This window comes from Lissotriton helveticus, chromosome 11 (assembly GCF_964261635.1).
Source record: "Lissotriton helveticus chromosome 11, aLisHel1.1, whole genome shotgun sequence".
NCBI lineage: Eukaryota > Metazoa > Chordata > Amphibia > Caudata > Salamandridae > Lissotriton > Lissotriton helveticus.
In genome coordinates this window covers 475,219,031-475,279,978 of record NC_136072.1, presented here as the reverse complement: position 1 = coordinate 475,279,978, position 60,948 = coordinate 475,219,031, and the positions used below count along the sequence as shown (strand labels likewise).

General features: G+C 43.9%; 1 protein-coding gene and 1 long non-coding RNA gene across 2 annotated transcripts; one reads left to right on the top strand and one right to left on the bottom strand.

Moving 5' to 3' along the window:
- Positions 1–455: 455 nt before the first annotated feature.
- LOC144791389 (uncharacterized) lies at positions 456–21,284 on the bottom strand. Its single transcript, XR_013602375.1, has 6 exons — positions 21,156–21,284; positions 9,713–9,789; positions 1,880–2,002; positions 1,710–1,795; positions 1,209–1,307; positions 456–628 (listed from the first exon to the last, which is right to left on the bottom strand). It is a non-coding gene; the product is annotated as an uncharacterized LOC144791389 (long non-coding RNA).
- A 41-nt stretch (positions 21,285–21,325) lies between these two features.
- Positions 21,326–54,633, top strand: MRPL44 (mitochondrial ribosomal protein L44). The gene is made up of 4 exons (XM_078666072.1): positions 21,326–21,577; positions 25,005–25,470; positions 28,290–28,468; positions 53,682–54,633. Exons 1-4 carry the CDS (start codon positions 21,402–21,404, stop codon positions 53,851–53,853), a joined length of 993 nt encoding a protein of 330 aa, XP_078522198.1. The 5' UTR covers positions 21,326–21,401; the 3' UTR covers positions 53,854–54,633.
- The last annotated feature ends 6,315 nt before the right edge of the window (positions 54,634–60,948 follow it).

Sequence of the window (60,948 nt, the reverse complement as noted above, 5' to 3'; positions counted from 1 at the left end):
CAAAGCCGGCATCAGCATCTACAAAAACACAGCTTTTGTGTTTACCATCAAAGAGGCGCGCACTGTCCCAAGTAAGAAAACAACGAGGCTGAGCGCCTCGGTGCCTTTCTCTCTCTCTCTCTCTCTCACTCTCGGAGATCAAAGGCTGCCATGATTGTTTTTCCGGATTTCCCACGTTGGGCAGCCGAACTTCGAGGCAATCACAACGCCACCGCGCAGAGTTTTGCTGGACACTATTGAAAGCGCCGGAGATTGCTAGCGCCTAGACTGTATCCTGGGAAATTTTCCGTGATTGGTGCTGCTTTGGGTGCATTTTATGTAAAATAACAAGCCCAGGCAAAGTATATGGAGAAAACCAATGTAGACAAAAGACATAAAATAAGATATGCACTTAGAATGACGAGAATATTCAGTTTAATAAATTTGATAAAAAACAATAAAAATATTTTGTCATATGTTCATTGTAAAATGTATAGAATTGATAGTCAGTTAGATTGACAGTTAGTACTGTTTGATCAACAATTTTAACAATAACCCAATTGATGTTGGAAAGACAAGACGGTTTCTTCTCTACGCGTTTGGACACAGTCGTGTCTTCATCAGGAAATTACCATCTTTATCAATGAATCTAAAAATAAGCGAACAATCTTTTAAAACAATATATAGAATATGATATAAAATGCAGTGCATATATATGGGCCTTTTTTGTTACATCATACATTGTTTTCAACCTGGATGGAAAAACATGATAGACCGCTATTAGGTTAACTTCTCTAACGGATGCCTATAAAAGAGACATAGGGAATCACATGATTATATACAGAATTGATTTATGCATGTAATTAAAAAAGTCCTAATGCATTTATATATTAAATAAGGAAAGATACACAAAGAGGGAGACATGAATAAAGAAAATGGAGACCACAGATAAATGAGATATTAAACATAAAAACTAATACATTTACTACAAAACAAACAATCAGAGGGCTCGATAGATAAAAGGCATGAATAAAATGAAATGAAAATAAATATAGACAATATGACCTGTTGCCACTCCTAGTATTATAGGATATGTCTATATTATAACCTGTACCAAGAGCAGGTATCGCTGGTCTGCAAATTACTTGTTAGTTTGCAGCTTATAGTATCTAGGGGCACCAACTCTCAGCAATCAGGTACTATACTGCTTTGTGTGTAGTTTGTCTTACCTCACATTGACTCAATAAAAGTGAGTGCCAATAGTGGGTGTTGATCAGGAATCTCGAGACAGATGGCCAATCAGGATGTAGACGGCACCAATATGAAAACTGAAAGAATCATAAAGAAGCATATACTAAAGTGTCCAATCAGAAAAGGTACGATGATGTTTAAAACTTTAGGGGAGTTGTGAACATATCTGGATGTTGTCAGTTATCGTAAGGTAAACCAGTATTAAGAAACATTGGGTTATCTTTATTTTCTTAATCCCTAAGGTATTTTATTAAACTTCAGGTTAATCGTTTAAAGCATGCAATGCTAATTAGCAATATTCACTCAATCCCTAAAATATTATAGGCAGCTTAAGGTTGCTCATGTAAGGTGGCCAGTACTGATTTACAGAAATTAACAGAAACTATATTGGCCAGTAACAGTGCTTCTATATGAAGAGAACCAGTGTGTAATAAGTAGTTCAATTCGAATCATATAATTAAACAAAAAATAGAAAGTACCTCAGAACTAAAGACCGATAAGATGAGGTCTCATACATATTGAGCACAGTCGATGGACGATCGCTTTTTGGCGACTCGGGTTTATCCTATAAAGATGAATTGGAAAATGGGAACTTAAATGCTGTTGTCACTGCTACTATTGCGATTGAAAATACTCGTGGCAATCATACCTGTATGTAGATAAAATGCTGCCCAAAGAACGGATAGATCTGTATATCGTAATGTTGCACGCATAAGTTTCGAGCTTGTTTTACGTGTGACAAGTGACTGCAGTAGAGGTTCCTATTTAAAATCTATATGGGAAAACAACATAATAAGTGTCTATAGGTCAGCAGGCTGAGTTAGACAATCAAACTAATATGTAATGCTAAGTAGTACCTGAGCTTCAGTGGTATATTAAATCAAACGCAATCCTCGAAAAGCGGCACGCTGCTTTGGGTGCACGCATTTTGGACACACTGTTATGTTATTTTATTTTATTTATTTTCTTTCTACCCCCTTCCTGACTGACCTTTGATCTACCTACTAAACTCTATAATGTCATTGTGTGCACTGTTTTAATTTTCGTTTGGATTTGTTATTTCACTGTTGTTCTTTTTGATCTGCACCACACATTTTTTCATCATCTTTAATTCTTTTATTATATGACTGTGTATTACGATATGTCCTTCTTCCACTAGGTATCTTATTTTATCATGTGCTTTTAATTTATTTGTCAAACTTTTCAATTTTAATTCTTGAATTTGTTTTTGATGATATCTGCCTCTTTCTCTTCGCATTCGATCTTATTATGTATTATTTAGTTACCTGCTCCTCCCCATTCGTTGTTCCTCTGCTCTATCTATATTAAATAACTATCTTATTTCTACTTACTCCCCTATCTCTTTCTTTCTTTTTAATCCGCTTTTTAGTTATTTTTCTCTTCTTTTATTTCATTTTATTTTACCTTTACCGCTTCCCTCTTCTTTTATCATTCATCCCATTGATTCTCTATTCTAGACTACCTTCTAATCCATACCCCCCTCTATACCAATTATCTTCACTGTTTGCTATTTTCTATCTTTACCCCTCTCCTGACTAACCTCTAACCTATCCCCTACAGTATATAATGTTTTTTTATTTGCACTTTATTTTGTATCGTTTGGATATGTTATTCTACTGTGGCGCTTTTTAACCTATTTCAATGTTAATTCGTGTATTCCTTGACTTTTCAATATGGTATATTCTCTTTTCGTTATGTATTTTCTTATATTGTATATTTTGATGTTCCTCTGTTTAGACCACCCTCATTTCCTATCATTGTAATTTGTTTCAAGCTATTGTTCAGATTGCCCTCTATGTTATATCCTTTTGTCACTGTGCTTTTGTTTTCAATGTGTATCCTGATGTTACTATGTGTAGTTCACAATTATGTCCTATCTTTATAATTTGTTCAGGCTATATTGTTGTTGTACTACTTTATTCGATATTTGCATATCATAAAAGTACAAACAATACAAAGATAAAAAGACATGTTTTAAAAAATATATAATATTCAGTATTCATTACATTTCTTATCATAATATAAAAAGATAAAATTCAGAATAGTTACATTTAAAACAGAGAAATTCAATGATACATTTACAGCAGTGGGTATATACTTCAGTTTGGCTACCCAAGCCTATGTCTTGTCATCAGCTAACAGTCTTGCATGGATAAACCATGCACTTGCTAAATATTTAGCAACCCTGCATACAACTAACATAGATGTAGTATCTGATAAGAAAATACGTAAGGCAATTCTGCACTCTCTCACTCCCAGCTCTCTACATACCGGTTTTAACCATCTTGTTCTTGGTCTTTTGTAAGCCCTACAAGCGAACAGGAAGTGGGAAAGAGATTCGCTCGTGCATGGGCACCCAGGGCAGCTAAGAGAGTGGGCGTGAGCCCCCCTTCCTTTCCATCCCTCAGTGAACTTTTTCAAGTGTAGAGTCCCATATCTAATTTTCAGGAAGAGGGACCTATCCCTTGGGTTTTAGATAAAATCTAGGAAGGGCTCAAGATTCTTACAAGGTTTGAATTCCATAAATTGAGTTGTTAAGGTCCCCCATTTTGCATGTTTTACTTCCTCCTCCTCCTGTAACCAATCCCAGTAGATTTTTTTGATGATTTGCTTGTGAGGAGGGGACTGGGAGGTCCAGAATTCACCCAAACCTAGCTTCAAAACCAGCTGTCTCAGTTTGGTTAGCCACGGTATCTTATTTGCACTATTCAGGCTGATCAGCTCATCCAGAACCAACGCATAATTTGCCAGTTCTGGCTTCCTTCGCAGGCGCACCCAGAACAACAAAGGACGAAGGTGCACCACGTCTGCAATAGAAAGTTTGCCCATGTCTAAAAAGAGGGGTTTTAAAGGTGTAGAAAGCGGGAGATCGACCAGGTCCCTCACAAACTTGCTCTTACCAGGTCAATGGTGTTCTCACATCCCCACAGCTCTGAACCATATACAGCTGAGGCTACGGCCTTGCCTTCATATGCTGCCAGAGCTGGGGCTACTGGTCTGCTAGTAGATAAGCGTTGGTTTCTCAGGATCGCTCCTGAGACTCTTTGAGGTTCAGGAGCATTTTGGCCACATGGGAATCCCACTTCATTCTGTTGTTAATCCTGACACCCAGGTAGTCGAACTCCTCCACCACCTCAAGTGGAGACCCATTTAAGATTATACTCGTTCTCCTGGCTTTCTTTTGTGCAGACAGCACCATCAATTTAGTTTTTGCAGTATTCACAATGAGGCCCCTCTCATCACAAAACAAACTAAATCTATCTAGTAACTTCTGGAGGCCCGCGGGGGTTTTGGACAGAAGGAGGGTGTTGTCTGCAAAGAGTAGGGTTGGTGTTTTCTCCCCCGCCAGGACTGGGGCATCCGCAGAGTCCTCCCTCAGGCTATATTTAATTCCTTCCCCCGCTATATAGCCTAATCTTCTTAATTCTCTTGGCTGGCCTTCCTTACATCGTGAAATGTAATTTATATGATTACGTTGCCCCCTCACCTATTGTGCTTATGTTTACATCCTTACATCGTGAAATTGTATTTCCTAAGATTAAGTTGCCCCATCACCTATTGTTCTTAATTGAAACCCCACCCACACCTCTCACTGTCAGAGTCTGCTTTGGATTCACTTCGACCCCCACTTCCCCTATCACCACCGTCTATCCTCACTTCGAGGACCAGTGCGTTCGAATCTACTGTGCTTCCTCTTTCTCCCCTCTTCTTTTCTCCAAATCATTCCTCCACTCACTCTTCCACTATCAATCTCAACCCCACACATCTCTAAACTCGGCCCTAACTCTTGAACCATCCTCTACCCACCCCATCTCTCTAAACATGGTAAAAAAAAAATCAAACACAAACTTCTCTGTCTCCACCCAGAAGCTTTATTTGCTGATCACCATAACAGCCTTAACTCCTCACTTATCACCAACTTCATCTTCTTCACCAAACGACCATCTAAATGGAAAAGCATATTTCTACGCCACCTCCTGATCTCTAATTCACGCAACATCCCATACAGTCTAAAACTCTCCACTACACCATCTTCTTCCTTTCCAGGCAAAATAGATATTTCTAGCTTCAAATCTGGAACTATACTCATACAAGCGTCTGAAAAGCACCTCGACATCTCTGAACAACACTTTAACGCTATATCCCAAACTCTCACAATATCTTCGAATCCTGCCCTCTCACCCCCTCCACCCCTAGACTCATCACCCCAAGACTCATCACCCCATCTCTCATCCCAGATACCATTTGTTTCAAGCTATTGTTCAGATTGCCCCCCCTTCCGCCGTCCTCCCCTAGACCACCCCAACAACTTAGACCTATCCCCCCTTGTCCCCCCACTACTCGCCCAATAACCTCTGAAGTTAACAGTTCCACTAACTTAACTTCTAGCAACTACACAACCAGCACCTTACCCACTCAACCTTCCTTAATCATCACTCCCTACAATACCAACATACAACCGCCAAAACTTAGTACTCGCCCAATAACCTCTGAAGCTAACAGTTCCACTAACTTAACTACCTCTCCCTCACCACCTTCGTCCACTATCCCCCCTACTCAACTGACTACCATCCATGTTCTCTTAAGAATAAGCAGACTCCCCCTTCCTCCGACCTCCCCTAGACCACCCCAACAAATTAGACCTATCCCCCCTTGTCCCCCTTCCAAATCGCCCGACCCCACTCCCCTCTGTTGCATGCTGATCAATTGCTGATCCGCCTCCTGCCACGCTACTGAGATTGCTGAAACCATTCTTAGTGAAACATTGACATTGCATTCCTAACTGAAACCTGGCTAACCTCCCACTCCACTCCCATCCTCGACTTGCTTATCCCCCCTGGTTACTCTATCATTAAAAAAGATAGAATCGAACAAACAGGAGGAGGACTCGCTATCATTTTTAAAATTGAACTTAACATCTCGCTCGTTCATCTACAAGACCCTTCATCCTTTGAATACCTTTGCGCTGATCTCATTATGCCTGACTCCCCCACCACCCGGTTGCACACTATCTACCATCCCCCTGGAAATAACATCCCCTTTACGGAAGAGTTGACTGATCTTATTTTACAATCATCGCTCTCACATTCTCAAAATCTCTTCCTCGGTGACTACAACCTCCATTGGAACAAAAGTGATGATCCTGCTGTCATCCTATTTAATGATACCATGGACATCACCAGTATGACCCAACTCTGCCATTCTCCAACCTATAACAAAGGTGCCACCCTTGATGCTATTATGACTAGCAACGATCTGGCCTCCCTCTCAAATATACTTCCGGTAAACTGGTCTGACCACTACCTTATCCTCTTCACCATGAATAGATCCATGACTCCCCCCGCCCCCATCAGCTCTTTAACTAAGAAATCCACATACAACCTTCACCTTATTCCTCCTGGTGAATTGGAATCTACAATTAAGGCCCACTTACTTCTCCCCCTCTCTCTGACAGCACCACCGACCTAACTAACCATTATAACAATTCTATTCTTTTTTTTTTATATTTCTTTTTATAAATGTTTTTATATAAACAGCAAGGCAGAAAAATATATTACATACAGTACCGATTCCAAGACGGGGAAGGAAAAGCAATACAAAGAAATCAGCAATCAATGTAGGAAAGGGGGAGGGGGGGGAGGGCAGGCAAAGTTAAAGCATATATAAAACAGCAAGTGGAATGCGGGGTTAGGGGGAAAGTGGGACATCAGGGACATCTACAACAGGTGGCGTACAGATATCTCCACGATAGCCATTCCAGGGTCCCCATATTCTACACCATTTCCGGGGTCGGCCCCGGGCCAAGTGCACAGTCTTTTCCCTAAACATGCACCAGTCCATGTTTTCCTTACATGCCGCGACAGTAGGCGGCCTCGGGGACCCCCACAATTGAGCAATATCTCTCTTAGCAATCATGGCCCCCAGGGTCACCCACTGAGTTTGCGCTACATTGTGGTCCGTAGGCTCCCAAACATTCAATAAACAGCGTCTAGCCTCCGGCACGAGGGCAATCCCCGTCACCTCATTCATTACTTCATGTACCTAGCTCCAGAAGGTCGCGATCTCACGACATTCCCAGATAATATGGAGGAATGTCCCCACATGCCCACATTCTCACTTACACAGACCATCCTCAGAAAAACCCATGTGGACCAGACGAGGGCCCGTGACATAAATCTTATGCAGAATCTTCAGTTGAACCAACCGGAGTCTAGCTGGGATTGCGACCTCCTTTGGAGAGGAGATCACAGATTGCCAGTCCTTGTCATCCAGTTCAAGACCGTCACGTGTCCACAAGTCTCGAAGATGCAATAGGAGGTCTGATCTATCATTAATTAGTTTTTTATAGACTAGGGAGATGGTGCTATCAGGCACATAGCCATCCAATAATCTATCTTCGAGCGGAGACGACTCCGGAATTACCTCCCCGACCGGGAAAACCGACCTCAAAGCATGGCGAACCTGGACATAACAGAAGTATTCCGAATTACTTAAGTCAAACTCCTCCTGCAACGACTCAAACGATTTCACCTGACCCTTGACCCAGAGGTCCCCCACCTTACTAATACCAATAAGGTCCCATTTATCGAACCCCTAGGTATTCCACAGTTTGCCAAGTTTATCAGAACCAAATAGCGGGGTCGCCCGAGTCAAACGATCCGTCCATCCTGTTGCGCTAGTCGCGTCCTGCCACAGGCGTACTGCTATCCTCGTAGGTCCCGACAAAGCTTTGACCACCGATTTAGAGTATAGTGCCCTATAATAGTTGCCACCAGGCAAAAGCCACCTATCCATGGCGAAGGCGGGGTTCAAGTCGATACATGCCGTGATTAATCGCTCCCAATTGGGACGCCCAATAGTATCGCTTTATATCCGGGAGAGCAATACCCCCATCGTACCACGGGAGCGTCCGCTTAGCGAGCGGAATACGAGGTCTACCATCCCATATCAATTTCCTTTGAAGATCCTCAATCGCCCGAAAATAACTAGTGGGAACAATATCGAAAGTATTCTGAAGAGCATAGAGAAAACGAGGTAGAGACATCATTTTGAAAAGGGCAGCACGACCAAGCAGCGAAAGTGGAAGCCTAAGCCAACCCGCAACATCCTGCTTCAATCTAGACAAGGGTGGAAGGAGATTACGTTCGTACCGAACTGCGGGGTCCAATGAAATATAAATACCGAGGTATTTAAACCCCGTTTGCGCAATCCGGATGGGACAGTTGCGCGAGAGAAGAGGGACGTCGCCTGAAAGGACGTATAAATAGGATTTCGAACAATTCTATTCTTGAAGCCCTCAACCAAATTGCTCCAATCAAACTCAAACAACAAAAAAGTAACCCTCCTAAGTCTTGGTTCAATTCTGAACTTAATAACGAAAGACGGACCCTTAGACATTCTGAACGGGTTTGGAGGAATCATCCAACCGTTGACAATCTGGCTCTCCTTAGAACTGCTAGAGCCCAGTACAAAAAACATATCTTTAATGAAAAAGCCTCCTTTCTACGATCACAACTTGATCAAGCCAGAAACCGCCCTAGAAAACTCTTTAACATTGTTAAAAAACAAACCTCCACTGGCCCTCCTAAAATATTAGCCTCTATTGACAGATGCGAAGAAATTGCCAGTTTCTTTATGAACAAAATCAACAAGATCGAACTATCCTTCTCTTCCCTCCCACTCTCACTTCAACCTACTCCCATCCTATACACCCTCCCCAACACTCCTAACTCTCCTCCGTCCACTTTTTCCACCCCTCTCGATCCTTCTCATCCCCTCCCTGCTCTCCCCCAACAAGATACCTTTCCGAAAATAAGCCCCCCTGCTAAAAACAGTGCCTCATGGAGTGATTTTAGTCCAGTATCTGAATCTACGATCACTAATATCATTGCCAAACTAAAACCTTCCTCCCACTCCAAAGATCCTCTTCCCACCCTTTTGGTTCAAGAACTTAAATTTATCATTGCCCCTATATGGCCCAAAATCATCAACTCCTCTCTTTCCACTGGCTGTGTCCCCACCTCCCTTCAGCTTGGTCAAATCTCACCCATTCTCAAAAACATCACTGCTGACCCCAATGACCTTAACAACCTTCGCCCTATCTCTAACCTTCCATTCCTCTCTAAAGCCCTCGAAAAATGTGTCCTATTGCAATTAGAGAAACATATCGCCTCCTTCAACCTCCTTGATGTTTTCCAATCCGGCTTTAGAAAAGGATGCAGTACAGAAACTGCTATGCTAAATGGGAAACAGCCTCTACAACGAAGCCGTTTCCACGAATGCACTAACCATGCATGCTTTACAACGCATGCGTGGTTACCACTATAACCTTTACCACGCATTCCTTTACTACGAAATACGTAGTAAAGGAATGTGAGTTAAAGGTTGAAAAACAAAAGGGGGGGCCTCCCCCCCCCCCCCAAAAACGAGAGGGTTTTTAAAAAAAAGAAAGAAAACTTACCTAAAACACGCTCTTCTGTGCCTCTGCCATGGAAAGAGCCTCTCTAACAGACGTGATTACGTACGTGCGTCTACGTACTGCATCAAAAATAGAGAAAGGACCACTTAAAGAGTTAGAAGAAGGAGAATACCCTCGAAAGAAAATGTAAGTATATTTTTTAATTATAATAATTTATTTGGTAAGGCTTAATTAAAAAAACATATATATATATATATATAGATTTGAACTACATAATCACTCAAGCAGTCGGTTTAACATGAAAATGCCGATATCATGCATAGTTAAACAACGAAAAACGTTGTTAAACTATGCGTGGTAAAGGAATTTTCGTGGTAAACCATATGCGTGGTAATGACATTCTGTTGTAACGCATGCGTGGAAAAGGCATGCGTTGCAACGGAATGCGTTGTAACATCATATAACCATGCTAAATATCACTGACGACATTCATCGCTCCCTAGACAAAGGGGAATCCTCATTACTAATCCTCCTCGAGCTCTCAGCTGCATTTGATACCGTCCACCACCCCACCCTTCTCAACACTCTCAAAGACCGGTTTGGCTTAGATGGTAACGTATTCAAATGGTTCTCCTCATTCCTTCAAAACAGATCACAGCAAATCAAGCTCAGCCACTTTCTCTCTAAACCTCAACCTGTCTCACTCGGTGTCCCTCAAGGATCCATCCTCTCCCCAACCCTATTCAATCTGTTCATGGAACCACTCACCCTCATCCAAGCTAATATCAATCACCACCTCTATGCAGATGACACCCAATTATATTACAAGATCAAATCCCACAAAGACATTCTCCACCTCAATGAGACCTTGACCAGAATTCAAACCTGGTTCCATCAGAACCATCTCAAACTGAACCCGAATAAAACTGAAATCATCCTTTATTCCCCCAAAAACAACCCCCTTCCCATTCAACTCTGGATAAATGACATCAAAGCTCTTAACTGCACACTCTCCACCTCTAATTCTGTCAAATCCCTAGGCATCAGTATCGACCAGAATCTAAATCTCATCCCCCACATTAAAAATGCATCCAAAAGTGCGATTTTCACCCTTCTCCACCTCAAGAAACTTAAACCATTTATTCCAGCAGACGATTTCAAACTTGTTGTCCGATCGCTTGTCCTTTCCAGGATTGACTTCGGCAACGCCACTTTCGCTGGCACCCCTAAAATCCATCTTGCACCGATGAAATCTGTCCTCAATCTAGCTGCGAGACTCATCTCTGATTGTAAAAAATGTGATCACATCTCCCCCGTCCTCAAAAATCTCAATTGGCTCCCAATAGAAGGAAGATCCACCTACAAGATTGCCTGCATCACTCACAAAGCTCTTCACCAAAACACCCCTTCTTACCTTACAACAAAACTACACAAAGCAGGTTGCTCCAGGTCCCTGAGGAGCACAAACTCCCTTGTCTTGATCCCACCCAGACTCAAATGACAAAAGACCCAATCCTGTGCGTTCTCTGGTAACGCTCCTACAATTTGGAACTCTCTCACTAAGGATCTTTGCTGCAACCCCTCTTACCCTCTCTTCAAAAAGGAACTCAAAGTACTTCTTCTCAACAAGTATTGGGATATCTAATGTTACTGACTCTGACCATGTTCACTCCTTTCTCTTCCCTTGTCCACTCCTCTTCCTACTCCCTCTCAATCCCTTCATTCTCTCACTCCCCCTCTCTTCACCCCCCTCTCTCTCCTAACTTTTAATATTCATTTTCCACTTAATTTTATCTCTCTGTTTCTTTGCCCCCTTAGCCCTGTTGAATGCATTATCATACTGTAACTCTTTTTCGCTTAATTGTTAATTTTATCTCATTATGTTCACCATCCTTGTAAAGCGCTCTGATACTCTTGGGTCCAGTAGCGCTATATAAAACACGTAAGATATTGGTAAACTTCCACACTTATACTCTCAAGGAGCAGATTCTTACCTTGGCCCTAAAACAGAAATCACTGGCCGGGAAGAGGTTTACTTTTTTAATCAGGTCTGACCTGTCCAGAGTCACCTTAGAGAAGCAATGGGAGTTTGGGAGGCGCTTGGATACATTTAGGAAGCTGGGTGCAACTGCCCAGCTCATGTTCCCGGCTGCCTTAAAAATCATGCACAATAACAAGATGTTTAATATAAGATCTGTGCAGGCAGCCGATGAGTTATTATTGGAGTTGGGTAATAAGAGCAATAAAGGTTTCTCAGCATAGGTTAGGTCGGTAACACGTTCTTGTAGGCCAATCTACTTTGAGGTCTACTATTGTTGGTTGAAACTTTGAGATCTCGCTGAGAACACTACAGTAAGAGTATTTGAAAAAGTAAAAACTTAAAGGGAAGAAAAGATTTTTTAGAAAAAATGTAGATAGAAATTTAAAAATGAAAGGAAAATAAAAAAATAAAAAAGGGGGGGCACATATAGGAGGGTGAAAGCGAAGGGAAACATTTTTTTTTTCGCCCTCGAAAATAAATTCCCTTGACTCATCTTTCCTCTTGATGGCTGCTGGGGCCTTTGCCCCGTCTTCTATCATCTCACTATTCCAACTATGTGGGGGTGGCCGGACTGTTTCTTTTTAGGTCTCGCCTGTCAACACGCATGCGCATTGAGCGGAGCGAGACTATAGGGGCTTAAACAGAGTTTAACCAGACTGGCGATTTGATGAAGTGCATGTGCGCTTTTAGCTCAATGCGCAAGTGCAATGAGTTAAAATGCGCATGCACAGCATCAAATAGCCAGCCATCTGTTGCCCAGCTTGGTGCCGCCAGCAGCTCTTCCCGCTCCGCCCCCTGCTGCATCAAAGGCTTTCCCGGCCGGCCGTGCTTTCAGTTTCACGGCCGGCAAGCCGTGTCTCCTTTTCTTTTAACTTGTTATTACAGCGCAGGCATGCCCAGCCGTATCTTCACCTATGACGGCTGCACCTTTGTTTTGTGTTTCCGTCTCACACACCTCCTGCGATTATCCCTGTTGTCTCCACCCCCTCCCCTCCTACAATAGTGATTGTGTGGGCTCCCACCACTCCTCCGATATCGATGAATGATTTTTATTTTGAAATTTGTAAATTGGGGCGAACATTTCCCACAATTATTTACAAGATGTTTGACCGACGCTGAGGCTCGAACATGGATCCCCAGCGCCGAAGTCTGCAGATCCCACTGCTGAGCCACTTCCTCTCCGCTGCAGGCTGCTCGCATTAGCAGCAGCTCGCTCTCGGGCTTTTTGTTTGACTATAGTAGCACTTTGTACGAGCACCGGTAACATTACACAGTTACAGTTTGATTTTTTTTGTAGACACAGGAAGATTAATCGGCAATCAGGGCATTACTTAAATGTCTTTAACAGAGATGTTGATTCATCTCCCTGTGTCTACAAAAAATACGAACATGTTACTGTGTAATGTTACTAGTGGGGAAAGCGCTACGAGACTGAAACAAAAAGCCCCCAGAGCAAGTGAAAGCTTTGTCTCGGTACTGATGTGCATGGTGGTGAAACACTAACTCGATGTCTCCCTTGAAGTGCTGCTAAGAGAATGTACTCAGTATCTCCCTTCTACGGTGGTATTTATATCGTACAGGATCAGTGGCTCTTGCCTGTGCCGTGGTGGGCTGGTGTGCAGCAAAGTGTCCGTCTCTCCAGTGTAGTGTTATCAGGCCGTATGTATTTAATTGAATTCTTTCTCAAAAATCTGACAAATTCTGGGTTGTTTTGGACATATCTATATCACGCAAACTGACCCCCGGTATTGGCGCCCTCTACTTGAGCACCTGTTTCTTTACAGAGGGACACATTTAGTTTTGGTAGGCACAGGGAGATTAAGTTATTTGCCCATTATCACAGGATGCTGAGCCGATGCTCAGGCTCGAACCCGGTTCCTCCGCTTCAAAGTCGCCACACAACCACTCCCCCTCTCCATGTTTTCTTTATATGTTTGTGCACAGTACCCAAAGAGTTGCAGTGGAAAACAGCAACTAAGGGGTCCATTTCCTTCTTTGCACTGGTGCACGTGACACATAGCCTACTCTTTGTGTTGGAACGCTTTGTTTATCTCTGTGTAACAACAGGTAGGTATTACGACAGTTCAGAGTGTTTATGTGCCTGATGCCGAGATGTTTATGAGCAGTAGGGTGCTGTGAGTCAGTGATTCCTTTTTTCAAGTTTGATGTAGTAAGAGCCACGTAATACGGATGACATTACTTATATCACTGCATGGTATAAAGCGCCTCCGCGCTCCGGATATAGTATTGCATGCCTCTTTAACAAGCATTGAAAATGCAATAGGTCTTGCAATAGAAAAGTTTGACCTTTTGGTGTTGCAAATGTAAAAAAAAAATTGTTTGTTTATATTTTTTCAAATTATAAAAGTATTAATTTGGTTTTTTGTAAAGTGAATAGTTATAAATCTACCAAATGTTACATTTATAGCATTAGTAAAGTTACATGTTTAGTTTTGTCCTTTTTTACATGTATTGATGTGCAAACTCACAATTTTGTGTAAAATGTTATAAATAAAGGATAGTGACCTAATGTTGTTTTTAATTTTTAATGGTAAAAGTTTTTACATGTAAAAAAGGACAAAACTAAACATGTAACTCTGCTAATGCTATAAATGTAACATTTGGTAGATTTATAACTATTCACTTTACAAAAAACAAAATTAATACTTTTATAATTTGAAAAAATATAAAAAAAAAAAAATTACATTTGCAACACCAAAAGGTCAAACTTTTCTATTGCGAGACCTATTGCATTTTCATCGCTTGTTTTTTTTTTGTCTACCCCTGTAATATGTGGCTCTACACATTACAAAACATAGCTTCATGGTTGTGCGATGGGGGGACTTGGCGGGAGCCCGAGGAGGGGTGCTATCTACTGGATTTGTTCCGGTTAGATAATGCAAGGGTTTTTCATGGGGAGGGTGGAGGGGGGTGGGGGGGCACAGGGGTAAGTTAGGTGTTGGGGAGTGGAAAAAACTTTAAAATGTCCTCATTGTCCAACTATGTTTTGTGTGGGAAGGTTTACGGCAGGTAATGGTTGTCGACCTAAAGATATAATTATGTGCTTTCCCTTTTCGTTTTTTCAAGGGGTATAGGCGGTTTGGTCAAGTCTGGGTTGGTAGCTATGGGTAGCTTAAAGTAAATCTCCTGGAACGTTAATGGCCTGCGCACCAAAACAACAGCTCACAGAATTATGCAGTATCTACGAGATTCTGATGCGCAGGTCATTATACTCCAGAAGACCCACTTAACTCAGAATGAAATGCTTGCCCTTGTTAAGAAAAATAGGTGGATTGATTTTGCGGTATCTTCATCACAATCAATGAATAACAGAGGTGTGGCAGTTATATTTAAGAAACAGACAAAAGCCAGGCTACTATCTCAGGCAGTTGACCCCGGTGGCAGATGGGCCATAGCATCGGTCGTTATAGCTGGTTCACAAACTACAATCTTGGGTTATTATGGACCCAATCAAGATGACCCCACAACCTTAGAGTCTATCTTTTCGCATTTGTTGTCATTTCCTGAACCTATCATCTTGGCAGGTGACTTCAATGTTGTATTAGACCCGTGCTCGATAAATCTGCTAACAGTCGCCCCCTTGTACTATCTAAAACTAGGTCCCTTCTGCATAGTTCCATGAAACAATATGGTTATGTCGATATCTGGAGAGTAAGGTCAGGACAGCAACAGGGTATCTCCTTTCGAAACTACCATCATCAGTCTAGGATAGACTATATTTTAATCAGCCAGAGATTGGTGGATACTGTCAAGAGTATTAGATATCTCCCTTTACACCTTTCTGACCATTCTGCGGTAGTTATGGAACTTGAGGGGCCCATTAAAAGTTCCCCAAGGGCTTGGTCTTTTGATCGTTCTCTTCTCTCATCCAGACGACATTTTGTTTCTTAAAGCTGAGGCTCATCATTTTATGAGAATTAATATTGGCTCGGCGTCCAGTGGAGTCGTTTGGGACTCCTTTAAGGCCTTCTTGAGGGGTCTTATCACGGGTAAAGTGTCTTATCGTAGGAAACAGTATAGAGAGGAAATCCTTTCTATTGAAGCTAAGATAGCTAAAAAACAACTAGACATAGATGCTAATCTTATCTCTCCTGAGCCCATGTTAAACCAGCTTAAAGATCAACTTTTGGTGCTGAAAGGTCAACTGGCTTCCGTTTTAAATCATAGAATCCAACATAAGTGGGAGGCTAGGAAAATAGCCCATTTTGAATATGGTGAGGGGGCAGGAAAATTATTGGCTTGGAAAACCAAAACAGACCAGGTCCGCAACAATATAGCCTCTATTACAGTGGATAATACCACTTTCTCTTCGGATGAAGATATTAGGCGGGCCTTCAGGGAATTTTTCCAAATAATCTACCATGAGGACAATAAAATTGACCCAGATTCTATTAATGGCTGGCTGAGTGAGATCCCTCTTCCTTCTCTTTCCACCGAGCAGTGTTTACTTTTGTATAGCACTATCTCTGAGGAAGAGATTAGGTCAGCTATTAAAAAAGGCAGGAAAGGGAAGGCTGCAGGACCAGATGGGCTCCCTGCTGAAATCTATAGAGCCCTGGAACAAGAAATAGTGTCCTTTCTTACCATCATGTTTAATCAAATCTTACTAGAGGGCCAGCGGCCACCAGCATCTTCGGATAGCGCTTCAATCACCCTTATTTTGAAACCTGGGAAACCAGCGGATGCGTGTAGCTCGTATAGGCCAATATCAATTTTGAACGTGGACTATAAGATTTTTGCCACAGTTCTTGCAAACAAGCTGGCCTCGGTTGACCCTTTTGTCCTACATCGAGATCAGAAGGGATTTGTGAAGGGGCGTCAATTGTACGAGTTAACATACGACCAGATAGGGGCCATTGATATGGCATCGGTCGAGTCCCTCCCGTTAGCCGCTCTTACGCTGGACGCAACCAAGGCCTTCGACAGGGTCAAGTGGGCGTACCTGTCGGGGACTTTGGCCAAGTTCAACGTGGGTGAGGGTTTTTGCTGTGCTATTGGTCTTCTATATCGGACTCCATCTTCGCGTCTTCTGGTCAATGGAGAGCTATCGGACCCCTTTACCATCTCAAGGGGGACACGGCAGGGCTGCCCTCTCTCCCCTCTTCTATTCGATTTTTATATCGAACCCTTTGCTCAACAACTCAGGGAGGATGTTAACATCAAATCTTTTGTGTATAGAGGATGGGAGAGAAAGGTAGCCCTATAGGAGGACGATGTCCTTATTCTTACATCCGATGTCTGCACTGCACTTCCTGCAGTTTTAAAAATTGCCCAAGAATTCGGGCAAGTGTCGGGTAATGAGATTAACGCTGCAAAAACTGAGATGCTTGTATGGAATGACGACGCGAGGGCCACTAGTATACAGTCCAGTTCCTCTATGCGGTATCTGGGCCTGAATATTGTGAAAGATATTAATTTAATCGCATCAGTAAATTTCTCTGTAATAGCTAAAGACTGTCGTAAGCTGTTGCAAGCATGGGCCCATCTTCCGCTTTCACTAATTGGGAGAGTAAATTTGATCAAAATGTCGATTTTACCTAAAGTTTCCTTTTTATTTAATACCATTCCACTTTATTTCGACCAATCTTTTTAATCTAAATTACAGTCGGAAATTTCATCTTTTATCTGGGACAGGCAGCTTCCAAGAATTGCTTGGAAGAAACTCAGATGGCGCAGGGAGAAGGGAGGGTTGGCTGCCCCAGACCTAAAATTATATGCATGGGCGTTACAGCTATCACACACACGTATGTTGTTAAAAATGCCTACAGACTACAGGGTGGGACCATGTTTTCAGCTCTGCTTAAAGGGGAAGGAGTCAGTCAGTCTGGCTTCTTATTTAAATTCGGAAGCCCGAAATAAAAAAAAAAAATTAAGCTGAAGGTCTTGCAAGGGATGGACAAAACATGGTCAGAATTAACAAAATCTATAAAGCTGGGGTACTTTTGCAATAGGACTCCTCTATGGGGCCTCCCTGAAAGTCCCGCTTGGTTAGGAGATAGCTTAGCAGTCCCTTTAAAAGAAGCTTAAGTTAGCACGGTATACACAAATGCCCGAGGGGCACGAAAAACCATATACTCTGAAAGTGGAATGCGAATTACTAGCAGGTAAGTAACAGTACTAATAGGCTTTGGAATCGCTAGGACTGGACTAGGGAATCGTTAGATTACTTCTAGGAGGCCCAAGGGACTCGGGTGCAGAGTGTGCACTCTCACGCGGGATGCGGGACAAAGTCTATGGAAGCTAGAATTTACAAAGTTAGTGTTCACGGGCGAACCCGACCTGGTAGGGAGAAAACGACAGTGGATCCTGACCCTTGGATAGTGAGGCTATGCTGGGACACCGAAGTGCCGAAGTTACCTAGCCCAGGGGCTGCAGCTGCATAGGTCTCAAAAGACGTCGGGAATCCTCGTTGCCGGACCAGGAGCCTGGAAGAAAGGAGTTGCTGGCAGGCGACCAGTGAAGATTGTTCGAGTGATCCAAGCCTGGATCGAAGAGGGATGACACCTGAAAGCAGAGGGGACCAAGTTCGTGACTACTAGCCAGTAGTCAGTGGGCACCAGGAGGGCACCGGATGGCAGTCACCTCGACTAGGTGAGTGGGCGACGCTGGCTCTGCAGATCTCACGGACCAGGAGGCGTTGTCGGCGACCAGGATGGAGAGGCGAGCTGTCCCACGATGGATGAAGCTGTCGGCGTCGAAGTTACCCAGGATTGGGCAACAAGCCTTGGCTAATTCAAGCCCACGCGGTGGACTCAAAATGGCGTCTTGAGTGGACCAGGAGGGTCCAGGGTGCTCCTCTTCAGGAAGGGAGCAAGGGCCAGTCTGGAGCAACCAGACCAGCAGCAGAAATGTCGTCGGGCGTTGTTCAGAAGACCACAAGCCAGCGGGCTAGTAGCCAAACAACGCGGTGAGCAGCAAAAAGCAGAAGGGCCCCACGCAGATCGTGGAGATGCTGGGAGGCTGCACTTCGGTGCTGGAGCTGCTCAGGGTCGGGGCTTCTCGGACCCCAAAGCACTCACCAGGAAATTACTCGGCGGGCTTGCTGGAAAGAAGTCGTGCAGTCTTGCAGATGGCCGGTCCCTCGAGGTCTCGTCGCACCCACGGTTCTCAGCTGGGCTGTAGAGGTGGGTAGAGGTCAGAGGTGCCAGGGAAGCCGGTTCTCGTCGAGCTGGGCAGTCGGATTCCGGAGGAAGGACTTGCAGCAGACCGCAGTGTTCTTTGATGGTGCCTGCGGATGCAGGGTGACTACTCCTTAGCCACAAGGGAGAAATCTTAGGAAGAAGTCTTGAGTTCCTTTCGTAGAAAGTAGTTTCAGGATTCAAAGATGATCTGATTTGGAAGGGGGCCAGTCCCTACCTTTATCTGGGCAAAGGGGGCTGGCACGCGACTAGGTCCTGCCCTATGGGTGGGACCAGGAGGGGGGTGGTTACACCCACTTCTTTGGCGGGCTTTTCCCCAGCACAGGGTCTGGAGTGTCCCTGGAACTGGTTCAAGCCAGCCTATGCACAGTGAGCACCGGGGTGCCACGTGCAGTCACCTTCTTCTGTAGCCCTGCCTACCTACAATACACAAAACCCTGTCTGGGACGGTGCTGGCACCGCCCCTGGCAGGAAACCCTTTGTCCTTATCTCCTGCTCTGGGAGGACTCCCAGCAGCAGGAGGGCAGACTTGTGTCTCGGTGGCAGCATCCATTTTGTGGAGCTGAGGCTCTGTTCGACTTTAACCTGGGTTACAGGCTACATGCATGTCGTGTCCCTCTAGAAGGGTGGAATGCTAACCCCGTCGCCAGAATTGGCGAGGGGTTAGTATTCCAATTCGTATGACACCTTACTCGACATGTTTTGATAAAGCGATACCAGAGTTGGCATTTAACCGCGAGGATTATAATGCACTTAAGAGTATATGGTAAGCGATATCATGGAAACGGCTAAGGGATAGATCCCGAAAGCCGCAGACAGGCTCAGCTCATGTCAGAGCACCATCTCACACGATTCCAAGCACTCTGCCTTCAGGATTGTTAAGGCCTGCCATAGGAGTGACTGATAGGAGATCTGTGTGTCCATTTTAGGGTTAGATATAGGTATACTATATCTAAAGCAAAGGGTGAGTACACCACCTTGCCCCAGCTGTCGTGCAGCCAGTTGTGTCAGTTTAGTTAGTCAATCCAGGGGTGGCATAATACATGCTTCAGCCCCTGGGAGACTTCTGGGTGCACCTCAGCCCTGGGTACAGGGACTTGGAGAGGGCCCAGTGCCAATTCAGTACCTGAGTACAATTTGGATAGAGAGAACAGCTAGGCTGTGGGTCTGATTAGCAGGCCCACAGCCAGGGAAAGTCGTAAACCAGTGCAGCAAAAAGCAAAAATCTGGGTGATCATAGGATTGCAGACCCTACTCTCCTACATGGACACAACCTGCAAGAGCTGTGGTCCGCCTCATTTGGCCTTTTATGGAACATCGTGAAGCCTGCATGGTTACGAAGAAACCATCTCTATACCCTACACAGGGCATATTATTCTCCCCTTAGACTTTCTAAATTCACTGAGGGAAAGTCGGTAGCTTGTGCCATGTGTGGTTTGGTAGCTGCTTCGGATGCCCACATGTTCTTTGAATGCCCCCGTTTGGCTACCTTTTGGGATGCGATTAGTAACATTCTCACGGTATCGCTGGGCGTTCAAGTAGTTCTGGAGCTTCCCCTAGTGATTTTTGGGATCCTGGATGGGGTCCAGTCCGCACCAAAAAATCTTGTGTTCTATTCTACTTTATTGGCCAGAAGGGAGATCTGTAAAAAATGGAAGGACCCTCTTCCTCCCTCTCTCAACGACTGGCTGGCATCCGTCTTGCAAGTCTCACGATTGGATCTGGCTAGGGCCGGTAACTGAAGTAGAATGTCATTCTGGCATCTGCTGTCATGGGAGGATTAAGTCACCCGGGTTTTTTTTTTCTTTTCCCCCCCGGGTCAAATGATTATGCTACTGTGGTGTGCACACCATTTGTAGAGCCTTTGTCCGGTCCTAAGCCCGGCCCGATGTGGCTGTAAATCCCACCAAATATTACCTATCTTTTGGTAATTCGGTTTGCTTGGTGCATGTTTTGGAGGGAAACGTCAGGGCTGAGAGATGCTCGTTCCTACCTCGTCTTATCCCTGCCAGTTTGATAAACTGTGACAGCTTGTCGTGACTCCACCCGAGTGTGCATCGGTAACCTTGGTGGTAAATGAGGACAAAAAAAACCCCTTTGAAATAAAATAAATAAATAAATAAATCATTAGATTATCAGCTGCCCCAGATATGCATCCCCCTCCCCCCCTCTTTCCCCCCCTCAGCGCCCTGAGACCCTTGCGGGCGAGTAGTTGCGCTTTACAAACCCTGATTGGTTGAATCTACTCCGGCGATCAAAATGAATGTGTTCCTGTATAATGTACCTGTTGCTCACGTAAAGCACTTCGATTAGGCCTAGCTTCGATATCTTCGGGTCGACATCGCTCTAAATAAAAACTTCCCAAAAAACCCCACACACAACAGGTTGGTTGGGTTCGCGTTCTAGTTTTTCTATCCGGCCACAATGTATTTGAGGACCATGTCCGCTACTTCCGGGTTAGGCGTGTGTGTGTTTCCGGCTCAGCTTCACTACAGCGTGTGCTCTCGTTCTGTTAGCCCAGCTATCCAGTATGGCCTTTTGTTGGCTATTAAAGGCTGGGCTGTCACCCCTTCTCCGTGGGTGCGCGCCATGCACCCGCGAAGTCTTGCTGAGCCACACCCGGGGAAAGAAACGCTGGTTGCGTCCCTATCTCTTGTACTTGGCACACAAGAGCAAGCTGGAGGTGCCCCCGCCGCCAACCCCTCGGTACGGATGGGGAGGGTGTTCAGGGGTGCACTTCTACAGGAGACATAGAACGAAGATAGTAACTTGTGGGGACCTGATGAGATCGGAGGGCAGACGTTTAACACCTTGGGGAATTTTTGTGGATAATGGGGTGACCGGGCGGAGCGAGGGATTCTAAGGGCATAGCATAGTTCGGACACGAAGACGGGATGGTTTGGGGACACTGTGACATTGGGGTATAGGTAGGTGTTGAAGATAACTTGGGCTCTGGGATGTATTTAAGGTTCGATGTTTCAACGCATTTGGGCGAATAAGTGGCGGCATAACTTATGGAGGTGGGTTCGTACAGAGCGGACACATTGATTTGACTTGCTATTCACGGAAGAGCCCTTCGCACCACACACTCAAGGACAGTACCTGATTTATCCAATGCACTTTCGGACACTCTCACTTGGTGTCCTCTTGAATACCTGCATATTGCTCTAAAAACGTCGTTGATTAGTGATCATTGATTCACCAGACAATAGTGGTCAAATATAAGATATTATGAAGTATTTCGGTGTAATAGACGAGATCTACTTTTTATTTGTTTTTGCATCCATCCCCCCCATTTTTACGCTAGCAAGGTACAAGGGCACTCGTCTAGATTTTGTTACACTCCCAGTAAAGGCAACAACATCGATTAGCAAGTGAAGATGTGACTGCTGACCTCTGTATGTGACCTCCAGGTTATGAGTTTGAATTCCTACAAGGGCCAACCTAGACTTTCATCTTTCTGAGGTCAATGAATCGAGGCCCATTACATTGGCTAATAGTAATGCCAGTTTACAGAGCTTGGAAATGGCAAAGTTGGAGCATTAAGGACGGATTCTTTTACTTAGCTCATAATTTCGGGGTTCTCCACCAAGAAGTAAAACAAATAAATACATAGTTTAACCCAATAGGTTTTTAAGTACAGAAAGAGACCGGAACATGGTTTAAGTCTGGTATGAATCAAGTTACACTTATCTTCAGGGTTGAAATGCCCCCTTCTTGTAACTGTTGTTTTTTATTTATATTTAGATCTTTGCTTGTGAGCTGTTGGTATATTGTACTTTATCGATGTTATAATTTCTTCTTTGTATTGTCGTAAATATTCTTCACCTCGTGTGAGGAGAATATGGCTTCTCGTGCACTTGTTGGCTGTACTGGCTGCTGAGTTCTCTATGCTTTTATTTAACGTCACATCCTAGTTATGTCATTTGCTCTAGTGTCGTGTTTCTGATTGAAGCAAAATACATTTCGTATACCTTACCGCCGTTGTGAATCCTTTTAAGGTTGAACCATGCAAGGCGAAGGGCCACTGCAGCTTGTGCATTATGCCAGTGAGCTTCCTTACTGGAATTGGAACTCACTGTGTTGAGCCTAGAAACCTTGAGCAATAATGCAGTGTGTTCATTCATCCTAAGAGGACAGGTGGACATGTATCTTAATGTCAGACGAGCCGAACAGGTTAAGTGCTGCACTCCGTGCCATTACTCGAATCCTGTCTGTGCTCGCTGGGTTTCAATATGGACTGTATGGGAAGTGTTCAGCTTCACGCATTAACATGCACCTCTGAATGTAGCTAGTGCTGATGCTGCCCTGTAGATAGTCCCACAGAGGTCACTGACTGTGTCTAGAACTAGCCTTCACACAGGGTCATTATTTACTGTAGTTAATACACAACGCTCCAACACAATCTGACTGACTTATTGTTAGCTTTAAAGGATATGACCCACCCAAATACCTGCATTCAATTCTTGGGTATCATGCTATAAGCATGTGTACTTTTTTCAAATCATTGTCATTCATCTGATGGTGCCCTGCATTCAAGAGTAGATGTGGTCATATTGTTAGTTTTAACAAATTCAAAACAGAGCTACTTTATTTCAGCATTACTTTAGAGCCCAGTCGTCTTTCTCGCTAAAATTACAATCCTAGAGTTGTCTATTCAACCCTATCCAAGGTCAAAACTCCATGATCTTGTTGCAGGCCTTGACAAATCTGAAAAATGTTACCAGACCTGCAGTTCTAGTGACTTACATACGCTACTTGACCTAACTGTAGTGTGCTTGACCCAATAACTAGTTTGAAATTGCGTGATCCTTGGCAAATAATTTATTTTACAGTCACCATTTTCTTCATTATCACATACAAGAGCAACATCACATATGAGAGTTCAGGATGTCTGCTTTGCATAAAACTCCTGTTTGATTTAAAAGACTAAACATTTGCTTCACGTATAATGAAAATCTACCCCACATACAGAGTACACGTGACCCCGACTTGCCTCTTGGTTCAATAATACCATTGTTATCAGGGTGGGACAGATGTCCACCAGACACCACTGGTGCCCTCCCCACACAGCGGTCACCCGCTCTCAAATTGCCCCATTCACAAACTACATAAATGCAGTATGTCCAGCATGTTTGTCAATTTACTGTACAAAATCCTCCGCCTTTGCTGTCTGAGACAAAAATAAACAACAATCTCCAGGATAACATAAGGAGCTATTTGTTAGAATACATAAGCTGACATTTGACCTCTGTCTTTGAACACTCTTACAAAATAAAAACAAGATATGAAGGCATCTTTATTGCTCGTTCTCTCATTCAAGGACACCTGTTCTTTGTCACCTCGTTCTCTTGCTAGAGCTGGGCAGTAGGCCCTAAAAATAGCTCATTGTGATAAAATCTGACTCGCCATAGCCTGTTAGTAGTTTTCTTGAGGCTTGTGCTGGGCACCACTACCTACCAGTAATCACGTTTAGTTATTTCAAGGGCCATTATTTTGATTGAGTTAAACTAATAATACCCCCCCCTCTAATTTGTAGGGAATGGTGTAGCTACTATGAACTGTTCTGACCTTGTAATGTTTTACAATACTGTTGATTGGAGTTGCTGTAATGTTGTGCCTGTGCATCAATCATTTTTGAACTGTTAAAATGTGCTCTGCCGCAAATCTCTCAAAGTTTGTTGTAAAAAAAATAACCCAATAATACCCCTTAACTGTAATGGATAATTATTTGTTAAACAGTTTAACACTTTTGAAAATAGAGGAACTCATCAAATGGAACAAATATGTCACTAACCCTCAGGAATCTGCACTGCGATTTTTACTTTGACTACTTTGGTTCATGCCCAACTGTCTTGTGATCAGTTTCATGAGTCAGTTGCAAGACTACAGTATTGATGACATTTAGCCGTCCTGCCACATTCGTTTTTAAGGAAATTGAATTTAAATGTATTTAATCTTTGTAATTCCTGAGCTTTTGCTTGTTAATGGAAATTAAAGATTTTGAACTAGAGTACTTGATGTGTTTTGTTTCGTCTTCAGGCGTTGAAGAAAGCATGTTCAGGTGTTAGCATATTCTTAGGTTTGCCCTAATGTACTTGTCTAAAATGTTAATTTTATTTGTCCTATTCAGCTCAGCAAAGCCGAACTTTGACTATCATGCCGAAATAATTGCGTTTGGCCATCGACTGCATGAAACCTTTTCCCCTGATCTTCTCAAAAGAGCCTTTGTGAATTCCTGCTATATCAAGCAAGAAGAGACCAGGAGACGGAGCCTTGGTGTGGACAAAGAAGTAGTTGCCCTAAACATTCGTGACAACCAAGAACTGTCTGAGCAAGGGCTCTCCTTCACTCATTCTTATCTAAAAGTCTCCTTTGAAGAAGCCTATCCAAAGATGCCTCCGGCAGGGATCAGAGCGATTTTAGATTTTCTCACTGGGGAACATGTGTGTCATGTTGCATTCAACTTGGGACTCGAGGACTTGACTTTGAGCTCAGAGTTTCCTGTTCCACCGAACGTACTACAACAGACATTCTTTGCTGTAGTAGGAGCTTTGCTCCAGAGCAGTGGGGCTGAGAAAACTGAAATTTTCATAAGGGTAAGCTTTTTATATTGTTTTAAGTTTCCCTTGCTCTCTGTACAAAAGCCTACATACCACACTATTTGAACTAGCATCCGTTGGAGACCTTTGGTTATGTGGTGGTGCCCTCAATGCTTTCTGGATGCAGGAGCATGCCAGTGATGAGAAAGGGTGCCAGACGTTTGGCTTAGTGTAATGTTTGAGGTGAGCAGGGTTTGGTGTCGGATGGTGGGTTATTCGGTTTAGTTTGGTTTTAAAGACAGCTTTTGTAAGAATGAGTCTTACCAGGATCTGACAGGAATTGGCGCATAGGACTATGGTGAGTGTGTGGTGACTGGAAGGTTACAGAGCACTGGAAAGATTTGGTTCATTTTAGAGGCCCTACTGATCAGCAGATTAATATCTCCAGGAGTAAAAGGTATTTGCGATGCCATCATTACAGTTGGGTAGTTTTTGAGTGCAATTTTTTTGAAAGTGTTTTATTGAGAAAATAAGAGAATGTTCTGTAAATGGAGATGTAAACTTCAAGGCTTCGAAATGTGGGGATTTTTAGTTAATTTTAGTATGACATTTTAATGGGAGTATCTCACCGATGTTCTGAAATTGGGCACAGTGAGGGCTTACAGGTCATGTATTACTCCGTAGAAAGTTTATAAGATGTATTTTGATTTAAAAAAAAAAAAATCCTTTTGAGCAGTAAAGAATCATGCTTTGTGAATGGGGGTGGTTTACAAGGTCTCACACACTGTCCACATCATGTACCTTTATGTGTTCTGCATGTTTTGCTCCATGTGGGAAAGATATTCGGAAAGCAGTTAAGTTGTATTTCTTCATGGTTCGAATCGGAGAACAATTTCATATTGCCAAGTTAAGGTTGTTCCACTGAGCAATGTTTATGTGAAAGCACGGCAAACTGAAAATGATCCACCTGTTCCTGAATTTGTGACCTTACGTACAGCTTTTTCGAGGTCCAACAGGGGTACCCAGAGTTTAGTAGAGTCCCAAATATTTTGCATCTCTTCTTCAGGCCTGATGTCTTGAATCTTAGAGCCTCAAGTGAGGCACGTGCATAATAAATATTAATTCAGCTTTCTTTTGTATTTTGTTTAAATATCCTTTCTTGCCAAGTGTCACATCCTTTACTTAGTAACACAAAATCCCAAAAAGTTGTTTAATTCCCGTAATGGAGTGATAACATGAAAATTAGTCAATCAACTCTATGGTAACTCAGTATTAAAAAAAATAACTTTTAGCCAGCCAGTTAAGTTTAACAATTGTAAAAAACGGTACATGGCAATTTTAACATTTGCCATTCAATAGAAACTTTTTCAAAACTTCCAATGTCATTTGGCATGAACTCAAATGATTTTGGACTGCGAATGTGCGCTGCCTCAGGTGGGTGCCTGTTGTAACTTGTGTTTCCCTGCTGCTCAGCTTGTATGTATGATGTGTGGAATGTTAGATGATTGGAATGTTGGTGTCTTGTGAATGTCAGTTGAGTGAGGGCTGAGCAGCAGGACAGCTGCTCCTGATGGGGTTATCATCATAACTTAATATCTTAATAAAGTAACATAAAGAACCTACAATTCCAGCTTCCTTTGATTACTTCAGTGCCCCTGTCTCATCCAGAGCACCCACACCACATACCATGTTGAAGGCCGAAGGTAGTCGCTCATGGCCCGTGGGCTCCCCAGCATGCGCCCATTCTGGGCCTGCACTTGAAGAAAATGAATAAATTACACCGGATCCATAGTGACTTTGCAGTATTTTGTTTTAAAGGCCTAGGAGGGGCAGGGTATCCTTACCTGCCCCCGTGTTAAAAAAAAAAGTGATTGATTAAAGTTTTTTTTTTTTGGAGGACAGGTTTCAGTTCCTGAGTCCTAAAACGGCTGCCGCCGCATCATTGTTCATATGGTGGCAGCCAGTCAGATCTCATCTTAAGATCTGTCAGCTCTGTGGATCATCAGTGGCATGAAAGATACCAAGGTTTTGAGCCTTCATTTCTCAAACTACTGAACACATTTATACCCAATCCCAAAAGCACACTTTTGTGAGCAAGATCTAGCTTTCTTACAAATTTGGTGTAATCCTGTTTTGCAGTTTTTGTGCTCTCGCTGTTCCATTTCCTATGGGAACAATTAGTGAGGAAAATGCATTTTAGGACCCCCCCCCCTTTTTTTTGTTCTTGGACCTCTAATTGACGGCTAACCTCAATACTTTCTAGGAATAATTTGTGTATATATACAGCACAAAAACTCTCTCATATGAACGGTGCACCTCTTGAAACTGCATACTAATTGTTTTACTGTTTCAGGCTTACCATGTGTTCAGTAATAGGGTAGCTAATCTTGCCATTAAGATGCACCGGTACATATCAGTACTGTAATTTGATTATTTACACGTCTCAAAAAGAGTCACTTTAGGATTCAAGTAATCAACGGTAAAAAAGAGATACAATTTGTTCGAGTGGAGCTTTGAAAACAAGGCCTGTGAAATAACTGTTGCTTTGAAAACTGTGTCTGATGAATTTGCAGGAACAAACCATTTTCACTACTAGGAAGGAAACCTTTCCACCTCGGTTAATTTACATTTCAGTAAGCATGTTTTTATTTACTTTTGAAGATGAAATTCCTTACCTGGGGCATCAATTTGGGATGCTAAACAGGGTACATTTATCATCAATTTTAATGCTTGAAAAGTATCATAAGAACATTTTTAATCTACTTGAGCTGGGAACTCTGTTTTCTGTAATCGTTAAATAATGCATTGGATGGTGATTATGTTGTGTCGCAAATATACATGCATATAAAACCCATTCGTACATTTTTTAATTTTAGGATTTTTTGATTACTCAGCTAATTGGGAAAGACCTCTTTGATCTCTGGACTGTTTCAAACCCTATGGGCTTACTCGTAGAAGAATTAGCTAAATGCAATGTTTCTGCTCCAGAACCTCGACTCACCAGGCAGTCAGCAGCCAGCACAGTGCTACCAGTGTTCTTCGTGGGATTGTACTGGTGAGTGCAGTTGTCATTTGCAACCAGCGGTTTTGTGTAGTTGAATGCAGTGTCAGTTTTTACCTTACCTGTGTAGACTTTGCAAATCTTATGCGTTTTGAAAGACCTATTTTGTAATGTTTGCTCTAGTGTTGCTTTTCAGGTTTTCTAATGAAAATCGACATACAGTGTGCTGGGAGATGATTAAAAGTTTGAAATGGCATTTTTATTTGCTACTTCAAACAGTATAACCCCATTATAAAATAAATATTATTCATATAATAGTTCAAAGTAGCTTTAAAAAATATGGTGATGTCGCAGCTTGAACACATTGGATTTTGAGTTGCGTTATTTTTAAATGGGGTATTTTTGTATGGAGGCTGAGAGTCAAATTGCTCAAGAGGGTAGTGTGTCATCTTGCGGTATGGGACGGTGTCCTACCATACAGTGTTTGGGTATAAAACTGTTTGTGAGCAGATCGGAGGCAGGTCAGCATTGCTGTGCCCAAAGGGGTTCAGTTAGTTTCTGGTGAAAGTAGTTCATGTCCTGAGTAAGGCTTTGTGTATGGTATGAGTGGGTTGAACATTCTATAGAGTAAGATGATGTTTGAAGAATGGCTGGAGGTTTGGAGAAAGGCAAAGAGACAGGGCAGTTTAGTTGAAGAAAATTATTACTAAAATGTAGGATGCTTTCTTGTTCCTAGATTTGTGTAGCTTCTGGATTTTCATCCTTGCTAGATCAGCGCTCTTCTCTTGTGGATACAAATGGATGTCCATAATATGCCCTCTTAAGCTCAATCAATCAATCAATCAATCAAGACATTTATATAGCGCACTACTCACCCGTAGGGTCTCAAGGCGCTAGGAGGGGGGGGGTGCCGTTACTGCTCGAACAGCCAGGTCTTGAGCTTCTTCCTGAAGGCGAGGTGGTCTTGGGTCAGGCGCAGGTCGGTCGGGAGGGAGTTCCAGGTCTTGGCGGCTAGGTAGCTCACTACTGTAGGTAAGTGCAGGAGGAATGTATCTCCAGTTACTAGTAACGAGCAAACTGTCTTTAAAAGAGGTCGGGGACAGGAATGCAGCTTTTACTAGTGTTGGACTTGGCCCTTTTGGCAGGTTCACCCCTAAACTTTTTGCCTTTTCTGTGACCTGATATTGGCAGTTTTCCGCCTCTGCGCACTTTAGCACTGTGGCCCAGTGTAAAGTGCGTGCGCACTCGGAGTGCGTGTGGTGAGATTGGCCTGCCCTCCCATAGGAATGCATGGGGGATATGTGTGTTCCTGGTATGAGAGGAGTGCAGGGGCGAGTTTAGTATGTATGAACTCGTGAGAATAAATGCTGCGCAATGGTGTGCGCAGATTTATGGTGACTGGTGGAGAAATGACCCTTTTAGAAGTTGGCATTTCTGTGTGCAGTGTGTCTGCCTGCCAGATGTGAATTGCATGTCTGGCTTGTGATTGACAGGAGCTGAGAGGTGTGGGTGGCTCCAGGAGCCAGGGTGAGTCAGCCCAGTGGTGAATAGAGAGATCTGCATCTAGATGGGAGGGAGGAGTTGCACCTGGGACCTGAATAGGGCTGGTCCTTCCCTCCACAATGCTGGCTCTGTCCTCTGTGGTGCTTCTGATCACTGAGCCCCCACCTAACAATGAGGAAAGAGGAGCCTGGTAAACGGAGTGCTCCAAAACAGGTTGCTTCTGATTTCCCCAACCCTGTGCTGTGACACAAAGGAAAAGGGTGTATAAAAAAAGGGGCTGTGGCCCCATGAAAATGTTGTGCTGTTCTTTTGACTTAAGGGGGCCTGCTGCTGCCGGGCTCCAGGAGGAACCGCCACAAGGGACTGCCTCCCTGCTGGAGGGCCCGGTGAGCTGGCCTGCCTGGGCCCCACCTTTGCCCCCTTCCCTCTACAGGACTTTATGGGACGTTCAATCCTAGCGCCTTGAAAGCGCTTCATTTCTATTGCAGAAGCGCTTTAATTATCCAAGGAGCGCGTGGGCTCCGCAGCGCTGAGCTGCCTCATCTACAGAGGGAATCCCGACCTAGGGATTCCCCGCAATTGCCATTCATAAAGCAGGTGTCCACCCTGCATCTGTGCGCTTTAAAATCCGAGCAGGAGCCCACCCCGCGTTACTGCTGCATTTCTGCTTATTTACGTCGCGGGTGCCCACCCCGCATTTTTTTCACCTTCAGCAGGAGCCCACTCCGCTTTATACTTTAGAGTAGGCGGGAGCCCATCCCGCGGTTCTGGGGAGAGAGAGAGAGAGAGCGGGTGCCCACCCCGCTCCCTGCATACTTGAGGAAAGCGGGTGCCCACCCGCATCTCTGCAGTGGAATCACCGCCGCGGCCCGAGATCCACATAAATAAACTGCTGTGTCGGCACGCGAACAGGTAGTCCGGCGGAACTGGCTGTTTGTAGGCGGGGCCTGTTCAGGATGTCGAAGAGCCTCGCGGGCTCCATTTTTCACCTTTCTCTGCCTCAGACGGCATCGAAGAGAAGCGGCCGGTGAAGGAGGGAGAAGCCGCTCCCAGCTCTTGGGGCATAGCCCACTGTCCTGCCTGGACCTGGCGAAGAGCAGCCTGGTGAGTGGGGGCAGAACAGGAGTATTATCGGTGCTCACGAGGCACCGCAGTGACCGTGCCTGTTGCCCTGAGCAGGCCGCCACAACGTGGGGGCAATTTCTTGTCAGAGTCCCGGAGTTGGTCTCCCCGGCATAGTTGTGCCCATTCTTCCTTTTTCTTCACAGCGGCGCTGCAGTTGCGGGCTGCTGCAATGTTGGGGCTGATTTTGTTGAGCAGCCCCAGCGGGGCCCCAAGAGACACCCGGAGGGCTCGACTGCATTTGCGCATTTTTTGTCAGCTGCCCTGCGAGAGTTCAGGCAGCTGCAACCTTGGGGGACAGTTTCATTCAGAGTCCCAGGGAGGGGCTTAGGGGCACCTCAGTGCTCGTGCTAATTTTTCACAGCTACCCACCAATTAGTGGGTAGCTGCCACGTTTAGGTTGTGAAATTGCGCACTCTTACTTCGCTACATGTGAAGTCAGCCCTGATTTTTGCGGGACATAGGTCATTTGAGCCCCTGAGAGAGGCCAGTTGGCCCGGGCCAGTTTCCATGTGTTGTGCTCCCGATTGGGGCACTCTGTGTTCATGCTGATTGTTGGCTAAGGTGTTTAGGCTTATGCTTATGAGATTATTGCTTACTATGTTCTAGGCCTAATGTGAGGCTAATTCTGAGGTCAGATCTTTACCAGTAGTAACTGGTTGTGTGCTATTTATGTTTACTATTTGTGCTACATTTACCATTTGTGAGTTGTGCTGGTTTTGACAGTGGCCCAGTTGTCGCTGTCATATGTAGATAATCCCCTGTACATACTGCCTGGTGCCAGTTGTCACAGTGTCCATTGTGTGTTTATGATCTAATGTGTTTATGACAATACAAAGGCTATTTTTGATATAACCTTGTGGGAGTTCCTTTTGTGGTTTGCCTAGTGGGTTGATGCTGTGCGGGTGTTGCGCAAACGCCTTACACATTGCCTCCGGGATTAGCCTGACTGCTCGTGCCAAGCTACCAAGGGGGTGAGCGGGGGTTATCTTGTAACTCTCTTGCCCTGACTAGAGTGCTGGTTTCTACCTGGCTTTGGTGCAAACCTTAGCCAACCAGAGATCCCATTTCCGGTTTCTTGGTGTTCAAGGCTTTGTATATGCTACACCTTTTTTGTGGAAGGTACTGCAGTTTTTATGTATTTCATATTGTGACTCATGTGGTTGTATTTAGTTTGAACAGCATTTAGGCCTCGCCTAGACAGCTCTTGAGCAGTCTCTTCAGGTTACAGCCTGTCATTACTTAACATTGGTTGGCCTCATTGTTACTCTCATATGGCTCCTTGTATGTTAGCGAGTGCCGGCTTGACCTGCTAAATCCTCCCATGGAGCATGCCCCAAGTACTTGTGTCCTTCCACTGCTTCTTTTGTGGGAGCTACTTTTTTCTTAAGCTTTAACCAGCCTTTGCGAGTGCACTTCGGTCACAACCTGCGTTCTTAAACAGTTCTCATTTCCTGCTTGCCAGTGTGAGACTGCTTTTTTTCCCTTTCGAGGGTACCTTGTCCACATACTGAGTTTTATTTAACTTTTAAGCAGGCCTCCTATTCATCATTCTATGTCATCAGCGTGTGGTGGCTTCTTTCGTTACCTTTAGTACACTACGAATACATCCTAGATTTGTGGCTTCCTCTCTTGCTGTTCTTGGCCTCCTCTATCACGCACTCCCCATCCACGTCTCAGTGCACTTCCACTGCCTCTTAATTCCTGTTGCCCATCCTCCCTTGTTTTTAGGTAGCCCAACCCCAGCCTTGCTGTTGCAATCCATGAGTTCATTTCAACGAAAAAAAAGCTCCCACATTCTTTTAGTTGCTTGCAGATGCATTTTGCTACTGGGTTCTCTATTTTTTTAGACTGCATTTTCACTCAAATTCTACTTTTCTTCTTTTAACGGTAAAGAATCAAAAGGGGAAAAAAGAAAAAGGTGGATGCACGTCATTATGAAGTTGCCCCAGGACGTCTGACAACCGGCCCCTTTGTAATCTGTGCCAAGGGCTGCTGCCACCACCATTCTCAGCCAGCAGATGTAAGGTCAGGTCAGCTCAGCTATTGGATTCTGCAAAGAACAAAGGAGTGTGTAATAAAGACATGCATGTGGCCTGCAACAGTTCTCCCTTTTCATCACTTTGTGTTCAGCGACCCTTGTCTTTTAAATGTACAGCAGCCTAGCTTTATCTTCCATGAAGCCTGTTCCAAAGTCCAGACACAGGACAATGCAGAACTATGTCCTGGCCAGAGTAAACTGCTATCTGCACTCATAATTTAGTTGCAGTTGTCTTTAGGTATCGTTTAAAGACCGTTTGCTTGTTACTTGTAACTGTAGATACACTGCTCCTGCACTTACCTACAGCAGTGCGCTGACGAGGGCAAATTATGGACATCCATACGCATCAACTTGAGTAGAGATAAAGATGGAGCTGCGAGTTGCTATTTGCTCAATTCTGCCTCTTGTAGCTGACCGTATGACCTCTCAACTGAACCCAGATGTATGGTAGTAGGAGACTGGTGATGTCATGAGAGCATTATATGCACTTACTGAAAAGATTCTTTGCTTCAGTGTGGCTCTTGGGACTGTGAAGCCCATGAACTGACTGTAGTTTTTGATTTTTTACATGCTTATCTGATGAACTGTAGGCCCAGTCCGATTGAAAACTGAAATGCTGAAAAAGCCCCCCGCACCCCCCAAAAAAAAAGTTGAGCCAGCAAATATAACGAACACCTCTCAGCCAATCTGCAAGAATTATAGCACAAGCTTACTATGTACAGACCTGCCTTTTTACACCTTATAGACCTGCTGCACAGCCACACTGCTGTGCAACACCGCTAAAATAGGCTAATCCAATAGCTCTCGCAGAAGCAAGACCTATTGGCTTTGCAAATGATTGTTAGATAAGTGATTCCTCTGAAGGCTGGCCTTCAGGCAGCTTAAGTGGAGAGACAGCAATTAGGGGAGCTTTACCATTATCTGTATGTGAAAGTAATGGGTCTTAGACAGAGAAATGGAAGTTGGCAAGAATGGGTAGAAAGTCCCCAAGGAGCTAAATAGAAACCTGCTGTCTATTCTGTTTTTTCTTATGTACCTTGAAGTAATCCAATGGGCCATATGTTTGAGAATGAGTATCCAGGCATCCTGAATCTGGGTCAGAGGGTCACCCCTGGATCTTGGTTTGGGAGGATTCTTCATTACTAAGAATACACTATGCATTGGTGAGCTTTATCTGTGTCTGTGTGGACGAGAACCAGACTTGTATGAAGATTAAGCTGCGTCGTAGTCACAGGTACTTATAGGTGATGACGCTTAGTGAGGTAAAGGTGTGTCCTCTGCATGTTGCTTTCTAGTGGTTTAGTTGTGTAAGCAAAAGTCTTAAACATTCTTTGTAGCGATTTCAAAAATACAAAGGACTTTAGTGAGGATAAAGCCCTTGGCAACACTGCAAGCCACTGGAACCGTAGAAGTTTTTGGCTATTCTGTCCACATTGGTGTCTACTTGAGAGGTACAAGGCGAAATGTTAGAAATAAGGGTCTCTAGTTGGCAGTGGCTTACACCCTGTCCAAGTATGGACCCTTATTCTAGTCAGGGTAAGGGAGTTGCACACCCAAGATAACCCCTGCTCACCGCCTTGGTAGCTTGGCACAAGAAGTCAGGTCTATCCTAGAGGCAATGTGTAAAGCATTTGTACTTACACACACAGTAACACAGTGAAAACGCTACAAAACGAGAACCAAAACAACAAAAATCCAACACACTGAAGCAAAGATATCACTTTTACAAGGTTCAAAATAGTTCAGTCCATAGAAATGTATGGATGCAACACTTTTATCACAAAGTACCTGGGATGCATCAAAATCAAAGATGAAAACAGGCGCAGAGGAGACAAGGCACCAAAAAAGCAAAGCTGTGCGTTGATTCCTTACTTCCGTCCAATCACGTCGATGTAGAACTTGGTGTACAGGGACGATGCGTCGGAAATCCACACGTGCTGGATCGATGTGTCAGAGCAGGCGCTGGGTCGATTTACCCAGGTGATGCGTCTATTTCTTCCATCGCCCAGCAGGGCCTGCATCTGCCCCGAGTGGGTGCCACAGACATCTTTGACATGGAGCTCAGGACACTGGCTGTGGCGATCTTGCAGGTGCTAAGTTGCTTCTTCGGCCACACTGCATTGATGTTAGTTATTTAACCGCATAGTGGTGCTGTGTCTGGGAAAAACAGGCGTTGGAGGTCGATGCGTGGATTTATGTAGTCCTTTGTAGCAAAAACCTTCTCCAAGGCCCCAGAACTGGAATTGGCGCCACTTTGCAGATCAGAACTCCCAGCAGAGGAGTTCAGGGGCTGAAAATGAAGTCTTTGATGCCCCTTAGACTTCTTAACAGGAGGCAAGCACAACCAAGCCCTTGGAGAACCTGGCAAGCAGGATTGAGAAAGCAAAGTCCAGTCCTTTCGTTGCCAAAGACAGAAGCAGCAGGCCAACACAGCAAAATACACAGTAAAGTGGTAGTCCATCCTGACAGCTTCTCCAGCTCTTCTTGACAGTATGTCGTCTTAGCCAAGCAGTGTTCTGAAGTTATGGTGTCACAGCTCCAGTACTTAGACCAGTTTCTGCCTTTGAAGTATGCAAACTTCAAAGAAAAGTCTTTGTAGTTCTCAAGACCCTGCCTTTCCCTGACCCGACTCCAGACACTAAAGGGCTGGCGGGCATTGATCACTGTTCTACTCAAATTATGGCACAGCTCACTCTAATTGTCAGTATAAATGTACTCTGACAGGCTAGGCACAAAGGCTCAGGACATGGGAGCCAAGCATTAACTGCACAGGTGTCCGGACGTGATTACAAGGGTATCAATCACTCAATTTTCAGTTCACCAACAGCTGCCTTATGAACTGCAACTAACAAAAGTATCTCCGTGACAAAAGCAGTTACCCACTGAATTATCCACATAAAATGCAGTTCAGCTGTTTGCGTGCTACAACTTCTTTGCAGGAGGCATATTAACCCATTGCACTATTTTATCATGAGTAGAAACCACCACTAATCAAAAGATCTCTGTCCTGCAGAAATACTGAATCAAATCTAATCAATGAGTATAGTGATCATTTGGCAAATTGAATATGCGACAATATAGATCGTAAAATAAAAGCTTTCTTTACATGTACCTGAGTGGTGATTTTTTTTTTTTGCATTATCTGTGTTCAAAACGTATAACATTTTTTTTAATGGGGCATACATTTTACATTGGGACGTAAGGGCAACTGGCATAGTACAGCTGTGGGAATAAATAACGGCATGTACCTGAGGCATGACAGCTGATGAAATAAACATTGTATGGGACACTGTAAAGGTCATCCAGAGCGTGCATATTACAAAAACTTGCTAACATAATTGTAATGATGGAGCATGAATCTGGCTGTTCTAAATGGGTAATGCCTCTCCACTGATGGCGATGCAGGCCTACAAGTTGTCAGAGTCTACGAAACATACTCAAAAGCAGTCCGTGTAATGCTCCTGGGAAATTGCTAACGTGAAACACTTTGAGGCCGAAAGAAGGATCTGTAAAGCCAGAGCCACAATTCAGGACCAGTTGACCGTACTGGAATTTAGGGATCAGTCATAATGGCGACTTATCTGAGGCAACAGTGGGATGTCGGAGCTTCCATTTTCACACGTCATTCGGTGCCTAAATCATGCACCGTTCTTTTCATGAGAAACGTAAGAATCTGATTGGTATTGTCCAAACAGGGCACATCATTTTGGATGCTATGCGATTAAGATGTGATTTTGAAATATTTGCAAGATCCTTACTGAAATCTACAGAATAGTTAGATCCACCTCCACTTGCAGCCCCCCCCCCCCCCCGGAGACTAAGCCACTGATGAGGGCACCTGAACTCAGGCCACTTCTGCTAAGACCACAGCTGCTCCCTCTCAGTCCAGCAAGAGGTGCAACAATGAAACCAGTCATACCGCAACAATGCAACTGCCTGCAGTGCACATGTGATCGAACCCGCGACCAAACGATGTACAGGACCGGCACCACGTTTTTACTGCCCTTCTGCGAAACAGTATCAGTCTGTGATGGTCTGGATCGAGTCTCCAGGGACCTGAAACCCTTGTCTCACTGGAGACGCTATTTGTTTACCTTTTCAGAGATCACTGTTCCCGCCTTTTGGTTTTGGTGATGTTGTTTCAAATATGTGAATAAACAAAGGTTAAAATAAAAATAATAGCAGTGGTCCGCACTGGGCACAGATTGCAAATTAAACAGCGCAGTTTTGCATCGAGTAGTCCTCCTTGTCGATGACTGATTAAGAATGTTGGACCACAATGAGACGTGCGGATCCTTCTTGACCTTTCGTCAGCATTTGACACTGTCAAACATGATTCTGGAACACAGGATGGGGTTGTCTGGGCCTGTGTTTAATTGGTTCTCTTCATTCCTCCTGAATAGATCCCAACGCTTCAAGGTGAACCAATCCCTGTCCCATCCTCCACCGGTTTCGCTAGGGGTTCCCCAAGGTTCAGCACTCTTACCCACACTCTTTAACCTGTTCATGGAGCCTCTAACAGAAATACTGAAATCATCCAAAATTCACTATCACATGTATGCGGATGATACTCCACTATACCTGAAGATCGCCTCCCCTGAGGACATTCAGTCCCTCAACTCTGTCCTACTGGAAACACAAAGCTGGCTGACACGTAACCACCTGAAACTAAATGCTCTAAAAACAGAATTCCTCCTTATCTCACTCCATAAGCAATCACCGGACATTGAACAATGGTTGAATCAGCTTACAGCTCTCAACTGCAGACCTCAACTCGTGGACTCTGCATCCTCGTTGGTATCTTACTAGACAAGAGACTGAACATGCAAAATCACATCAGTTCCCTCACCAAAGGAGCAAACTGCCAACTCTGCATCCTTAGGAAGCTCAAACCTTATCTCCCTGCTCATGACCTAAATGTTGCAGTGCAAGCATTGGTGATCGCAAAGCTGGACTATGGCAGTGCTACGCTGTGTGGCCTGCCCAGAGTAAAAACGGCTCCCCTTAGGGTGACCTTTAATGCTGCGACCAGGATCGTTACGGGCACAAAAAATTCAACCACATCTCTCCGGACCTGCTAGCTCTGAAATGGCTCCCCTATGAAGCTCGGATACAGCTGAAAATTGCGTGCATGTCAATGTGCATGACACCCAAAGCCATTCACCTCAAGACCTAGATGTACCTCGCTCAATGTGCATGACACAAAAAGCCATTCACCTCAAGACCCAGATGTACCTCGCTCAATGTGCATGACACACAAAGCCATTCACCTCAAGACCCAGATGTACCTCGCTCAGAAACTGGAGCTCTCATGTGGTTCAAGAGCTTCTAGAAGTGCCAGCACTCTATTACTCAAACCTCAAAAATTTAAGAAAAAAAAGACTTATCGAACATTTCCAGGTATGGCGCCAAGGATCTGGAACTCTCTTCTCCCCCGAAGTCAAGGTGATCCCTTCCTATGCACTCTTCAAATTGGAAGTTAAAGAGCTCTTGATGAAGAAATATCTGCCTCAGTCTTCCTTCCCCACTTGACTCCCTCACCATTCGACGCTGTTTTGTGCCCTAGATGCTAGGCTCTTGAGAATGTTGTACATTTTAAGTCTATGTACCTGTCTGTATGCTGATTATTTGTGTTTCCATGTACTCGTCCTACGGCACAATCTGTAAAGCACTCTGATACCCTTTGGTGGTCATTTTCGTGCTATATAAAACTTTCAAAATGATATATGCAACACCGTAGAATTGGTAATATAATATTCTGCGGTGTGATTAACCCATGAGTATGCTAAATGAGCTGGAAGCTCTAAATCCCAGTACAGAAGGCAGCTGAACCCGACCCATGCTGTGCAACACAAGTAACAGATTTGTAGATTTATATAGCGTGAGGGTATTCAGGCGCTGTCACATTTGCTTACCCGCCGATAGGCGCCTCCACACGGGGGCAGGAGCCTTTAGGTCAACAGAGCGTAGCTGGGAGGCCTTGGAAACTGCCTCTATGGGCACAGACTCACCGCCATAAATTACCTACACTGTTGAACAGGTCTAAGCTATGGTCTCTTTTACTTGAGATTGGGATAGAGGCACATCTAGTAGCTCTCATTGCTAGTTTGCATCAGGACCTTTCAGCTAAAATAAGGGTCTCTAGGGATGGCAGGTGCACAGACAGTTTTAGATCTGAGAAAGGGGTGCGCCAGGGTTGCATCCTGGCCCCCCTTCTCTTTACCATCTATATAAATGGGCTGGGGAAATACCTGGAAGCAGGAATGGCTGACGTGCCGCGTATAGGAGGAGAGCAGGTTCCGGCACTCCTATACGCGGACGATGCTGTGTTAATTGCCCGTACGGGCATTGGTCTACAGGCCCTTTTGGACCGATTTGGCTCCTTTATGGAGAATCTTGACTTAAAAATTAATGTAATGAAGTCACACATTATGATTGTAGGCAGTAAAGGAAATAAGTTACATGCTAAATCTTTTATTTGTAAGGGTGAGGTTCTTTCCAGGGTCCCTGTTTTCCCATATTTGGGGGTTCTTTTTGATCAGAGAGGCTCCTTGGTCCCTCAGATTAAGGCAAAAAGCATAAGCCTCGCACGATCAACTTCAGCCATGTTGGCTTTTACAAAAAGACTAGGGGCCAAACCAATGGAGGCAGTGATAAAAGTATACAACAGTAAGTGCATCCCAATTGCCATGTATTGGTCCGCCTTGTGGGGATATGTAAATACGGATAAAACCCAGAGGGTGGAAAATGGGCTTATTAGACAATTTTTATCTGTTCCCAATTCCACCCCAACTTTCACGATCCATGAGGAAATGGGTTTGACCTACATTACTGATAAACTGAAATTGGCCCCACTTTTTTTTTTGGGGCAAAAACATGGCTGAACCCAGAATTAACAATCACGCAATTCTTAAAGATGTAACCTCAAGGGATCAGGCCATGAAAATACCCTGGTTGAAATATATTAGATCTGCATTTGCTACGCTTGGGAGACCGGAGCTTTTTACCTTACCAACTAACATTAGGAGGGAGGATATCAGGTGGATCAAACAAGAGTTTCTGGAGAGGGCTTGCTTGGAGAGAGAGGAGTTGGAATTGAGGAAACTGTCTGTAAGAGCTTACATGGTTTTATCCACTACCCCTCTCTGGAACCTAATTTAAAAATCGTTACTAATCCTCTCCACAGATTCTTGTTAACAAAATTCAGGATGAACTTGATTCACTATTCACTTGGTAATTTCCCCGTGTGGACAAAACCAGAAGACGGCCCACCATGTGACTGTGACCAGTTTTCGAACCAGGATACCCTCCATTTTACATTCTTTTGTGGCCTGTATACCATAGAGAGGGCAAAATATTTATTACCCATCCTGAAAGCTGCTGGTTTTGTTCAAGTAAAGCCAGCGCTAATTTTCCTTCAATCATACCGGACACTCATACGATTTTTAGTGTTGCATGCTTTCTAACAGCTGCCTTCAGATTAAGGAATAAAAAAAAATCCCGGAATGTTTTACTCTAATTCTATTTTAAATGTGGCTCTATCTGTAATCAATTTTAAATATTTGTAAATATTATGAAATAATGAGATTGATAATTTATTGTCAAAATTGGAAATCAAATTCACTGATGCTTTTAAAAATTGTTCTGTATTATATCTTGCCTTTTATGATTTTAACAAAAATCGAATAAAGTGTATTTTGACACCTACACTGTCTCCTGGAACGTGAGCCCGACACGGAACCAATGGTCGACCTGTAGGAAACAGCATGTCCATCATGGTAACAAAGAAGTTTCCGTGCGTGCTGCCAGGGAAAGTAAAGCACTAGGGAAGCGGCTAGTTTATTTATCGCGGGTTGGTGCAGAAATCGTCACTGCTGTTGCAAAGAAGCAGCATGAACGGCAGAAACTGTGTGGAAGGCACACAGGAAGAGCCAAAGCTCCTCTGTCGCATGCTGCATACAAGCTTATGTCATCTCTGAAGAGGTGGAGCTCTTGCTTGCGTGCACACAGCTACTGCAGTATGCAGATTATCGTGGTCAAAGTAGAGTCTTTGTTTAACAAGCACAGCTGTATAGGCTAAACATAAAAAGGTTCCCCAAAAGCGCATGAAAACAGCACTTGGTCCTCGGTAAACTGATAAGAGAAACACACAAGGAAGTACAGGAAACCGTATGCTACAGCCAATAGAAATGGAGGAAAAGTAAGTGGCAAGCACAGGAACCAATCAAACCCAAGGGGGCCAGATGTAAGACCCTTTTAAGATTTATATTGAATGCAAAAGATTTCACAAGCCCAGCGCAAGAGCTGTTCAGGCAAAGCCTAAATATCCACCAGGCATTTTTTTCTGTTTAGAAATCTCTCAGAAACCACATGAATGTAATTGTCTTATTGCTTCCCTGATCAATTGTAACCAAGCTCCATTCATGTACATACTGATCAAGGTTTGTAGCATCATTCGTGTCTGACTCCTTTTTCTGGTGTCATTTTGTATTGTGTTCCAACTATTGTTAATTGTATAGCTCTCTATCTTTTGGTCAGAGGCTGTGCTCAACAAATGCTAACTCGTGTAAGTGTACTCACTTATCTGTTGTAGCATTTGCTTTTTTAATGTCAACAGTTGTATAGCACTGTAAGGTTTGGATGCCTCCATGCCCTTTTCTTGTGGATTACATCATACGCCAGAGTAATTTTTCTACTTGTTTCAGTAGGTTTATTATGGTGTGGTTATTTAGTGCATTTACAGCCTAAGGTCTTTATCAATTTCGACACATGGCATTTGAAAGGTTGGTAAGTTCATTGCCCGGCTTGATGTAGGTAGTTGAAATTGAGACAATGGTGTCTTTTCAGAGTCTATAATATCCTTTTAAATTAGTCCAGTTTTTGATTGTTAGGTGGCTGTGTTTTGGTGAAGTAAATCGTTTCATGGAGAGGCTGGAGTGCTATTGTGAGGTAATAAACCCGCCCCGGGTTTATTCCTGGGGTTCCCGACATAGAGACGATCATGCTGGTTTCCACCATCATCACCTAACACCGCGCTGCAGCTCGTTGTAATAGTTCAGTTGTCCCCTGAGGAAGGGCTAGCAAATCGGCCCGAAATGCATTGGGGAAGGATTTATACTGGATTATAATGTTGGTTGACATACACCTGAATTTTGGTTCTGTGGAAATTTTGATGAAACAATAAATATACTTTGGAACCCCATCATGAGGAAGAATTAATGGATTAAGGGAAAAGACATTTTGTCATCCTTGAGATGCTGTGCAACAGGGTGTCTCCTGCCTAACGGGGGAGCTTTGTATTAGTTCATACTTACGCTGGGAGGTACAGACAGCGCCCTACCTGTTTGCACGCCACAGAGTTCACCATCGAATAGAATTAGAACAATCGCTGTGCAAGTCCTTCGCTCATTTTTAGATAATATGCATAGGGCCTTCAGGCATCTGTTCTTCCATTGCTCAGACGGTCAGACATTTAGGGCAGATTTTGGTGTGGTCTACTCATGATCTCAACTCGGAGTACCAGGCACCTAACTTGTTTGTCTGATACTCCCATGCTTCTTGAGAGATGGCTCTGGTGGTGGTCCTGCTCCTTTCAGATCATCCAAGCTCCCCCTTTGCTGAGGTGGTTTTTGATTGATTTAGGTTCCTTAACATCTGCTTAGGTCCAGCTTGACTAGGTGAATTCAGTGGCCTGTTCTGTGGGTTTCTTTCTATTGTAATGATGTGTGGCTGGGTTCGGTCGCCCTGGGCTTCTGAGGACTGCCTAGGTTGACTTGTTTCTTAATTTCTTTATGCTGCTGCCCTTGGCTCTGGGACGGGACTGGAGTGTGGGCTATGGTTTGCTGTTTGATCACTACAGTGGTCGGGTGGTTGGTTCCTCTCCGGACACCCTAGTATTCTGTTTTTACTCCTGCAGGTAGCTTTCTGTCACAGTCGTTGATATTCGGTGTCTCCCATGTTTATTTTTTTCATTTGCCTTAGCATCTGCTAACGCTTTCTGAAGTTATAGCTGTTTTCTCCTCCCTGAGGTTTGCTGCCATTTTGTTTTGAGTCCTCGTGCAGCCCAGTGGAGGTGCCCTTTTGGGTGCTCCATGTTGAGATTGGTCCTGCTGCCGGCGTTGCTTGGATGCGTGCTGACGTTGCTTGGATTGCGCTGGTGATCTTCTTTATACTACTGTTCTTTGCTGTGTGGTTAAGGTTCTAGCATTTTTTCTACTGGTGTGGCTTCTTTTTTAGGTCTCGTGACCTACAATGCGCGCAAGCGCATTGAGGGAGCGAGAATTCAAGTGCTCGAAATCCTCGTCAAACCAAGGGCTTCGTTCCTGCGGTTTTCTTGAAGTTCACGTGGCCACAGGCACGCGCTTTTGGGCCATAAACTCGGTTACCCAGCTCCAGCACCTCCCCTCTCTCTCCCCGCAAACACCGCCTTACATTCATTTCTCCTCCCCCTCCCCAGCCAGCTTCCCCCAGGCCGTAGCAGCACTCCTCCCACACCAGCACCTCCCCTCTCTCTCCCCGCAAACACAGCCTTACATTAATTTCTCCTCCCCCTCCCCAGCCAGCTTCCCCCAGGCCGTAGCAGCACTCCTCCCACACCAGCACCTCCCCTCTCTCTCCCCGCAAACACAGCCTTTACTTTCATTTCTCCTCCCCCTCCCCAGCCAGCTTCCCCCAGCCCGTAGCAGCACTCCTTGGAACATGTCTTTGAACATGCCGAATCTGAGAAATTACGAACAAAAACAAGCTCTGGAGAATAAAAAAAACTCTGCCATCAGACACAAAGGCGCTCTCCCTCCCCACCCTGCCAAAACCAAACGATTTTTGGCATAACAAACATAAGAGGACAACATGCTTGGAGCTATGGCCCTCTGTAACCCTGCTAAGTTCGCAGATATCCGTGTGATTTGCCATGGGTCTGAAAAAAAGCCGGCAGGCTGCCCTTTTTAGGTCTCGGTGAAGCGAGCGAAGCTCGCTCTCGCCAAAGACCTATAGTTAGCGTGTCAGCTTTCCAGCAGCTTTCCAGGAGGACAGCACTGGCCGCGCGCGGCGATTTGTTAAGGTCACGCGCACGAGAACGCGCTCGCGGCCAGGTGCTGTCCTCCTCGAAAGCTGCCTCCCTTCCCCGTGCAGGGCGGGCCGCAGCGCTGCCTGCGGCGACCCGGAAGCATTGCCGGCCAAACCCGGCCCGTGCCCTGCTCGCGGGCATCCTGCCCCCCTTTCTGTTAATTTTGTCCCGGCCTGCCTTTATCCTGTGGGCGGCTTTGGTGTAGCCCATTCCTGCCAGCGAGCGGGGTGCATCGGGGTTACTGTGGACAGGAAGGCAGCAGTGTGGTAAGTTTCATGTGGCGTGACTATTTTGTATTTTTTAAAATAGCTGGCGGGAGAGTAGCAGAGCAGGAAACAACGGAGGGAGTGCAGTTGGGGGTGAGAGGTTGCGACACGGACAAAGGGAAAGTGAGTGGGGCAAAAAAGAATAACAGCGGCAGGGCAGGTGGGGGCAACACGGACACCAAAGGGAGGGGGAGTGGGGCCCCCCGGGCAGTAGGGCGGCGGCGGGTGGGGACGAGATGAGCAATGCAGGCTTCAATTCGTACTATGAGAGTAGTCTGGAGGGGCGGGGCAAGTAGAGGGTTGAAGGGGGGGGGGTATGGGGCACACAGACAAGGGAGGGTGGGAGGGAGGTGCTGGGGGTCCAGTTCTCATGCTATCTTCTCATTGGTGGGTCTGCCCATGCAGAGGAGTCTTTCCCTCATTCAGTGGAGGGCGTGTTCCAAGCACAGGGTGATATGGGGGGGGGATGATTGCTGTAGAACCGGAAATTAATCCGTTGCTTGCATGCATTTCTACACATAAATCATACTGATTACGGCTACTATAAGTAGTTCCTAGATAAGCTATCTGGAACTGAACCAGCTTACATTAACTTTGCACCAGGACAGCGCACTTTCGTATAATTTGCACTAAGCGACTTGTCCCAAAACAGCATTTCCAATGATTCACTGCTGTGGAAATGAGTTTTTTGCACCAGTCGTCATAGCAAATATTATTTTATAAGTAATTGGTCAGGAAAAATATGTTTGCACCGGCTAGTGTTCAGGTGCAAATATTTTTACTCTGGCCTGTTGCTGTGGTGAGTGTTGGAGCAAAACTTCACCGTGAGTGTGCAATGTGCAGGCATTTGGTATCAGGTGTCCAGTAAAACTTGCGATTATGTCAACTTTCGGATCAAATGATGTCGTTTGTACACATCAAGAAAAGCAAGAGAAGAAGGGGTGGGCATCACTACAAACACAAAACAAGAAAAAAAACAAGAAAAAACAGCCGCAGTGAGTGAGCATCTATGAACCCACCGTAAGAGAGGGGCAGTTACTGACTCTCAGAATGGGGTTGAAAACAGCACCCTCACATCCGCGCCCGCAAGAGAAGTACTGAAAATAATATGTGAGAAAATAGCCATTTTCACTTTTGAGGTTGGTATTTTCACGCAGAACTCTATTAAACTTGAAAAAGAAATCTGCAGAGGCACAGGTAACTGTGACACTCGCATTATCGATCTCTTAAGGATGAAAGGCTGAGTCGGCTTGAAGGCATTACACATACGTGTCTCCAACAGGAACTTCAGTCTTTTCAAATGTATTTACTGTTTATATTCACTTTATAAACCCCATGTAAGCGAGCCACATCATTTCCCACGTTCACCATGCACCATTAAAACAAAACAAAAAGGAGGAAAGACATCAAAGCTCTTAGTCCAATGCAACAAATAAAATTTAAAAACAGAACTGCAGCTGCACAAGTCTTGAAAAAGCACATCAGTGACTTAGTTTATCTGACTCCTGTTACGCCCTCGGCTTCTCTGTTCACACAATGAGCACATATATCAACAAATGGGCACAACCCTTCTGATCTTCCAGATTTGCTATAATTGCCTTTATTTCCAGACACTCACGTTTATCTACTATTATCAATAATTTGTCTGCCCTCAACAAACATGAGTTCAAAACAGTGTCTTATACCTTCCCCCACTCCTCCCGACACCTACTTTAAAAAAACAAAAACGAATTATGATAACATATGCCAGCTACTTCCATCAGTCCACTGAGCTCTTGTTCCACTGTAATAACACCCACCTCCCCTCCCCTCCCCAGGTCTAGGGCGCCCCAGGCAGCTGGCATTACCCACACACGTGGGGTCGCTGGTTCCATTACCTCTTCAGGTCGTTGAGTCTGGAGGTCTCGTCTCGGATGTAGGTCTGCAGATGCCGCAGGAGGGTGGCCTCCGTCGCCAGGGCCTGCTGCACGTTCACCATGGAGGTGTACAGCAGCAGCAACAACACCACTGCCATACACACAGGGAAACCGCCACTGCCGTGCACACACGGACACCACCACTGCCATACACACACACGGACACCACCACTGCCATGCACACACGGACACCACCACTGCCATGCACACGGACACCACCACTGCCATGCACATACGGACACCACCACTGCCATGCACATACGGACACCACCACTCCCATACACACACGGACACCACCACTGGCATGCACACACGGACACCACCACTGCCATGCACACATGGACACCACCACTCCCATACACACACGGACACCACCACTGCCATGCACACACAGACACCACCACTGGCATGCACACACAGACACCACCACTGCCATGCACACACGGACACCACCCAAAAAAAATTATGCAAAGCATTGTTATTTACAATGCCAGCAACTCAAACTTAAATGCTGCGAGACCTATTGCATTGCAAATGCTTGTTTTCCGTCAGCCGCTCTGCATTATCCCAGGCAATGTGCATTAAGGTAATGTCTTCATTCTCCTCCCCCCCGTGCTACTCTAAGAAGTTGCGTCAGCGATGTAAATGAGCACGAGATATTGTTATTGTTTCGAGTCATGCGAGATGCATGTAGTGTAAAATGTAACATGCTACCGAAAAAGGGCATTTTTGTTCAACGAACCATCGCAGCGTTCAGGTGACATCTGCAAGCCAATTACCCTCCCTTTGAGCTAGTGTGCACCTTGGCACGCCATCCCTTGCTTTATATCCATTTAAACGTGTATTTATGTACTTTCCTTCGAGCACGCGGCTCACTGTCCCGCTGTCTGCTCCGACGTTCCTCTGAGAGTCCCTTAATCACACTCATTTTCGGAAAGCTGAGTACATTAATTAGTGTGAGTTTATTCCCTAGCCCGCGTGCCATGCACGGTGGCAATGCTTACCTAATTACCAGACTCCTGGGGGGGCAGGCCCAGGGCCGCTCCATTGGACGAACCCTGTGCCCGCCGTGTTAATAGCTCTGAGCTCCCCAGGGCCCGGCTCGAGAGCCTCCGAAAGTGTCTGGGGGTGTATCTCGGGGCCTGTGGCATGGCGGCTTCCTCCCACAATACAGAGCTTTTAATAATGGCGCCCAAAATGTGGCAAAAGTGCTGACTGCCAGAATGCTGTGAAGGGAATTATATATCGGTAATTAAAGGGTTACTAAACTTACCTCCGCATATAGGAACCTTGACATTACATCTCCTAGTTAGACAGTTAAGAATAATACATCTATACTAACCCTCACAATACTCTGGCGGTCGGTATTTTTACCATAATATTTCTGAGGCAGGAAGTTGTTTCATAATTGAGCGTTTTTCTTAACCAGATCTGAAAACATCGTTAAATAAATGTTAATAAGTCCGCACCGTTCCTTGGTTTTGAAAACATAAAATAGGAGCACAAGGTTGTGAAGTTTTCTGTCTATAGCCTTGCAAAGACAACTCAACCCCAACCCATGGGTTTAATGTATGCAGGGCAATGCGCTCGTGCACTACAAGCCTGGCCGGCGCTGTTCTGTCACACCGTTCACAGGAGATTTTCGTTTGCGTCAGTTTTCATTAATGCGTCTTTGGATAAATAAAGTGAAATGCTGACACATCCTCATACGGCTGTCGGTCGTTTCTTTTATGTTTCACATATGACCGCAGTTCTTTAAAAGTTTATTTCTGTATTTAAAGGGATATCTACTGAAGTAGCCAATGGCGTCTCTCGTGCCCGATGAAGTTATTGTGTTTTAAATGTATGCAATTATCAATGAGGTCAGAGAGAAACGAGACTGTTGATGAATTGTTTGCGTAGTGGGTTTTCCGAAGTAAACCCGGTACCGGCGCTCTTTAAGCGCTCCGATACCCGGTTCGTGTTAGTTTAGCACTTTAAAAAGCATACGATTAGGACGAGAGCTACATTAAAAAAAATCTTACCGTGGTAATAATGAATATAACATGTTTATAATTTTGAAATGGACGCAAGTCAAACCAGAATTGCCAAGACTTCTACTTGAGTTTCCCGAAATAAATGAGAATATTAACATCAAAAGTAGTTAGTTTCAGTTTTGTGCTACCGGCGCACCTGCCTTGAATTATACATTAATTATTATTTGTCATCTCCAGCTACGCATTGCATTGTGATTTATGTACTGTGATAAGAACTAAAATGAGCGCATTTAAACTTTCCGCCTGTGCCTCGGGACGGGTGTTATTCAATAACAAGTTCTACACGAACCTTACTGCCTCGGTACACAGCTCCGCCCTGTAGTTTTCGTTTCCAGGACGAACAGGGCAGGTGTTGCAAGCACCCAGTACGGTAGCACTTCTTTTTTGACCGCGGAAGGAGGAGAAGCTGGGCCAACCAGCAGGGCCGGCTCTAGGCTCATGGTGGCCCTGTGCAGGGAGCATAGGTGGTGGCCCCGGAAGAGGGGGTCCTGACGGGGCGGAGCTCAGGAAGGTGTTTTAACAATACGTCCAGAAAAGTCGTTAGATGACCAGTACCTGCGGCTGCTCCTACCCCTTCCGAATTCGTCTCAGAACGATACAATTTAGGAGGAGGGCATTGTGACACACGACATGAGGGACTGGGCGCACAGACAGCTGCAGTGCCAGGGCCATGACAGGGGCACCGGACCCCCACAAAAATGCAGGAGGCCTGAGCCTGCAATGGGAGGGGGTTATTGTTAAACAAATAGGCATGTTCATTAAAAAAATAATCATATCTACAACTACAGGGGGTACAATGAGGTCAGCACACATGCTGCTGGTAGCCCTGTGAGTGGAGATGGGGCGGGGGAAGACTCACCCATCTCGTCCTCATAGCTGCCAAGGTTTCAGATTGCCATACGTGACATTTTCATAATTTCAGTGTAATTATGAGTGACATTTCAATGACTATGAGGGACACTTTCTTGTGGGCAAAATTAAGCAATGAAGACGATCAACACATGTAAATATCAGTAATAACACCACAAAGAGCGTTCCAATCGAAACACGTCAGTCTTTTGAATGAACTACTACGGCAACTATATCTCACAATGCAAGCTTTCCTCTGTGTGTGACCACGACGATTTCGCTCTCTCTATCCCTCTCCTCTCTATCCTTTTATCCCTCTCCTGTCTCTTTTTATCCCTCTCCCCTCTGTCTCTTTTTATCCCTCTCCTCTCTCACGCACTCGCTCTCTATCCCTCTCCTCTGTTATTATCCCTCTCCCCCTCTCGCACGCACTCTCTCTCTATCCCTCTCCTCTCTGTCTCTTTGTATCCCTCTCCCCCACTCGCACGCACTCTCTCTCTATCCCTCTCCTCTCTAACCTTTTATCCCTCTCCTCTCTGTCTCTTTGTATCCCTCTCCCCCTCTCGCACGCTCTCTCTCCTCTCTATCCTTTTATCCCTCTCCCCTCTGTCTTTTTATCCCTCTCCTCTCTCACACGCTTGCTCTCTAGCCCTCTCCTCTGTCTTTACCCCTCCCCCCTCTTGCACGCTCTCTCTCTCTATCCTTTTATCCCTCTCCTGTCTCTTTTTATCCCTCACCACTCTCTCTTTTTATTCTTCTCCTCTCTCTCATGCGCTCGCTCCCTATCCCTCTCTCTTTTTATCCCTCTCTCCCCTCTCGCACGCTCTCTCTATCCCTCTCCTCTCTATCCTTTTATCCCTCTCCTCTCTATCCTCTCCCCTCTCTGTCTCTTTGTATCCCTCTCCTCTCTCACGCGCTCAGTCTCTAGCCCTCTCCTCTCTGTCATTATCCCTCTCGCACCAGGCTGCACTGTTTGTTTTGATATGAAAACATTAATTTTGAGTCATGTGTTCTTGATAGAGGCCATATCCGTCAAGAAAAATGAAAACATTTTTGGCAAACAGCTACGCATCTGCTCTCACTCAGCCTTACCTTGTGCAGTCTAAGTTGCTGCTCCAAAAATCCCAGCAACACTCTGTACTAGCCGCTTCTCTTGGGCCTACCTTCCTTCCACAGAGCAAGGCACCTGCTCCGGTCTTTTTTTTACTGGACTTATTGCGCACTTTTAATTGTTGCGCTGCAAATGTGCATGACTGACATTAGTGATCCTGCCTTTGCTTCTCTGAGGGTCACTGTTGTCTCGACTTTACTCAATTTTTTTAATGCTCATCTGTATACATGACAGAAAATAGGGCCCATTATGACTGCGGAGACCTGTACAGCTGCGATGAGAAGCAGCCTCACTCTGCATGTACCTCGTCCCGCTCTCGTCACAGTCAGACACGGGCTCAAGCACTCTCCCTCGACCGGCCCTCCAGCGCCTCGGAAATAATTATTTACTGGCTGACAGGGGGGCAGCCATAGATATTTTAGCCTCACTGCAATAGGCGGCCCAGCAGAAGGTGCAATCCGATCTGTAGTGCTGCCAGCCAGCCGAGCACCATGATTCCGGTGGCACTGCTGCCTGCAAACCAGTGAGCTCTGCAGCCAGCCTCTACCTCAGTCCCAGTTGGTTCCCTCAAAACCCTGGCAGCAGGACGTGACCTTACGTCCCCACTCCCCCCTTCCGGCGCTATGGCCAAGTTGTAACACGTGACGCAGCTCCTCCCCATGCCGTGCCTCCCCTCCCCAGTTCCGAACTTCATGGCACTCTGTCCCTAGGTTTTGCGCAAAAATGAACCCCCTTTACACTTTCGGCCTCTCTAGCTGCTCCACGGCCGCGGAGGGGCCCCTCGGAGCCAGAGGCCGCCAAATCCTGCCACCAGGGGGCCGCCAGTGCCACGATGTATCAGATCCTTCCGATCCGATCCTCGTCGTGGCGGCCCCTGGGGTTTGGCGGCCCTGTGCAGGTGCACAGTTTGCACATGCCTAGGGCCGGCCCTGCAACCAGCTGCATCTTGAGGCTTGGTTGTAAGAATATACTGTTGTCTGCCACACGCGCATTATCCCACAGAGCTATCTTTCCAGATGGACGTCAGTGGACAGCGGGAAAAACCAACGTTACAATATTAACTTCAGTGGCGCCCCTAATGTCACTGCAGTGCTGTTGATGCTTTTTAGGTCTCGCAACCTATCAATGCGCATGCAAATATATCTCCAGATCTGAGATAATCTCTTGAGTCCTGTAAACACCCGCAGCTTTCAAATTAACTTGTGGTCTTTGAGTTGCTGCTCAAGCCTTGGAATTGCTCGATGAACATTTCTCTTCCCACTTTAACATAACATTATACCACAAGCCCCTTAGATGCTCCATGACCCTCTACATTATGTCAAGAGTCTTTGAACCACCCCCACCACTTTCTATAGCACCATGATTCTTGAAATTACAAACAGAGGTCTTCATATCTTATCAATACATCTAAGTCACATAAATACAACACATATTGCATTACAAATGCTTTAGGGGTCACATTTGTGAAAGTTAAAACTATTAGCATTGTAAATGACAAAGCTATTAATTTCGCTATTTTCAAAACCAACACATAAATAAATATTTGTCATTTACAATACCAATAGCTCAAACTTTCCTAATGCGAGACCTATTGGCAACGCCAGTGCTTGTTTTTACCCTTGTTTTCTTACGCGGGTATTGTTAATATTATTATTATTATTATTATTATTATTATTACAACTGGTTCTGCTTTTTTCTGTTTTTCCCTAAATGGCTAGGTCGTTGTAGTTTAATGGTTGCTGCCTACAGCAAAGCACCCTTTTGATGTTTCTTTTTAGCTGGCATGATGGTTTAATTTGCTTATGTTATCCCTGGCTTCTCTTTGCTCACTGACTTGAGGGTGTCGAACACACCTTCTAGAGACATCTTGGAAACCACCCTTCAATTATAGAAATCCATGAGATGATATTGTTCTAATCATTCATTTTGTGTGTCTTTGGTCAGACATTCAATCATTTCAGGATGCTGACAATATATTATACACATATACAAAAAACACCGTCAGTATGAATTATGAATACACGGATGAATGATTGTGGTTAGAATGTTGTACAGCTCCTGTTCTGTGATCTAACAAAATGTCTCTAAAATATTTCGCAATACACAATTTTGTATTTTTCTATCCCTAGTGTCACTACTTTCATTTAATTAATTTTGTTCAGATTGTTCATGAAGTAGCCTTAGGAACTTTACAGTGCGAACACGCCTTCTTTACCTTCTGCAGCTTTTTGTTTTTGTCCCCTTTTTTGATTGGTGTTAATCTACTGTCTGCTCTGACAGTTTTTTTTTTGGTACAGAGCGTTAATTTAGACTTATTTTACACTCTTCTGTTACACACTTGTGTGTTTCAGCTATTTGCTAGTGCCCACTAGTTGGTAAGGATGCGTTCTGCTGGTTAAGCAAGGTTGTAATTTTATGTTGCTCTCTGAACCACTACCAGCATGATATCAGTTGCTGTGTCATTAGAAATGCTGTTCTGTCTGTGGGTTTCGAGGAATGGATAGCTTGGCATAATTGCTGTGGTAGGGGACCCTTTGGCTGCTTATCTTCAGTCTTGCCTTCATGAGCTCTGTTTTGTTTTAAAATTCCTGAGGTGAGGAATTTGCTGATAGAAGTATCTTTCAGAGCACCCACCAGATATATTGCTTCTGAAGGAAAGTACCCTTTTCTTCTGATGGATACTTCTTCCTGAAGCTTCCTCATCCAACTGACTGCCTCGCCACTCTGAGTGGTTACTATACTGTCAATGTTGTACCCAAGTGGCTTTGCCTGCATTCCTTTAAATTCAACCGGCTCATATCTGCCTGTAAACGTGTGCAGGAGAAAAAAGAACGAGAACTCGCATGAGCATGGCTCCCTTGATGTCAGCAGATTTTGAGCCTTGGCGCCACCTGTTGGCTAACAACTGCCAGTGCAAGTTTCCTACACCTAGTTTGGCACCCGGAAGAGGTTAATGATGGGAGGTAGATGGAGTATCCACTGGTAAGATCGTTACTGAATGTAATAAGCTTTTTTTCGTCCAGCTCAGAGGTATGCATAGTTTTGCTTGTCTACTGTGTGCTGTGTTGATACCTACGAATGTAAAATATCTGAGCACAACTAACCATATGGTGGCCTACAGCAGTAAAAATAACAGATGGATTGCAAAACTGCTTTGGCTGGCAATGCTTTTTCAGTGTGTTCATCTTCTCGCCCTGTGCACACGAAAATCTTTTGATTACGCAATTATATAGTGGAAAATTAGATTAAATCTGATTTACAGAATGAGCCATCTGTGAATGTTGTACAAGATACCTGAATTCACCCCCATTGAACTCTATTTTGTATTGATGATTTTGTTTTTGTTATTATTTGTTAGTGATAAGAAGATAATTGCAGAAGGACCAGGTGAAACCTTGTTCGCAGCTGAGGAGGAGGCAGCTCGGGTCGCCCTCAGGAAGATTTACGGATATACTTCAAACAGGCGCCCATGGGACTATTCCAAACTCAGTCAAGAGCAGACCTCTGTAAAGGCCATCAGCAACAGCTAGACTGTGATCTCTCTTTAGGTGGCATTAAGTTCTTGTGCTCTGCAGTTGCCCAGTGCCACAAATTAATCATTGACTCACATTTTCCAATTGTTTTACCACTGGAGTATTCCAATTTCCTCCAGATGTACCACTAAAGAGTGAAATTCAGCAAGCACTGATCATCGGAGCGTACCGTTTCCTGCCATTGTCATTGCAGGCACTTACGTGGTTCATGATTTTCCATATTTGGATTGGTGTTGTACATGTGTCCTGTGTAAAGGTCCTTCGATTCTGCATAACCGTTCCTTCTTTTCAATGTTCTGATGAAAGTTGTGCTGAAGCTACACACACCCTTTATTCAAAACACTGTTCCAGTTACTCTACATGATCTTACTTTTTGATTTATTTGAGCCCCAATGAATTACAAGATGACTATTGAGACAATAAGTAACCCTAAGCAGAGACAAATCATGGGTTCTACAAGCTCAACCACATAATGATTTTGTGTGTTTGTCTGATGTTTTCCCTGATCTTCCTGATTGAATCAGTTGACAAGGTCTATCCAGATATTCATATTATCAAGGATTGTGAAAAGGATAAATATTTGGTAGCCTGTTGGGTTCCTGATAATTCTTGCACACGATTTTGAGCAAGCACACCTGATTGTAACTTTCATTTTGACCATCCAAATGCCTGCTGACTTTTCTGATAAAAATGTTTCCAATTTGTTTTGTCATTAACTCTTTGGAAAAAGAAACCTATGCATTACGGCTATTGCTTACAATAAAACTTTCCACAGGATTGTGCAGTGCTATCCATTATAATTTGAGTGGCTATCTGCTGTTTCTGTCAATTTTTGACATGTGTACAAAATCTTTAAAAATTAGTTTACCTACTGGGATGTAGTCCTTGTAAATCGGGCAGATGATTCATGTCTAGGACTGAGGAACATTGCCCAAGATGCACAAATGCTGATTAGCATATTAAAGCCGCCATACGGTACTGGGGAAAAAGTAGAACATTGATTTCTGTATTGAATGCAAATAGAGAAAGAGAAGAATGTGACAAACAATGTGGCGTTTGAGTGCACTTTTCAGAAGTAAAATAGTGCCTCTTGTATTCCGGTGGAGGCCCTTCTTAGAATGGGGGCATTTCCTTTAATGGGAATGATGCACCAAACAACCAGTAGCATAAGATGAGAGATTAAAAAATTATTTGAATGGAGTTTGGCCCAGTACAAGAATGCTATTAAAGAATTGGTAGAATAAACAACAGAAGGGCAAATACTGTGACTGATTTCACAGAAAGAACAATTAGAACCCAAACTAACAATGATTCAATTGCTAGTCGGCTTTTGAACTGAATCAATTGTATTTATTTCTATATATTTGAAAAATCTTATTTTTTGTACATATTAACACACAATAGAAAAATGCTTTTTACATGTATATATATAAAGAACACCAACAAAAGATAGACAGAATAGTTTACAGTAGGACAAATAGTCCGTGTAGTGAACACAACCTTTCATATAACAGTCGTACCACATTCACACTCACATTCCATACATACCATAATCAACATTGTGCATGTGTGACAAAACGAACAAGAAAATAAATGAGGTCAGGAAAACCAAATTGAAAGCAAATCACAAATGGCATTAAAAGTATTGAAGAATACTCAATATCACAACGCTTGTATAACAAACAAGATGTATAAAGTTCCTTTCTGACCACAAAACCTAGACAACAAGAGGTATACAAGGTCGACGCGTTTCGAATCGGACCCTTTGTCCGATTCTCATCAGGACCGAAAATCTGAGTGTAATCAGTGTTGGGGCACGGGGATGTGCTGGGTCAGGTGTGATTAGATCCAAGGGTGCTGCGTTCGAAACTGAAAATCAGGGGACCATCTTGATAAGGCGCTTTTTTGTGAGGCTCTGGGACGCGGAATAGCTCAGGGTCCCATTCCGAATGTTTTTAGTTGGAATCGCCCATGCAGAGCCTTTGGCTTGTGTTGGCTTCTCTTGCAGCGTTAACCGGGGCTTCTCGCAGTCTTCCGCATGCCGGTATACGTGTTGCAGATTCAGACCCGGTGATCGATCACCGGGTCTGACCCAGCACATCCCCGTGCCCCAACACTGATTACACTCAGATTTTCGGTCCTGATGAGAATCGGACAAAGGGTCCGATTCGAAACGCGTCGACCTTGTATACCTCTTGTTGTCTAGGTTTTGTGGTCAGAAAGGAACTTTATACATCTTGTTTGTTATACAAGCGTTGTGATATTGAGTATTCTTCAATACTTTTAATGCCATTTGTGATTTGCTTTCAATTTGGTTTTCCTGACCTCATTTATTTTCTTGTTCGTTTTGTCACACATGCACAATGTTGATTATGGTATGTATGGAATGTGAGTGTGAATGTGGTACGACTGTTATATGAAAGGTTGTGTTCACTACACGGACTATTTGTCCTACTGTAAACTATTCTGTCTATCTTTTGTTGGTGTTCTTTATATATATACATGTAAAAAGCATTTTTCTATTGTGTGTTAATATGTACAAAAAATAAGATTTTTCAAATATATAGAAATAAATACAATTGATTCAGTTCAAAAGCCGACTAGCAATTGAATCATTGTTAGTTTGGGTTCTAATTGTTCTTTCTGTGAAATCAGTCACAGTATTTGCCCTTCTGTTGTTTATTCTAGTATTGGACTCTGCATTACTGTGGATGAGTCAAAGCCCTTGTTTGTTGTGATATTAAAGAATTGGTAGCCATAGGTCTTGCGGGCTTCACTACCTCAAAAGGGTTAAGAACAATTTTGTTTTATAAAAAAAAAACAGGGGGGTTGCACTCCAAAAAAATATATATATATTAAATAAAAAAAGGTGCGTACCCCCAAAACAATATGGGAAAGTGCTGCATGGTGAAAGTATTATGTGGTATGGCAGGGCTACCTTACCATGAAAAAACTAGCCTATTACACAAAGATGGACCCCGGGTACTCTCTCGTACACTTTCTCTTAGTCCTGGTAGAGAGGCAAAGAGCAGACCGGCTACTTAGAGGAACATGGGTTAAGCATTTCACATCCCCAACATGGGCGATAAGTTATTGACATGACTCGAGAAATCGGACACTAATTTATAAAAATAACTGATTAAAAAAAAAAAAGATTTTTTTTTTAAACGCCAAAACGATACATACAGTACAAATGGAGTTAGCAAACAGAGTATCCCGAAACCGTTAGCGTCGACGACGTGGAAAAAAGGGAACTGATGTCATCACGCCGGCGTGGGCCTATTATAGGCGTCGGTGACGTCAGCGGAATCGCGAGCGAGGTCGTGTCTCTATGACGTCAGGAGTCCACGTCGGCGCGAGGCTACGAAAAAAAAAGAATTTCCGAATGTTGCTGACGCAAGGGGTATTCACAAGGTGAGGAATCCACACGGCAGATGTATCTATCAGAATAAATCAGTACTTTGCAGTGTCGAAAAACATTAATGTTGCGGACAATGGGGAAAAACATGCATACCATCGGTTACTTAGAAAGTGAGTTCAACTAAACCCTCTCGGTGTTAAGGTCTTGTGAGTCCCTAGTCCAGTTCACAACAGCTAGCACAATTTTACCTGGCTCATGGGAGTGGGTTGCAGAGGTGCACTTTAGCTGTCAAATGGAGCTATCAATCAGGCTTGCAGTCTTTAAATGGCTACCTTAGGAAAAAGGTACATGCAGGTTGTGTTGAGCAAAAACCGTTGGCACCTAAGCAAAAGGCATTGTTGCTTTTCTACCTCAGTGTGGGTGGCATTGTTCTAATTTAATGCTTCAAAACACTTCTACAAAAAACCTTTCGAGGTGAATAGATTTAGAATATCAGTGGTTTTGTAAAGACGAGGTATGCGAGCCCCTAAAAGCTCGATCTAAATGCGTGGAAGTGGTTTAGATCGAAATTGTACATGTTCTGAAGATTTTAACAAAATAAATAGCTTCTAGCTCATTCTGATAAAAACATTACTAAAAATATGGGGACATGTTCCCGTGTACTGCAAGGCTCTTTAATTAGGTTCAGTCTTTGCTCAGGGTTCCCTATTTCTTTTTTGCATAATTTTTGTGGCACTCCAAACCTGAAAGGACATTGTTTGGACGTATCCCAAGGGCTCCCTTCTGTCTAGAGAAAGCTGTCTAGACATAAAATGATAAAATAACGCAGCAATACTATAACAGTGTGCTGCATTATGCAATATAATTTCCTTTTCTTGCCATAGTTTTGTGAACCATGCTGCATAATTGTGCCACCCCTGCACATAATCCAGATGGCCCTGCTGTTGATGTAAAACAGAAGCGGGAAAGAGCCACCCATCTAGTGGCTGAATTACTGTGAAACCAGATAAAATGGGATTTAACCCGGCTTCACCACTTGACCAAACTGCGTGATACTAGGTAAATATTTTATTTCACCGGTCCTTTTTCCTCATTATCGTGCTTCAGAGCACTTTGAAACACTTGGGTTCAGGATGTGTGCTAATCAAATAAGTCTTGTTTCATTTAAATATACTGTAATGTTGCTCCATGTAAGAATCTAGGTTACGTATAGTGTACACTTGTTAAGACTGGACTCTTAATGTACTAATGGCTTTGTCGTCATGGGTTGGAGTAAAAAGAACATTACTTTCATATTTAAAAAATACCACTTTTAATAAATGCCTCTCAATGCAGTGATCTAATCTGATGTACCAAGGTGAAATGCTTCTGCATGTTAAAGAAATACTTTTTTAAAATTTTGAAGGGTCTCTGTAATATGTTTTTGCAGTGTTTCTTGAAGGATCTATATGCCAAGCATTTTCTGGCCTCTGCTCTTGCATGGGCTTTTAGGGCAAAGCCAGACCATTTGCTCATCTCTGACTTGGCTCTCCCTGCTAAGTTAATGGCTGTGTTATAAAGTGCTCTATACAAAGAGCTGCGTTCCACAGAAAACATGGGAACTACCCAGAGTTCCCTCATTCTTGTTTTGCATAGTTTTTTTTAGCACAATGGTAGCTGACAAACTTTGATGTAAAAGATCAATCATTTTGTTGAAATGGGTTCTGGTTGGCTAGTATTGATCTCTGGCTAAGAACATTAGAATCACAGATGTTGTTCCTGGTCAGTAGTAAATAAAATGAGGTAAACTGAGCAAATTTCTTCTGCAAAATAGAAGCTTTTTGATAAAGATAAAAATTAAATTGTGCGGAGTACACAAGTGTTTATCTGTTCAGAATAGAATCCATTTCAATCTCGAAATTCTCAAATCCAAACTCTGCATAGAATGCACTGATAATGGGAAAGACAGGGAAAATGCTATACTATTTTCAACTAATTCCGCTTCTCGACATATCAATACTGAAACAGAACGAGCACAAGAAGAAAATGAACCTGACCGCTCTGAAATGGACATGCCAATAGTGGTAGCCTGATCTTCTATCCCTTAAACCTAACTCTATGCTCCTGTGCAGGCTTGACCTTTCCAGGATGTGGGGCAAGATCCTACTCTAATGCCTTTCATTCCTGAACTTCACCACCTGGCTCCTGGATACATGCTCTAAAGACACCTGAAGAGTGCATAAATATCTTGAAGGCACAGCACCCTTCCACAAGGACATCGTATGCCATCAAATAGAAAAACGTTCTTCATACGGTGCCTTGATAAGTAATTTGACCTGTGAACATGTTAAGAAAGGACAGTGCTACCTTATCTTATGTTTTTACTTGCATCCATCACTGGAATCATTTTTCACAATCCTGGTGTTTAAGGATTTCTCGGAAGGATTTTGAGAGGTAATCCCCATGCCCTAGGAAGGTGTCCTCATTTCCTCGAAATTGAAGTATTAAACTATTGAGGCTTTCATTTGAGGCCTTGGGCAAATGAGAGCGGCTGCATCGGAGCCACGGCATCATCCTGGATGGTGAGTTAAATGCTGGCGTTTTACATCCATACGTCATGCACTGTATCTCTATATAGTCACATTTTTACTTAGGACTCGTTGTTTCTTCTTACTCTGGGTTATTTCAGATTCCCATATAAATCTGACTTTTTGTTTCCTTCTTTCTGTCCAAATCCTGTATGTATAGTAGAGGTTTCTGCATATTTTAGATATTCAGAGTGTTCTAACAGCAGTACATTACAAAGTTGATAGTTTCCCCCTTTACTAAATGCAACCAGAAAGCTAAAAAAAAACTACAGTAAGGAAAATCTAGGGCACACTATAAAACAAAATGCAGAGCTTTTTTCTGTGGAATGCACTGATCTCAGAAATATATGTATAATATATTCACTGAAAAAACAATAGGTTTCAACCACGTTATAGTTAGGAATTAGCATTTAAAAAACCTTAGAAATTCACTGAAAAAAAACCATAGGTTTCACACATGTTATAGTTAGCTGGACATTTCACACATACAAAATCATTAAAATGTCCCCGTTATAGTTAGTACAGCTAACTATACCTTGCGTGCCCGCAATCCAAAGGTTTTGTAAATGATTTTTAAATGTATTGTTATATTTTTTTATACTGATTTACTACATTGTTTTAAAGTATTTATTTTTAGATATTTTATTTTTTAAATTACAGTACATATTTTTAATATAAATTGAAATTTTAATATTTTTTAATTTTTTAAATTTATATACATTTTATGTAGCAGGCAATGATATCCTATGGAAGGGAATTTATGTTACTGGTAAGTACGGTTAAAATTACTTTTCAGGAACAGTAGTGAGCTGAAAGATGCAGCACTGAGGTCTCTCCTGATAACAGGTGAGTAAATCTGAATTCGTAGTATGACTGATTTTAGAGGAATTTTTTAAAGTTCCAAAACTCCACACTTAAAAGAATTTCAAAGTGAAACCAGTCAATGTTAGCCTATGAAAGGAAATTCAAGTTACTGTAAGTATGGTTAGAATTACTTTTCAGGATCAGTAGTGGGCTGAAAGATGCAGCACTGAGGTCTCTCCTGATAACAGGTAGTAAATCGGAATTCGTAGTTAGGCTGATTTTAGAGGAATATTTGTACGTTTCAAAAATAGACACTTGGAAACTTTTCTGGTGAAAACCACACAATAGATTCCTATGGAA

Coding starts and splice junctions, on each gene's coding strand:
- MRPL44 (XM_078666072.1), top strand. CDS start 21,402: ATGGCCTTTTGTTGGCTATTAAAGGCTGGGCTGTCACCCCTTCTCCGT. Junction 21,578..25,004: donor CCCCCGCCGCCAACCCCTCG/GTACGGATGGGG, acceptor TGTCCTATTCAG/CTCAGCAAAGCCGAACTTTG. Junction 28,469..53,681: donor TTCTTCGTGGGATTGTACTG/GTGAGTGCAGTT, acceptor ATTATTTGTTAG/TGATAAGAAGATAATTGCAG.